General features: G+C 43.0%; 1 protein-coding gene across 1 annotated transcript; it reads right to left on the reverse strand.

Annotated features, from left to right (window-relative positions):
- Nucleotides 1-20,572: 20,572 nt before the first annotated feature.
- Nucleotides 20,573-60,673, reverse strand: LOC140453983 (uncharacterized). The gene is made up of 7 exons (XM_072548891.1): nucleotides 60,557-60,673; nucleotides 43,015-45,311; nucleotides 39,499-39,572; nucleotides 38,463-38,599; nucleotides 37,746-37,879; nucleotides 36,923-37,078; nucleotides 20,573-20,987 (listed from the first exon to the last, which is right to left on the reverse strand). Exons 1-7 carry the CDS (start codon nucleotides 60,612-60,614, stop codon nucleotides 20,922-20,924), a joined length of 2,922 nt encoding a protein of 973 aa, XP_072404992.1. The 5' UTR covers nucleotides 60,615-60,673; the 3' UTR covers nucleotides 20,573-20,921.
- Between the last annotated feature and the right edge of the window lie 3,532 nt (nucleotides 60,674-64,205).

Below are 64,205 nucleotides of genomic sequence, written 5' to 3' on the forward strand. Positions count from 1 at the left end.
CTGTTGGACTATAACCTGGTGTTGTGTGATTTTTAACTTTGAGCTGAAAAATGTGTTGCTGGAAAAGCGCAGCAGGTCAGGCAGCATCAAAGGAGCAGGAGAATTGACGTTTCGGGCATAAGCCCTTCTTCAGGAATGCCCTTCTTCATTCCTGAAGAAGCGCTTATGTCCGAAACGTCGATTCTCCTGCTCCTTGGATGCTGCCTGACCTGCTGCGCTTTTCCAGCAACACATTTTGCAGCTCTGATCTCCAGCATCTGCAGTCCTCACTTTCTCCTAGTTGATTTTTAACTTTGTACACCGCAGTCCAACACCAGCATCTCCAAATCAGTCACAAGTAAATTCATGCCACAAAAATGCCAGGCAGTGACCATCACCACTGCTCCTTGACATTTAATGGTGTTATATTCACTGAATTCCCCACTATCAATATCTTTGGAGTTACCATTGACCAGAAATTCAACTGGACTCACCACATACACACAAGGGCTACAAGAGCAGGTCAGAGGCTAGGAGTACTGCTGTGAATAACTCACCTCCTGACTCCCCAAAGCCTATCCACCATCTACAAGGCACAAGTCAGAGGTGTGAGGAGATACTCCCCACTTGCCCTGGATGGGTACAGCTCGAGCAATAGTCAAGAAGCTTGAGACCATCCGAGACACAGCAGACCACTTGATTGGCCCTACATCCACAAGCATCTACTCCCTCCACCACCGATGCTCAGTAGCAACAGTGTGCACTATCTACAAGATGCACTAATGAAACTCACCAGAGATACTTAGACAGCACTTTCAAAACCATGACATTTCCATCTAGAAAGACAAGGGCAACAGGTACATTGGAACACGACTACTTACAAGTTCCTCTCCAAGCCACCCACCATCCTGTCTCGGAAGTGTATCATTGTTCCTCCATTGTTGCTGGGTCAAAACCCTCCCTCACAGGTGAATCAACCTACAGCTGGTGGACTGCAACGATTCAAAAGGGCAGCTCATCTCTGCCTTCTCAAGGACAACTGGAAATGAGCAATAAAACGCTGGCCAGCCAATGATGCCCATGTCCACGATTAATTTTTAAAAATCTTAACAGAATGACACTTTTTCTATCTGAAGTACATAAAGACACCACAAACCAAAAACATAAATGTTCTCAGTGAGGTTAATCACTCAAAAGTCAGGATTACTTGGAGTTCAGATTCAGCTGCCAATCATGTTAAAATTAAAGAAAAGAATAATCAGAACAGTTGGAGTGAGTATAAGTGAGTCCATAGTACCTTTCAAAGAGCCAATAACAAGAAGGAAATCTTTCCAAGCGAACATGTGCTAAACATTGATCCAAACCAAAGGAGGAGATATTTCTATTGGCTGCCTATTAATTCAGGGATGACATCTTAATCGATAGATTTACGTGGGACAGGATGTGATCACGGGGAGTGTAGGATTTGCTTCCTTTTCTGCCACCACACTATCTTATCATGAACCCATTGCAACTATCTCCCAGACCCTATTTTCACTCAAGAAGATTAGGATGGTAATTAAAGTTGGAATGAATGAAGATCTTAAACAAGATTTAAATGAGGATCTTAAAGAGATACGAATGGGTTTAGGGTGGGAATTCTCAGCTTATTAAAGAAGAAGGTTTGTGGGAGGTATCATTGATAGTATTGAGAGCTATTACAGGCTGCAGCGCAACATTGACAGGATACAGAGCTGGGCTGAGAAATGCCAGAGGAGTTCAACCTGGATAAATGCAAAGTGATGTATTTTGGAAGGCCGAACTTGAATGCTGAATATAGGATTAAAGACAAGATTCTTGACAGTGTGGAGGAACAGAGGGATCTTGGTGTTCAAGTGCATAGATCCCTCAAAGTTGCCACCCAAGCATATGGTGTTTTAGCTACCATTTACAGGGGGATTGAGTTTAAGAGCCTCAAGGCTTTGCTGCAGCTCTACAAGTCCCTGGTGAGACCACACTTAGAATATTGTGTACAGTTCTGGTTGCCTTATTATAGGAAAGATATGGAGGCTTTGGAGAGGGTGCAAAGAAGGTTTACCAGCTTACTTTTTCAATCAGGACTCCTGCCCACCTTCCGAGGACCCCGTTGCCCACCTCCAACACACTCCATCCACCTGGCCATCCCGTGCTGGCCTATTACCTGCCCTCAATCTCTTCATTTCCAACTGCCACCGAGACATTAGCCACCTCAACCTGTCTACCACCCTCCCCACTCCAACCTCTCACTCTCACAATGCGCAGCCCTCACTCCCTCTGCTCCAATCCCAACCTCACCATCAAGCCAGCGGATAAAGGGGGTGCAGTGGTAGTTTGGCGCACTAACCTCTACACCGCTGAAGCCAGACACCAACTCAAAGACACCTCCTCTTACTGCCCCCTCGACCATGACCTCACCCCCCCATCACCAAACCATCATCTCCCAGACCATACACAACCTCATCACCTCAGGAGATCTCCCACCCACAGCTTCTAACCCCATAATCTGGGAACCCCGCACTGCCCGATTCTTCCTCCTTCCCAAGATCCACAAGCCTGACCACCCTGGCCAACCCATTGTCTCAGCATGCTCCTGCCCCACTGAACTCATCTCCACCTACCTCGACACTGTCCTATCCCCCCTAGTTCAGGAACTCCCCACATACATTCACGACACCATCCACATCCACCACCTCCTCCAAGACTTCAGTTTCCCCGGCCCCCACTGCCTCATCTTCACCATGGACATCCAATCCCTCTACTCCTCCATCCGCCATGACCAGGGCCTTCAAGCCCTTCGTTTTTTCCTCTCCCAACGTCCCCAACAGTACCCTTCCATTGACACTCTCATTCGTTTGGCTGAACTGGTCCTCACCTTCGAATCCTCCCACTTCCTCCAGACCAAAGGGGTAGCCATGGGCACCCATATGGGCCCCAGCTATGCCTGTCTCTTTGTCGGCTACATAGAATAGTCCATCTTCTGTAGTTACACCAGCACCATCCCACACCTCTTCCTCCGCTCCATTGATGACTGCATCAGCACCAACTCATGCTCCCGCGAGGAGGTTGAGCAGTTCATCAACTTCACCAATACATTCCACCCGACCTTAAATTTACCTGGACCATCTCTGACACCTCCGTCCCCTTCCTGGACCTCTCCATCTCCATTAATGACAACCAACTTGACACTGACATATTTTACAAACTCACTGACCCCCACAGCTACCTGGAATACACCTCTTCCCACCCTATCACCTGCAAAAATGCCATCCCGTATTCCGAATTCCTCTGCCTCCACTGTATCTGCTTCCAGGAGGACCAGTTCCACCACAAAACACACCAGATGGCCTCCTTCTTTAAAGACCGCAATTTCCCTTCCCACGTGGTTGAAGATGCCCTCCAATGCATCTTATCCACATTCCGCATGTCCACCCTCAAACCCCACCCTTCCAACCGTAACAAGGACAGATCCCCCTGGTCCTCACCTTCCACCCCACCAACCTTTGCATAAACCACATCATCCGCCGATATTTCCACCACCTCCAAACAGACCCCACCACCAGGGATATATTTCCCTCTCCACCGCTTTCCACAAAGACCATTCCCTCTGTGACTACCTGGTCACGTCCACACCCCCCAACAAACCACCCTCCCCTCCTGGCACCTACCCCTGCCACCGCAGGAATTGCAAAACCTGCACCCACACCTTCCCCCTCACCTCCATCCAAGGCCCTAAAGGAGCCTTCCGCATCCATCAAAATTTCACTTGCACAACCACCAATGTCATTTATTGTATCCGTTGCTCCCGATGTGGTCGCCTCTACCTTGGGGAGACTGAACACCTTCTCACAGAGCACTTCAGCGAACATCTCCGGGACACCTGCACCAATCAACCCCACTGCCCTGTGGCCCAACATTTCAACTCCCCCCCTCCCCCCCAACACTCTGCCGAGGACATGCAGGTCCTGAGCCTTCTCCAACGCTGCTCCTTCACCACCCGACGCCTGGAGGAAGAAACCCATATCTTCCGCCTCGGAACACTTCAACCCCAGGGCATCAATGTGGATTTCCCCAGTTTCCTCATTTCCCCTCCCCCCCACCTTACCCCAGTTCCAAACTTCCAGCTCAGCACCATCCTCATGACCTGTCCTACTTGCCAATCTCCCTTCCCACCTATCCACTCCACCCTTCCCTCTGACCTATCACCTTCATCCCTACCCCATCCATCCATTGTACTCTTTGCTACCTTCTCCCCAGCCTCACCCTCCTCCCATTTATCTTTCCACCCTGGAGGCTCCCTGCCTCCATTCCTGATGAAGGGCTTTTGCCCAAAACGTCGATGTTCCTGATCCTCGGATTCTGCTTGACCTGCTGTACGTTTCCAGCACCACTCAAATCCTTACCAGCTTGCTGCGTGGACTGGAGGGCTGATCTTACGAAGAGAGGATGACTAAATTCAAACTTTTCTCTCTGGAGAGAAGGAGGAAGAGTGGTGACCTGATCGAGGTATACAAGGTAATGAGAGGCATGGATAGAGTCAATAGCCTTTCCCCAGGGCAGGAGCGACTGGCATGAGTGGTCATGGTTTTAAGATATTAGGAGGAAAGTATAGAGGAGACGTCAGAGGAAGATTCTTTATGCAGTGAGTTGTGAATGCATGGAATGCGTTGCCAGTGGTGGTGGTGGAAGCAGACTCATTACAGACATTTAAGTGACTGCTGGACAGGCACATGGATAGCAGTGAGTTGAGGGGTGCCTAGGTTAGGTTATTATATTTTAGATTAGGAATAATCCTCAACACAACATCGTGGGCCAAACGGCCTGTTCTGTGCTGTACTTTTCTATGTTTTATGTTCTAAGAAAAATTAACAAAGGTTTCTACATCTGATTCCTATCTAGGGACTCTTGCTCGCAAGTATAACTGTATGAATGTCAGAAGCCTAGATCAGATGTCCTTCACTGTCAAATAATCTTCTAACACTCACTACCTAGGCTCACGCAGGAGATCTCTTGAACATGAGATCAGAAGGTTACAAGAACTATTCCTTTCTTCAGAGGGAATATGATAGAATGGAGAGAATGGGGGAAATTGTCAAATAAATGCAACTAGTCGTGCAAATTCAAACTTGTCATTTAACGCAAGAGGAATGGAATATAAAAACAGCACAGCTGGACAGCCCTTACCAAGTTCACAAGTGGAGGTTTAGTTTTCCTGAATTGAAAAAAATCTAAGATGGTTTACAAAGCAGTTCAGGGAAGGTTCACTTGATTCATTCCTTGGATGAAAGGTTTGTCTTGTGAGGAATAGTTGAACAAGGTAGTCCATTGAAGTTTAAAAGAACGATCAGCATTCTAATTGAAACATATAAGATCTTGAGGGCACTGGATAGGGTGGATACTGGGGAGCATTTTCTTCTTGGAGACTAAAACTGGGTCATTAGAGTATGACATTCTCTTCCCTAGAATGAGGTGGGGGCTGGAACTTTAAATATATTAAAGACGGAGTTCAGTAGTTTTTTTTGATAAACAGGAAAATCAAGGCTTAAGAGGTGCAGACAGGAAAGTGGATCTGAGACTGCAACTAGATCAGACATGACATTGTTGAATAATGGAATATGTTTGACAGGCTGGATGGTGTACACCTGCTCCTATGTTCTTATGTTAATGTTGTTCTGGTGACTTTAATTCAGCTCAGATTCTTATGCCCAGGAATTCCACCAGTTTGCAGTTCATACTGATACCTATTAGTGATGCTAATTCATGAAATTGACATGTAAATACAGCAATTTAATGTAATTAAGTCCAATTCAGAACCAGTTCTTTTTGTTGCAAATGATCTCCCTTCCCTCCCTAAAGGTATGGCTTCTTACATGGGTGCAGTTCTGTGGGTGCTTGGGAATATACTGAATCAGAGAGATACAACAGTTCACTTGGTTATCCTAATATTGACTGCAAAGGGTGACCCTGGGCTGGGGTTCAGCAGGATTTCAGTCTTGTCCTTGACTGATAATACAGATTTTCCAATTGAATCAGTGGATAACAATCAGTAGAAGGAATGTTGACTCCCTCAGGGCTGGGTCCACTGCTTTTTGTTATTTATGTAAGTGATTTGGATATGAACATAGGAAACACAGTTAGTAAGTTTGCAGATAACACTAAATTTGGAGGGGTAGGGGACAGCGAAGAAGGTTACCTCACAGTACAATGGAATCTTGGTCAGATGTGCCAAAGGGCCAAGGAGTGGCAGATGGAGCTTAATTTAGATAAATGTGAGGTGCTGCATTTTGGAAAGGCAAATCAGGGCAGGACTTATACACGTAATGGTAAGGTCCTGGCTAGTGTTGCTGAACAAAGAGAGACCTTGGTTTGCAGGCTCATTGTTCTTTGAAAGTGGAGTCGCAGGTAGATACACTCATAGAGTCATGGAGATGTACAGCACAGAAACAGACCCTTTAGTCCAACCCGTCCATGCTGACCAGATATCCCAACCCAATCCAGTCCCACCTGCCAGCACCTGGCCCATATCCCTCCAAACCCTTCCTATTCATATACCCATCCAAATGCCTCTTAAATGTTGCAATTGTACCAGCCTCCACCACATCCCCTGGCAGTCCATTCCATACACATACCACCCTCTGTGTGAAAAAGTTGCCCCTTAGGTCTCTTTTATATCTTTCCCCTCCCACCCTAAACCTATGCCTGCTAGTTCTGGATTCCCCCACGCCAGGGAAGAGACTTTGTCTATTTATTCTATCCATGCCCCTCATAATTTTATAAACCTCTATTAGGTCACCCCTCAGCCTCCATCGCTCTAGGGAGAAGATCCCCAGCCTGTTCAACCTCTCCCTATTGCTCAAAACCTCCAACCCTGGCAACATCCTTGTAGATCATTTCTGAACCCTTTGGTAGTGAGAAAGCATTTAGTATGCTTTCCTTTATTGGTCAGTGCATTGAGCATAGGAGTTAGGAGGGTCTTGTTGCAGCTGAACATTGGTCAGGCCACTTTTGGAATATTGTGTGCAATTCTGGTCTCCCTCCTATCAGAAAGATTTTGTGAAACTTGAAAGAGCTCAGAGGTTTAGGTGAGAGTGGAAATATGTAAAAGGGACCTAAGGGGCAACCTTTTCATGTAGAGGGTGGTGTGTGTATGGAATGAGCTGCCAGAGGAAGTGATGGAGGCTGGTACAATAGCAACATGTAAAAGGCATCTGGATGGGTATATGAATAGGAAGGGTTTAGAGGGATATGGGCCAAGTGCTGGCAAATGGGACTAGTTTAGGTTTGGATATCAGGTCGGCATGGATGAATTGGACCGAAGGGTGCATATCCGTGCTGTACATCTCTATGACACCTGAAGTGTCTCAGTTACCATCCTCGTGATGTTTTCCTGCTGCCACTAATCTGAATGGCTCACGATCATACCCAACAGTGCATTCATAATGGTGCTACTACTCCTGATATTTTAATATATATTCAATCTTTCTCATTCTGTCAAAACTGGTATGTTTCAGGCAAATTTAAGCAGATAAGAAGATGCTAGTGGGAGCTGTTGTGTGGGGTCAAAACTCAGTTCTACAGAAGTAAATGGAAAGAAAGATCCCGTGGGATATATAATTGGCCACAGTTTGTGAGACTCACCACCCCTGCTTCCCTCTCACCCCCCACCACCAGCAAAGTTTGATTTAATCCCCGGGATTCAAGACTGACCCCAGTATAAGGATTTATAAATCCATGCAACACCTTTGGCCAGTAAGGAGTACTCTTCCTCCTGCTCTTATTTGACACCATTCAGAAAGCGGACAGAATGTTATTGTTGTTAAATGGTTAGCTCTCCTTTGGTGGTGCTGAATGCTGCTGAATGCAGTTCTGTAAGCACCATCATCCAGTATCTAACTATGGTGGCTATGGTTGATGCATTAGCTCATAACTGAGGGTGTCATCACATATAAATAATCTGCATTCATACAGAGCCTATAACATAACAAATGTATCCCAAGGTATTGTATGAGAGTTTAATCAACCAATATTTGACACCAAAAGATTGGTCAAACAGTTAGGTTTATGGAGCACCTTAACTAAGAGGTAGAAGTTTAGGTAGGGGATTCTAGAATTTAGGATACATGCAGTTGAAGGTTTTAGTGATCCAACTGAAATCATGATATGCAAAAGTTCAGAAAGGAGGAGATCCTAAAGATTTGTAGGGCTGAGAATGTACCAGAAATAACAACAGGCAAGACTTTGGGGGTATCTGAAAACAAAGATGGGAATTTTGAAATTACTGTGTTGCCAGACCCAATTTAGGTGCCAATTTAGACCAAGTTACTGTATTCAGCAACTAGAAAAAGCTTAGTCTGATGTGGAGCATTAAATGGATAATAGAGGTTCTGGGAATAGAGATGCTGTGTTACACAACTTCAAAATGTTTGGTCTATTTCAAGCGTTCTGCACCTTTCCATTTACTTTAGCAGCCTGTGTGATTAAAGTCATGATTGGGAGATGCCGGTGTTGGACTGGGGTGTACAAAGTTAAAAATCACACAACACCAGGTTAGAGTCCAACAGGTTTAATTGGAAGCACACTAGCTTTCGGAGCGACAATCATCTGATGAAGGAGTGGCGCTCCGAAAGCTAGTGTGCTTCCAATTAAACCTGTTGGACTATGACCTGGTGTTGTGTGATTTTTAACTGTGTAATTAAAGGGTGATTTCCAGACAGCAATTTTTTTTCTCACCTCGCATTTTATTTTTCAAAATACTTTAAAACTTTGCCCTCTGGTTCTTGATCCTGTTGTGAGTGGGAGCAGTTTTTCCCTAACTATTCTGTCCAAAGCCCTCATGTTTTTGAAAACTTAGATGAAATGTTCCCTTCCCCTTTCCTTCTAGTCCTCACATATCACCCCACCAATCTCTGAATCCAACGTATCATGCTCCACCATTTTCGCCTCATCACCAAACAGATACAGAGGAACCTCGATTATCCGAATATCAATTATCCGAATTTTGGATTATCTGAAGAAGATCTCAAGGTCCCGACAGAAACATTACATCTAAGAGGTGTTTCCAACACCGTTCGCACCTTTTGTTTACAGTGACTAAAAATGAACGCGGCTTACTGAAATGCTGCCGAGAACAGTCCTGGACATTGATTGGATCTCAGGTACCGCCTGACTGTCCGCACGCTCTCTCTCTCCCCACACTTTCCCTGGAGTTCTACACAGGGGCGTACCCTAACACCCCCTTCCCCAGATAATCTCTCCAACATTGTCCTGTACAGGGCAAAGGTGGAACCTGTCAAAACGTTGCAGTAAAGCATTTGTGTGTGTGTGTGTGTGTGTGTATGTGGTTGGGGGGGGTTGGGGGGTGTGCAGGGGGCAGCGTTGGGAGGACAGCTGGGTTGGACTGGGGCGGGGCGGGCACAATGGCAGGGCGGCCGGGTTGGACTGTGGGTGGGACGGATGGGGGTGGACGGGCGTGGGCGGAGTTCAGGGGTGGTGTTGAATGGGATTGGGGGTGGAAGCAGATGGGGGGGAGGGGTTGGATGGGGTTGGGGAGGCAGGGAAGCGGGGGGGGGGGGGGGTGCTCTTGCATGGGGTGCTGCTGCCTAGTCTCCTGAATGGGGAGCAGACTTAACAGAAGACTCTGAGCCCCAGAGGAGAGGCATTGAATCAATTAACCGAATGATCAATTATCTGAATGAGATAGTGCCCGCCCATCTTGTTCAGATAATCGAGTTTCCTCTGTATATCCTTCCCCACCCCGTCTGCTTTCCATAGGGACCATTCACTCCATGATTCAACCGCAGGAAATGCAACACTTGCCCCTACACCTCCCCTCTCACCTTCATCCAAGGATCTAAACAATCATTTCAAATCCTGCAGATTTGCACCTCATCCAACCTGCTCTACCTCATCCGTTGCTCCTGATGTGGTCTCTTCTACTTCGGAGAGACAAAGTGCAGACTCAGGAACCGGTTCACGGAGCATTTGTGCTGTGTATGCCCCAATGAATGCCACCTTCCGGTTGGCAGCCATTTCCAGTCCTCCCTCCACGCCCTGGTGACATGTCCATCTTGGGTCTCCTCCACTGTCAAAATAAGATTACACGTAAACTGGAGGAACATCACCTCCCATTCCACCTTTGGAACTTACAGCCCAATGGCCTTGACATCGATTTCACCAGTTTCAAAATCTCCACACTCCCAACCTCGTCCTATATCCAGACTTCCCTCTCCTCAACCAGATCTAACTTATCATTTTCCACCTCACCTTCCCACTGACCAATCACAATAACCCTCTACCCACATCCACCTATCTTTTCCCAGCCACACTCCCTCCGTCTATTTATTTCCTTTCCCCCTCCCCGGTCCTGATGAAGGCTCCCAACCTGGAACATTGACTTTCCTGCTCCTCCGATGCTGCCTGACCTGCTGTCCCTTTCCAGCTCCACATTTTATTGACTCATGACTTCCAACATCTGCAGTCCTTACTATCTCCAGTGTGTGCCACTTTTTTCATAATTGAAGTTCCTCATTCTTCGAACCATTCTTCTGAACCTTTTCCTTGTGATTTCCTTGGCATATAGAAATTTTCTCTGGTCTCTGCTTTTCTAATATTTTGTAAATCAGTCCTTTGTAAGTTGCTCATGATTTAATTAACACAACTTTCATCCAGTCAAGGAGGTCAGACTAGTCTGTGATATTCTCACAGTTGAGCAGCCTAACACGACCCTATCCAGACTCAAAAAAAAAGAATTGATTTGACAAGATTTGGAAAGTAAACAGAGTCATCTGTAAAAGTCAACATTTTCAGGAGAGGAAATGAGGAGAAAATCAGGAAGAATTTATCAATATACTTCTTGAGACCGAAAAGCAATCCTGATGAAAATACCACAAATTATGGGATATTCTGTTTTACAATTACATCACTCGGAATGCTCTGAGTTTGTTGGAAACATTGCAAAAGTAAGAAAAAATACAATTTAAATGATATAGATCTCCACTTCTTCCCACAGATTCTTCTTTTGAGTTTTTGTGTTTAACAATATTTTGTACTACTACATTCCAACCAAAGATAAAGCGTGACCGAGTAAAGTCAGTCAACATTGCACCAAGTGGTACAGAACAGATAGTTCACAATAGTTCACAGGGAGGACAACTGAGATTGATGTACTGTTCAAATTAATCACGGTGCCCTTCCCAGTTTCATAAAGTGGTGATTTCAAACATAATGTGGCAGAGATAGTTCATAGAAATATATAAAAGTACTGTAGAGTATCACTATTACCTTCGCACAGAAGCTGTCATGAAGCCCTCAGAATTATGAAAAACCCACTGCAATTCCTTTGTGAGTGACTTCCTAGTGACTGAAAGATTGAGACTCCAGCCAGCTATTGTAATTGTGATCGAGTACAAGTCATTGATACATGATTCTGCAATCAATATGCCATATGATTTTTTTGATAATTTAACGGGTAAATACAGCAACATTGGAGAAAATTGTCACTTTGAGTAGACGGTAATTGAAAACAGATAGGGTAGAATGTTCCCAGCCTTTGAATAATGGTGAGAAAGTTGGGAGCATCAAGTGAGATCAGAATATTCCCATCATTGAGTACAATAGTCCCATTTTCCAACCTAGTATTGAATGGAGAGACTAGACTGTCATTAGTGATGAGAGATCTGTTTTCATAAATCAGCATGTATTAACATTCTCATTAATATATTATTTCATCTCATCAATATGGAAGGTTCCCGTTCTCTCACCCACCACTTCAAAACTAGACAGCGACAATTCCCACCATGGAAGTATAGAGGTAACTGGTAAGTCCAGCTGCTTGCTCCTCTGGCCCTCCATTTTCTGTGGCTCCAAACAAAGTCCGCCTTGCTGAATTTTGAGGGGCCCTATTCTCTCCCTACTTACCCTTTCGTCCTTGATATATTTGTAAAAACCCTTTGGATTCTCCTTAATTCTATTTGCCAAAGCTATCTCATGTCCTCTTTTTGCCCTCCTGTTTTCCCTCTTAAGTATACTCCTACTTCCTTTATACACTTCTCAGGATTCACTCGATCTATCCTGACTATACCTGACGTATGCTTCCTTTTTTTTTAACCAAACCCTCAATTTCTTCAGTCATCCAGCATTCCCTATACCTACCAGCCTTTTCTTTCATCCTGGTTCTGGACTAGTGGTGCTGGAAGAGCACAGCAGTTCAGGCAGCATCCAAGTAGCTTCCACCCTGACAGGGATATACTTTCTCTGGACTCTTGTTATCTCATTTCTGAAGGCTTCCCATTTTTCAGCCATCCCTTTACCTGCGAACATCTGCCTCTAATCAGCTTTCGAAAGTTCTTGCCTAATACCATCAAAATTAGCCTTTCTCCAATTTAGAACTTCAACTTTTAGATCTGGTCTATCCTTTTCCATCACTATTTTAAATCTAATAGAATTATGGTCACTGGCCCCAAAGTGCTCCCCCACTGACACCTCAGTCACCTGCCCTGCCTTATTTCCCAAGAGTAGGTCAAGTTTTGCACCTTCTCTAGTAGGTACATCCACATACTGAATCAGAAAATTGTCTTGTACACACTTAAGAAATTCCTCTCCATCTAAACTTAGTCGACCTATGGTAAAATTCACTCCTTAATATCAATTTAGGTACCTATAATCCCACCTGACTTGCATTTCCCAATGGAGGAAAAATTAGTCAAAGTACAAATTGAGCGATATCATATTGTCAAATTGATTGTGCAGTGTGATGCTCAGTCATGCAGATCACAAACAGTCCTCAGGAGGTTTACAGTTAACTGATCTCAGCCAAAGACTATTGACCTCGGTCTTATGAACTAGAGTAAGGCAAGAAAATCAGAAACTTATTGACTACAAGTCAACATTCGATGGTGTTCACAGTCAGATTAATCGTCTCGAGGTTAAATTGGTCCTATTTCACAGTTGTGATACATTGAATAGTGGGAGTTGATTTCCAGTAAATTTCTTGTGACATTAAGATGATAAAGAAAAAGGACAATGCACAATCTAGAGGAGGAATAATTAATGAGTTTTGAGAAGATTTGTAACTCAGATTGAGGTTCTGGATGTAGGTTTGCTCACTGAGCTGGAAGGTTCATTTTCAGACATTTCGTCACCATACTAGGGAACAGCTTCAGTGAGCCTCAGGACGAAGCTTCATGCGGAGGCTCACTGAAGATGTTCCCTAGTATGGTGATGAAATGCCTGAAAATGAACCTTCCAGCTCAGTGAGCAAACCTACATTCAAGGAACAATTAACTAGGGAAGAGCTGTCTTCAATGGGATCAAGAATAGGGTTGGGATTGGATAAACTGGAGTCAAAGATTGGCGGGGAAAATATTAACTGAATGATGAGTTACTGTCAAAGAACAGCTAGTTTGGACACAGTTGAATATATTCCTTCAAGGCAAAGGTAGAGCAAATCAATATCTCACAGGATGTACAAGAAGATAGAATAAGATGTATCTCAGGTGGTTGAGGGTGACAAGGGTGAAGATGTTGAGGCTCTGGCATTGACTCCAGTTTTGCTAAGACTCATTGATGCTGTGCTTGATGAAATGCTGCCTTGATATCAAGGGCAGCCCCTTTCAACTCACCTCTGGAGTTTGGCTCTTTTATCCATGTTTGGACCAAAGCTGTAATGAGATCAGTAGGTGATAGGAGAAAGTGAGGACTGCAGATGTTGGAGATCAGAGTCGAAGAATGTGGTGCTGGAAAAGCACAGCCGATCAGGCAGCATCCGAGGAGCGGGAGAATCGACCTTTCAATGAAGAGCTTATGCCTAAAAAGTCGATTCTCCTGCTCCTCGGATGCTGCCTGACCTGCTGTGCTTTTCCAGCACCACACTCTTTGGCCCCACGTGATGCCAAACTGAACATCAGTGAAACAGACTGTTTGCTGTGTGAGTACCACTTGATATCACTGTCTAAAACCCCTTCCATTACTTTGATCGTTAATACCAGACAAGTAAGAATTGTAATTGCTGGTTTGGAGTTATTCTGCATTTTGTCTGCGGAACATACCTGGGCAATTTTCCATTGGCAAGTAGATGCCTGTATTGTAGCTGTACTGGAACAGGTTAGGCGGGGGATCAGCTAGTTTTGGAGCGTATATTTTCAGTACTATTGTTCCTGTTAAAGAATGCTTTTAGGGCCTATAGCCTTCGTAGTATCCAGTGCTTTCAGCTAATGATGGATGCAAATGCTCAACCTTATTGCTGGGCTCCCTCATTGTTCAGGATGACAATGTTTGTGAAGCCTCTTCCTCTTGTTATTCATCTAATTGTCCACCCCCATTCACGACTGGTTGTGGATGAACTGCAGAGCTTCAATGTGATCCATTGGTTGTGGGATCACATAGATTGGTCTATTGCATGTTCCTTCTACTGTTTATCATGTACTGTAGCTTCGCTAGATTTACACCACAATTTTAGACATTCCTGGCACTGATCCTTGCATGCTCTCCTGTACTTTTCATTGATTCCCTGCTTCATGGTAATGTTAGAGTAGGGGAAATGCCAGCCTTGAAATGACAAACTTTTTATTGATTGAATACAATTCTGCTCTGTTCATGGTGGTCCTTAGCACCTCATGAATCACCAGTTTTGATTTTGCTAGATGTGTTCAAAATCTATCCATTCAGTGCAATACAACTTAATAGAGTTTATCCTCAATGTGAAAGCAAGACTTGGTCTTCACGATGATTGTGTGCTGATATTGCCAATACTGTCATGGTCAGATGCAGCTGCAAAAGGTAAGATTAGCAAGGGCAAGATCGAGTATGCGTATCCTTCTTCTAAGTTCATTCCTTATCTGCCACTGAGCCTGTGCTATAGCTATGTCCTTTACAACTCAGCCATCTCAGTCAATTGTGGTGCTGTTGAACCACTCATGGTGATGGACTGAAGTTCTCCCTCCACCCAGAATACATTCTGTTCCCTAGCTACCCTCAGTGCTTCTTTAAATTGATGTTCAACATGGTGAAGTACTGATTCATAAGTCAGATGGTGGTAGTGGTGCCAGTGGTTAGTGTTGCTGGCAATAGGTAGTAAATAGCAGTAGGTTTCCTGCAGTGATTGACCTGATGCCATAGGGTTCAATATAGAACAATCCCAGGCCAAACCCCTCCCAGCTCTATAACTCTATACTGCTATCTCTGATGGGTTCAACCTTCCAATGGGACAGAACATACACTGGAATGGTGGTGGTGTTGTATGGGACATTGTATGTAGCACGATACCCTGTGTACACTACGTCAGGCTGTCTCTTGCCTAATCTGTGAGACATTTCTCTCAAATTTGTGATAGCAATGGCCCCCAGGAATTGGTAAGGAGGACTTTGCAGGGTGTTGGGGCTTGATTTGCTATTGTCATTTCCAGTGTTTAGATTGATGCTGAGGGATCATCCTGTTTCTTAGGTTTCTTTTACTTCATAGGTGCTTAAATTTTTTCCTTGACCATTTCAGAAACATTTAAGAGTAACCAATGTTGCTGTGCTTGGAGTTATCTACAGGCCACATTGGATAAGGACAGCATATTTCTTTCCCTAAAGGGCATTAATAACCAGATGGATTTTTACACCAGTGGTTCCATGCTCACCATTAGGCTGCCATTTAATTTCAGACTTTTGAATTGAATTCAGATTTCATCATCATGCTAAGTTTTGAATCTATGGATTCGACTTGAGTGTCTGGATTGCTAGTTTGGTGATGTTAACACTGTCCCAACATCTCCCATATGTGCAAGTACATTGAAGTGTTTGTGAGATCAATTAGCAACTCCATAAAAAAAGTGTAAGCTAAAAATAATTATTTTCCCTTTATTTTCATATTTGGATCACACTGATATTTTATAGCATTTCTATATTATCAATTTGGCAATATTTCAAAAACCCTAAAAATCAGTGTGTAATAGGACCAATATTACCATGAAAAGGATTTTAATACAAAAAATAACATGCATTTGTTTTATATATATCCTTCAATCCTCAAATAGGAATGGAGTTTCATTTAACAAGATATAAATACGATTAGTGATGCATCAAGTCAATTAAAATACAGAAGGTGACAGTAACAGTGATACACAGAAACAACACACATGCACATATACACAGTGGAAGTACAATAAATAGGTTTAAGTTACAGCACTATGGTTTGACAATTACAATAAAGCGAGGATTTCAAACAAGAAGTTGTAGTTTACATTGTAACCCTGCAGTCACATTGTTAACACTGTTCCTTTGTGAAAAGGCTCAGTCACATCTTAGTCGCCTGATCAAATTTTGTTCTTAACCAATTCCGTCACAATCTAGTTTAGATAAATTTGCCTTGTACTATTACATGGAATACTTTGTACAGCTCCCAAAACTTTGGAGGTAGAAACTTTAAGGGTCTACAAATCAGTCTGTACTCTTGACTGAAGATTTTACTAGCACAATGATCATAAACAGAGGTGATTTAGTGACTTTGAGGGATAATAGTTGAGTAAGGTAATAGAGAAGTTTACTGTATACGTCTGTAACTCTATCAGAGTTATCCAGGGAGAAACACGTGAGCAATTTTTCCTCTGGCATGGCCAGGGAGTCTCCACAATTCAAAACAATTATTTAATCTCAAGGTTTCTCTAGAATTGGTCTCCAGCTAAATCAGGTGTGGGTCCACCTGTTGAGAAAGGGCTTAATATGTAGCTGCATGTACTACATATGTGTTCTTGGTCAACTTTGCTCTTGGGTGCACATTCCCAGCAGGGTTAGCATTCTTGGGTCACTGAGTGAACCCAGGATTCTTTTGATATTGAAGACCACTATTGCCAGTAAACACCCTCACATCTTTAACATAATCTCCTTCATATAGCAACTCAGCAGAAAAAGTGACTGCAGAATTAAAATATATGTATAAAAATTGACAAGCAGGCATTTCACAGGCCCACAATAAACTACAATTTGCCATCAAACAATCAAAATTCCATCATGCGGCTGCTCAATAATTTGTCTTTGATGCAGCAATAAAGATTCAACTAAATAAGAACATTAACACATATATTCAAAATGTGTCACCTGGCATTCATCGTTTGGGCTGGTGCTCATTGTTAACTCACATTGTTCACCCTCACACCTCTTCACCCCATTTTCTGGACAAAAGCTTATACTAATCAATTGACATGAGCAATTACAAAAGCAAAACTGGGAGTACAAACTTTTGTTACTGAAACTTTTATCCTCAGCCATCATAAGGGGAGCGTAAGGAAAAGTGAAAAAAAGATTTTATACTGGAAAAAGGAGAACATAGGTATGGAATTCAGGAAAAGGGGCTGTGAGGAAGGAATTTGCACATTTTGACATAGGAAATGTGGAGGTATTGTAGGCTCAGTAGGGCTTAAATACCCGAATGAATTGCATCCTTGGCTGCTGTTGGAGGCAAGGCAGGAAATTCCAGGGGCTCGGACACAAATTTTAATTCCTCTCTGGCTACAGGAACTTGTCAAAGGACTGCAGGATGACTAATGTGATTCCACTTTTTAAGTAGGGTGGCAGAAATGAACCAGGAAATTATAGACCAGGGAGTCTCATATCAGTGGTTGGGAAGCTATTGGGAGAAAATTCGGAAGGAGTGAATTAATAGCCCTTGGAAAGGCATAGGTTAATTAGGCATAGTCAGCACGGCTTTATCAGAGGGAAGTCATGCATTACAAATTTGTTAGAACTTTTTGAAAATATGATCAAGTGTGTGGATGAGGGAAGTTCAGCTGATGCAATTTATAGGGATTTCAGCAAAGCTTTGACAAAGTCCCACAAGGAGACTGAATTCAGGGAAACTTGGTGAGATGAATCACAAACTGGCTTAATGTAGAAGGCTGTTTGAGTGCCTGGAAACCAATGTCCAGTGGTGTACCTTAAGGGTCTGTACTGGGATACTTATTGTTTGTTATATTCATAAATGGCATAGATGAAAATGTAGGGGGAAAGTTAAGAACATTTGCAGATAAAACCAAGATTGATATAGTGGTTAATAGCAAAAAAGATGGTTGTAGGTTACAGGAAGATATAGATATAGATGAATTGGTCAGATGAACAGGTCATTGGTAGATGATATTTAAGGAATGGCAGGACACTAGGTGGTTTGGACTATTTACTCACAATCCCTGGAGTTGGCAAAGCACATGAATAGGATAGTTAAGAAGGCATAAGGACACTTGTTTTCATCAGTTATGGTATAGAGAAAGGAGGTAATGTTGGAGTTGTACAGAACATTGGTCAGGCCAGAGCTGGAGTATTGTGTGCAGTTCTGGTCGCCTCACCACAGGAAGGATGTGATAGCACAAGAAGGGGTACAGAGGAAGTTCACCAGGATATTGCCTGGGATGGAGAAATTAGGCTAGAAGGAGATACTTGATATGTTTGGATTGTTTCCTCTTGAACAGAGAAGAGTGAGAGGAGACATGTTTGAGGCGAATAAGATTATGAGGGGTTTGGACAGAGAGCAGCTATTTCCCTTGGTTGAGGGTTAATCACGAGAGGGCAAAGGGCAGGAGAATCAGAGGGAATTTGGGAAAAAATTCAGCAGAGGGTAGCGGAAATCTGCAACGTATTGCCTGGGAGGCTGGAAACCGTACAACATTTTAAAAAAATATTTGGATGAGCATTTCAAAAATACTAACAATAAAGGATATGGGACAAGCTCAGGAAATTTGGATAAGCATGTCTTTAGTGGTAGTTATGTTGGTGCAGACTCGATGGTCCAAAGGGCACTTTCTGTACTGTATGAATCTATGAATCTTTAAAGGATGCTGGGGACATGAAGAAAGAACATAAGGGGGCTGAAAGAAAGAGAAAAAAACATTCAATGAGAGAGAAGTTTTTGAAAGCGAATTACTTTAGATTTGTTTGCATGCCTCCAAAAGAGTTAATAGACACTGTTGGCAAAAATAAGGCAAGGAGGCATAATAGCCCATCCACAGGCATTGCCAGGCACAACTTTGTTGCAACATACAAGAAAATACTGCAGATGCTAGAAATCTGAAATCAGAACAAAAGAAGGCTGGTAAAACTTGGCAGGTCAGGCAGCATCTTTGGGGAGGAGTGGAGGCATTGGCTGGGTCTTTCTCTTCCTTCATCTACATTACATACTCACTCACTCACTCACTCACTCACTCACTCACTCACTCACTCACTCACTCACTCACTCACTCACTCACTCACTCACTCAGGCAGGCTGTCTCGTTATCACAGTCAGGAAGGCTGTTATTTATCTAGTCAACCAGGAATGCTGGAAGCCTGCTCAAGCCCTTAAGTGGTCATTAATTGACCACTTAAGGGCCTTAATTAGCAGCAGATCAGATAGTCAATCAGATAAGGGCCTTTTACTCAGAACTTAATTTCTGTGGTGTTGGGAAGCAGATGGATCTTTTCTTGGTGCTAACTCACTCGGTTATTTGCCCCGAGGAGAGAAAAATCTGGACCATTATTTAAAGTTCTTTTTATCAGAAGTAAAACTTAACACTGTTTCTCTCCAGAGGTGATGGCTGACCTGCTGCGTTCTTCCTGTCTTTTTGTTTGTCTTTGTTCAAAAAAGAGGCTGAAAGGATTTCGGCAATAGTGAGGGAGTGCAGGCAATGGGGCAAAGAGATTCTCTTCCATGTAATGGAAATTTACTGCTGTGAGTCAGACCATAAATAATTGTTTGCATATTTAGATATGATTTGGCATTTTATGCATGAATTAATATTGGGAAATAAGCAGAATGTGAATATGTGACAATAGAATGCTTCTTTCCTGTTCACTGAGTAACAGGAAGAATAATCTGCTTGTGGGGTTTACATGTGGAGCTGATGAGATATCAGCTATTAACTCCAAATCAAAATTCAATAGACTTGAAAGGTATGTGGATGCTGTACATCCTTCCATTCCAGCATGGCAACATGGATGGACTTTTAGTTGAAGGTGTAGTAGTAGATGAGGGCCCCTTAAACAGCATATTTAACTTTAATCATTACTACCAAGCAGTGTTTGTATTTAACACAAGATCATCATTTCAGACTCAGTAAAAAGGTTGCTGTCAGTTTAGCAACAATTGCTGTCTCCTCATGCTTCACCAAACTAATCCAAACTTCAGAAACTACTGCATCTTCAAAGCAATGTGCTCCTATTCATTTGTGCATACAGTTTTCTCAGATTAAATTTGTCTTAACCAGTAAAAATGTAAATGTTCAGTAATGCTTATGTGATTGGAAAATAAAGGGCCCATCAGTAAGGGAATTATACAATGCCACAGCCTGCTAGGCACTAGCTATTCCTGTTTTACACCACAGCTCACAGGATCCCTCCTCCCCCACACTGGTTCTTGTATAGAGCTATTCACAACTAACAAGGAAGTTGCAAATTAACAGGGATACACATAGGTATGAATATAAGGCCACAATCAGATCAGCCATGAACTTTATTGAATGATAGGCGAGGCTTGAAGGGTAAAATGGCCTACTCTGGCACCTAATTTGTATGTTGGACTTTGAATATTCATGACAATAGAAATAGATTCTCCACCCCCCCACCCCCCCGCCCCCCAAACCTTTGATTTGGCCATCTTGTGTGCAACACTAATGGTTGTTCCATACTAACTCATCCCAAGCAAAATTGACCTATCTCCTAAAACAACTTTGAACGTTTAGTTGTGTGCAGGCCCAGTGAATTCATCATGCATTATAAGTCCCTTCATTTCTTTTATCGTTCCACATAACCTGCAGTCAGTATTGGCAGTGGAGGAGATCCAACATTTTCCCTGAAAGAACATTTCTTCGATTTTTTTTTCTCTTTAAAAAAATGACAGACGAGTTAAAATTTAGTTTCATAATTGCCCCATTTTGAGTTTGAATCAGAGGCAGCTTTCCACATGAAATCTTCCTTCGGAGGTGTTCACAAGTTATCTGACTCTGCAGCATGGTTGGTATACGAATACATGTTTGTGCCATTCCCAGATACCTAAAAAAAAGGAACAAAACAAGTCAAGAATTATTAATGTACAACAGTAACCTTCATAAAGAAACAGTCTCAGAAGAACTGAAAGTTATGGCAAAACCCTTTTATTACACACCAGTTCATTTTTTCCCATTCCTCTGTTACTTCATCCAAGGCCCATTCTTGGTGATCCTCAGTAAATAATTTTGACAGGATATACACTTCCCAGCGACATCACAGCTAAACATTGTGTCCTCGGGTTCAAAACACGCTTTCAGATCTGAGGGATAGCATTTGGAGAAAACTGGTCTCACCTGCTCAATATGTAATGTATTGTACATGCCCTGTGGCTTCCTTGGCTGCCTGAAACATAACTTGGTTTTTTTAAAGTCTGTTTCTCCCTTTCTCTACTACACATTATCTCCTTAAAGTGAGAACATCTGCACATTTTCCATGGCTATTGAAATTGTGAAACAGGCACAGAAACAGGTTGTGAAGCCATGAACGTCCTTGGCTTGTGGTAAGTTTGATTTAAAAACTGACCAGTTTCACTTTTGCACACAAGTGGCATCACAACGTGGTAGCAACTGCATTTAATAGTACAGGGGAAATGGAAGAGTCAGGTGCAATAAGAAAAATAGAAGATTAGTGAGAGATAGCATTAAGATTGAGCTTCACTCATACAAACCTCTGTTGTATCCTCCTGGTAGGATCAGATTTTTGCCTAGTAACCTAGCAACAAACAGCAAGGCCAATTGAAGAATAATTAGCAGTTTCCATAGAGAAGCACTTTGATACACCAGAGGGATACTTCTCCATGGCATCTGCTCTCAAAAGCTTCTGAAGAATTTTCCACTGGAGAGGTAATTAAATATCTCTGTACTTCGGCCTCTAATTAGTGGAATCTTTCTTGAAGCATTACTGAATCTCACTAGTCTTCTGTGTTGTCTGGCAAACTCCTTGAAAGAATTATTCCAAAAATGATGATGTGATCTTCAGCATAAAAAAAACTGGAAGATTTTCATTTAGGTTTTAAAACATAACAGAATCAGAATCAAAACTTGTTAATTTGTTCATCGGATGTGGCTTTTGTAGATTAGGCAAGCATCTGTGAATCTAGATTAGAGTGGTGCTGGAAAAGCACAGCAGGTCAGGCAGCATCCGAGGGGCAGGAACATCGATGTTTCGGGCAAAAGCCCTTCATCGGGAATACGCATCAGGAATACCACAATGCCATAAACAAGCACATAGATCTAGATGCCATCTATCAACCTCTCAGAAAACGAACAGGAAATGACATCACCACAAATCCCAGGAACCCCATCCAGGAGAAAGATATAAATACAAAGCAGGAGACAACAGCTTCACTTCACTTGGAGGTCGCCACTGATGATGTTACCTAGCCAGGTAATGAAACGTCTGGATATCAAACCTACAGCTCAGCAAGCAAACCTACACCCTAAACCTCAACCTGAGCTACAAACCTTCACAAACCTTGAAAAACCCAACTCTTTCTTAAACGAATCCAGAGACTGGGCCTCCACTGCCTTCTGGGGCAGAGCATTCCACACACCCACCACTCTCTGGGTAAAGAAGTTTCTCCTCATCTCTGTCCTAAATGGCCTACCCCTTATTTTTAAACTGTGTCCTCTGGTTCGGGACTCACCCATCAGCGGAAACATGTTTCCTGCCTCCAGAGTGTCCAATCCTTTAATAATCTTATACGTCTCAATCAGATCCCCTCTCAGTCTTCTAAACTCAAGGGTATACAAGCCCAGTCGCTCCAATCTTTCAACATAAGATAGTCCTGCCATTCCAGGAATTGACCTCGTGAACCTACGCTGCACTCCCTCAATAGCCAGAATGTCTTTCCTCAAATTTGGAGACCAGAACTGCACACAATATTCCAGGTACAGTCTCACTAGGGCCCTGTACAGCTGCAGAAGCACCTCTTTGCTTCTATACTCAATCCCTCTTGTTATGAAGGCAACATGCTAACCACTGAGCCACTTTGCCACCCAGATGTGGGGGTGAGTGCAGAGATGTTATGAGTAGAAGGTTTGTTTCATTTCTCTGAAACTTCATTTGTTGTTTAATAAGCTTCTAGACCTTCTAGATCTGACTCCTCACCCATTCTCACCACACTATGGCCTCTCATATTCTCCATGTCAATATAATACCAATTCATTCCCCTTACTCATATCTTCTTGCTCCCTCAAACTGTCCACAATCTCTCAGTCAGCATTCAACATGAGCAGAACTTGTGAAAATGAGAAAGGACAATAATGATCTAATACAGCTGTTTCTCATACACAGTTGAGAGTGAGAAATACCACATTCACAAAACCATTTCATACCATTGGGGTTGACAATGGCCTAGTGGTATTATCATTAAACTATTAATCCAGAGACCCCAGGTAATCTTGTGGGGACTTGGGGTTTAAATCCCACCATGGTGAATTTGAATTCAATAGTAATGATGAGTTTAATGATGACTATGAAATCATTGCCAAGTGTCAGGAAAACCCATATGGTTTACTAATGTCCCTTTAGAGGAGGAAATCTGCCAGGAAATCCTGACCTGGTCTGGCCTACATGTGACTCCACACCCACAGCAACTGTCCTCTGGGCAATTAGGGATGGACAATAAATGCTGGTCCAGCCCATGATACACACATTCCATGAATGAATGTTTTAGAAGTTTTGAAATCTCTTTTGAATGATTCATTTCTTATAGAAGCAAATTTCTACTCAAATCCCACATCAAACACAGGACAGGACTTTTGCTCCCAAACCAGCCTTTCATTTTTGAAGGTCTATGTAACCTTCCTGAATCACAAAACAAAACACGTTTGAAGAAACAATAAGGTTAATTTTGAATTAAGCAGAAAGGTTACAACCTTGTAACAGGGGCCTTAAAAATACAGTAGAGAGTTTTATTGTCACATTTTTTAATATTAACAAGGCCCTAGCCAAGCTATTTCAATTCAGCTAGGAGAAAGTGAGGACTGCAGATGCTGGAGATCAGAGCTGAAAAATGTGTTGCTGGAAAAGTGCAGCAGGTCAGGCAGCATCCAAGGAGCAGGAGAATCCTGAAGAAGGGCTTATGCCTGAAATGTCGATTCTCCTGCTCCTTGGATGTTGCCTGACTTGCTGCGCTTTTCCAGCAACACATGTCTCAGCTGTTTCAATTCAGCTACAACACTAGCATCTACCCAGCAATGTGGAAAATTGCCCAGTTATGCCCTGTCCGCAAAAGTAGAACAAATCCAACCCAACCAACTCCTGCCCTGTCAATCTATTCTCAAGCATTGGTAAAGCAATGGAAGGAGTGATCAACAGTGCTATTAAGCAATACTTGAGTAGCAAGAAATTACTCAACCCCTGACCTCTTTACAACTTTGATTCAAACAAGACCAAAGAGCTCAATTCCAGCGATGAGGTGAGAGTGGCTGCCGTTGACATCAAGGCTACATTTGACCAAGTGTGGTATGAAGGAGCCCTACCAAAATCTTCCGTATCCCCCAAACCTGTTCACTATCCACAAGGCCCAAGTCAGAAGTGTGATGGAATACTCTCCACTTGCCTGGATGGATACAGCCCCAACAACACTCAAGCTGAATACCATCTAAGAGAAAGCAATCCAAGATGTTCAGCCCCACCCCCCCCCACCCCCACCTCCGTTACATTCATTCCATTTACTACAGATGTACAACTACAGCAACATAAGCCTTCTACAAAATGCACACCTTCCAAACCCACAATCTCTACCATCGAGAAGGTCAAGGGCAGCAGATGCATGAGACTACTATAACCTACAAGTTTTTCTCTAAGCCATACACCATCCTGACTTTGAAAGATACCATCGTTTCTCCAGTATCTCTTGGTTGAATTCCTGGACCTTCCTCCCTCACAGCATTATGGGTGTGCTAACACCAAACAGCTCACTACCAACTTCTGTAAGGCAAGTCGGGTTAAGCGATAAATCTTGGCTCGGCCAGTGAATCCCATATCCTCTGAATCAATGAGAAAAATTTGAAGGCTTCTCAAGTTAACACTATTGCTCAACTTCTGGCGTGTTGCATTTCCAGTAATTTTATTTCCTGTTATTTCTTCCCATTACCCCTCCTCCCCAACTTTTTTCAGAGTTTATTGGGGTCACTCAACACATAGACAAGTAGGCCTTTTCAGATTGAATCTAGACAATGAGCAATAATAGACCATTGTAGAAACCTGGAGAACTTCTTCAAGGTGGGCATCCAATCTTCCAGCTCAACACCATCCTCATGACCTGTCCCACCTGTCAATCTTCCTTCCCATCTATCCACTCCTCTCCGACTTGTCACCTTTACCCCTTCCTCCACCCAACTATTGCACTCTCAACTACCTTCTCCCCAGCCCCACCCCCCTCTCATTTATCTCTCCACCCCCGAGGCTCCCAGCCTCATTCCTGATGAAGGCCTCCTGCCCGAAACATCGATTTTTCCTGCTCTTCAGATGCTGCCTGACCTGCTGTGCATTACCACTCTAATGCAGACTTTAATCTCTGGCATCGCAGTCCTCATTTTCACCATTGTAGAAACCTGTCTTCAGCCAGTTGCAACACATTCCACCATACAATAAGGAGCTACTATATAACTGAGAAAACAGGTATATAATCATTTTGCTGATCAGTCCACTGTATGCTGCAGAACCTATTTGTGAATAGCTGTTTAAGGAGAGAAGAGTCTGTGTCAGGTGAATACTAAAGTTATCAACTTCACCTAATTCTGTGACAAACACCATCCCTTTGCTACTCATTTCAACCTCTTTCTTAACAGTTTGCAAATGAGGCCGCCTACTCAATTCTGCAGCAAGCCACCAGCCGGGGTTGTATAGAGTCATGAGATGGAGGTGCTGGTGTTGGATGGGGTTGGACAAAGTCAGAGGTCAGACAACACCAGGTTATAGTCCAACAAGTTTATTTCAAATCGCAAGTTCTCGGGGCACTGCTTCTTCACATGACTTCACCTGACAAAGGAGCACTACTCTGAAAGCTTGTCATTTCAAGTAAACCTGTTGAATTATAATCTGGTGTCATATGACTTCATATAATCCCTACTGTATGGAAACAGGCATTCAGCCCATTAAGTCCATACCAACCCTCTGAAGAGCATCCCACCCAGACTCACCCCCCCTACCCTATTCCTGTACCCTGCATTTCCCCTGGCTAATCCATCTAGCCTGCACGTTCCTGGACACTATGGGCAATTTAGCATGGCCAAGCCACCTAACTTGCACATCTTTGGACTGTGGGAAGAGACCAGAACACCTGGAGGAAACCAACACAGACACGGGGAGAATGTGTAAACTCCACATGGACAGCCAGCCAAGGGTGGATTGAACCCAGATTCCTGGCACTGTGGGGCAGCATTGCTAACCAGTAAACCACCATGTCACCCCTATATACCATCAAATCACCAACCTCCAACCTTGCCTCAGTTCATCTTTTGGCCAAACTCTCATTGATTCCTTTTTAACCTCCAGAATCAATTAATCCAGTGCTTTCCTGTTTGGCCTCCCATCTTTCACCGTGCGGTTCTCTCCTAGAGCATCAAGCCCTTTTCATGCAATGAGCACCACTGACAGTAATCGTACAAAATGCGTAATTAATATGTTTTGTAGAAATCATTAGTCACAGCTATATACTAGAATAAAGTGGCTTCTGTGTTAATCAGATAATCCTGAGAGAAAAGGCTGGAATTCAGAAAGCACATTCCAGGCAGATCATTATCAGAGAGGGTGTAGTAGCAGGGTAGAGTTTCAGCCACAGAGCTGCTAACAGGTTACTCTCCAACTCCGATAAAATGGGTCAGTTTGAATCTCTAATCTCATAAATATAGCTTTAGCTTAAAGACTGAACACTGGAAATTCTCAAGGGTAATAATTGCTACAAATAATAAAGTCCAATTCAAAGAGAATAAATCACAGAATCACAAAAACATTATGGCACAGAAATAGGTCATTTGGGTCATTGTCTCTGTACCAGCTCTCCAAATGAACACCATGACTCAGTGTCTTTTTCCCATACCCTTGCATATTGTTTTTATTTAAATCATCATCCAAACCCCTTTGAATCTCTCAACTGAACCTGCCTCCCTCACACTTCCAGGTAATGGAATCCAGACTTGGACCATGTGTTATATGAAAAGGTTTTCTCACCTTGCGTTTGCTTCATTTGAAAATCATTTTAAATCTGCGCCCTTTCAATCTTGATCCTTTAACAATTCATTTATTATCTTGTAGAACTAAGATAATTCTATGGCGGGTTGGTGCATATCACTTTCACAGTCTCAGATGCCATCATTTGCAGCTAGATAGGTCCCTAGTTTTATGGCAATGGCAAGATCTGATTAAACAAATTCATAGAACTGTGGGGAAGGTGGACGCAGATTGGGAGGTGACAAGATTTGGGCAGCACAGTGGTTAGCACTGCTGCCTCACAGCACCAGAGACCCGGGTTCAATTCCCGACTCAGGCGACTGACTGTGTGGAGTTTGCACATTCTCCCCGTGTCTGCGTGGGTTTCCTCCAGGTGCTCCGGTTTCCTCCCACAGTCCAAAGATGTGCAGGTCAGGTGAATTGGCTATGCTAAATTGCCCGTAGTGTTAGGTAAAAGGGGTAAATGTAGGGGAATGGGTGGGTTGTGCTTCGGCAGGTCAGTGTGGACTTGTTGGGCCAAAGGGCCTGTTTCCACACTGTAAGTAATCTAATCAAATCTAAAAGACATTTGCAACGAAAAGGAAGTTGGTGATTATTCTGATATTCTTCAGCTGGCCTCTCCTCTTTTTGGGGAACGTGAGGACTGCAGATGCTGGGGTCAGACTTGAAAAGTGTGGCACTGGATGAGCAGGCAGCATCCGAGGAGCAGGAGAGTTGATGTTTTGGGCATAAACCCTTCATCAGGAATGTGGAGGGGGAAGGTGGCTGAGAGGGGGTGGACCTGGGAGGCTGTGGGAAAGGTAGCTGGGAGGGCAGTAGGTGGATGCAGGTGGGGGGAGGGGGGGGGTCATTTTGATAGGTTGGTGGGGAGGGTGGAGCGGATAGGGTGGGAAGGAAGACTGTCTCTTCTACATCAGGGAGAGAGGATGCCAACCCACGGAGTGTTTCAGGGAACATCTCTGGGACGCATGCACCAAGCAACCCCACCACCCTGTGGTTGAACACTTCAACTTCCCCTCCCACTCCACCAAGGACATGCAAGTCCTGGGCCTCCTCCACTGCCAAATCTAAGCCACCTGACAACTGGAGGAAGAGCGCCTCATCTTCCGACTTGGAATCCTTCAACCACACAGCACTAATATTGACTTCACTGGTTTCCAAGTCTCCCTTCCCCCACTTCATCCCACACACAACCCTCCAACTTGGCACCACTCTCATGACCTGTCCATCTTCCTTCCTACCTATTGGCTCCAAACTCCCCACCAACCTTTCACAATTACCCTCACACCTGCATCCACCTATCCCCTTCCCAGCTACCTTCCCCCCAACCCCCACCCCTCCCCCCTATGTGTGTCTCTTCCCCCTCCAAATTCCTGATGAAGGGTTTATGCCCAAAACATTGACTCTCCTGCCTGACCTGCTATATTTTTCCAGCGCCACACTTTTCGACTCTTACCTTTCATTCTTATCAAAACTAATGACTGTTATCGCACATAAATTTACACATTAATTTCCTTACCTACATCACTGACTGTTTCCTTCTTAGTAAAACAGCAGGAATAATAGATCCATTTTGAGTCTATACTTTTGCCACTTTTCCTTCCTGGCTGTTATAGGATAATGTTTGAACCTTTACTCTTATGTATTATAACGTGGGGCATTCTGTCAGAATCAGCCTTAGCCAAGAAAGGGGCAATTGTAATGATCAATCTTTGACATCATTAAAGTATAGGGTCAAACTGCAACTTCCCTCTTTGTGTTATTTAGTACTGTACTGTACCAGATTGATTATTTGATAATGTGCTTTATCAAGGGTTATTGCACAGTGTTGGGGGTAACATGTTGGCATGAATAGAAGATTGACTGGCTCACAGGAAGCAGAGAGTAGAAATGAATGGGTCTTTTTCAGACTGGCAGGATCAAGATTTTACAATTTATACACATGATCTGGACAAAGGTACCAAGAGTATCTGAGCTACGTTTGCTGATCACAGAAAGATAGGTAGGAAAGTGAGTTGTGAATAGGTCATAAGGAGCAAGAAAGGTAGATAGGTGAAGTGAGTGGGCAAAGATCTGGCAAATAAAGTGGGATGAATTTGGGGCAGTGTGAATTTGTCCATTCTGACAGAAAGAATAAAAAAGAAATATATTATCTGAGTGGTGAGAGGCTGCAGAGCTGGGAAATTCAGAGAGATCCAGGGGTCCTAGTGCATGAATCACTGAAGGTTAGTGTGCTGATACAGCAAGTAATCAGAAAAGCTAATAGAATGTTATGTTTTATTGTGAAGGGATATTGCGCAGGAGCAGGCAGGCTATGCTTCAGTTATACAGTGCATTGGTGATTTGGTATCTGGAGTACTGATACAGGACTAGTCACCAAAATTCTCTCCAAGCTGTGCATGAGCGCAGTATTGTTCTCTGGTTCCAAACCTCAGTGGTCCACAGAAGAAAAACGTTAGAGGGAACACTGCAGGTCACAGATATTACATAAGGGTGTTCATGCTTTGAAAATAATTCAGAGAAGATTTACTAGACTAATACCTGGAATGAGCAGATTGGTTAATGAGGGTAGAAGATTCGGAGTGATTGAATTTAAATAAATAAGATCCGGAGGGGACTTATATGGATATAAGCATATACATGGATAGGACATTTCCTCTTGTGGGAGAATCTAGAACTAGGGGTCATAGATTAAAAATAAGAAATCACACATTTAAGACAGAAGTGAGGAAAATATTCTCTCACGGCATAAGAGTCTTTGGAATTCCCTTTCTCAAAAGATACAGAATCTTTAAATAATTTTACGACTGATTCTTTATTGCCAAAGAAATGGAAGATATTGGAGAATGCAGGAATGTAGAGTTGGGGTTAAAATCAAACTAGTCATAATCTTATTGGATGATGAAGCAGGCTTGAAGAGCCAAGTGGTTATTCTTGTTCCTTGTTCATACACTTTTGGTACTAAAGAGAAGCAAAATGTCAGACACAAGGTTTGGCCAGATCTCAGTGGCAGAACATAAACAGACAAGTGTAGTTACACAGATCTAAATAAGAACATCCTAGTCAGTGTAAACAAATAATTGGAACAATCTCAAAATTCAGGTGCTAAAGAAATTCAGGTGCTAAAGTGCCCTGGTGAGCTCATCAAAACTTATGACTGTAAACAGAAAAGGAGAGCAGTACAAACAATATAGTCAGGAGCTGACTCCCAGTGGAGGAACCTGTTGAACAAACAGAAGCAGCCAGAGAAATCAAACCAGCGTTAACTCAACAATCTCACTATCTGGATTTAGGGTGGCACAGTGGTTAGCACTGCTGCCTCGCAGCGCCAGAGACCCGGATTCAATTCCTGCCTCAGGCAACTGTCTGTGACGTGTTTGCACATTCTCCCCATGTCTACGTGGGTTTCCTCCGGGTGCTCTGGTTTCCTCCCACAGTCCAAAAACGTGCTGGTTAGGTGAATTGGCCATGTTAAATTGCCCGTAGTGTTAGGTGTAGGGGAAAGGGTCTGGGTGGGTTGCTCTTTGGAGGGTTTGTGTGGACTTGTTGGGCCGAAGGGCCTGTTCCCACACTGTAAGTAATCTAAGGATGCTGGAAAATTATTTTAATCTGCTCACCCTCTACAAAATGGCCCACTGTCCACTGATCTCCAGAGGTTTAGCAACAATCATAGAACAAAGGTCTAAGTTAATTTTGACAATAGGCCTGAAGAAAGATTTCTTTTAAATGAAAAGGTGCAAACAAAAGTTTTCCTCCCTTCAGGCACTGCTATTGATCCATGAACCTTAAATCCAATCTCTGACCTGGGTTAAATTAACTGAACTCAACCAGGACACCAATAAGAACATCACAATTCTTCCTGCCCTTAGTTTACAGGAGATGGGAAACCCAACCAAGATTTCTGATCAATATTTGGTATATATCATCGATTTCAATATCAGATGAGATCTTAGCTGAACTTGGCAATGTGTGGCTCCTACCCACATTTACTCATAGCGAACAAACTGAGCAATAGTTGTTTAGCAGGGTGTTGGATGTAGGTGGCACTCCAGAGACCAACATTGAATCATAGAATTCCTGCAGAGCAGAAAGAGGTCAATCAGCTCATTGAGTCTGCATCGACCCTCTCCTCCAGGATGCCACCTACAACATAAACTATTAATACCCTTTTGTAAGGTGACCAATAGTTTTCTTTTTCCACTACCATCTATTTTATGTCAAGATTTCCAACATTGTGGGTCAGCATCTCCTTCTCAAGTAACTAAGAATTGGCTATAAAAGCTGGCCATTCCAGCGACATCAATGTCATAGTCATAGAGTCAAAGAGATGTACAGCATGGAAACAGACCCTTTGGTCCAACCTATCCATGCCGACCAGATATCCCAACACAATCTAGTCCCACCTGCCAGCATCCGGCCCATATCCCTCCAAACCCTTCCTATTCATATACCCATCCAAATGCCTCTTAAATATTACAATTGTACCAGCCTCCACCACATTCTCTGGCAGCTCATTCCATACACGTACCACCCTCTGCGTGAAAAAGTTGCCCCTTAGGTCTCTTTTGTATATCTTTCCCCTCTCACCCTAAACCTATGCCCTCTAGTTCTGGACTCCCCTCCCCAGGGAAAATACTTTGCCTATTTATCCTATCCATGCCCCTCATAATTTTGTAAACCTCTACAAGGTCACTCCTCAGCCTCCGACGCTCCAGGAAAAACAGCCCCATCCTGTTCAGCCTCTCCCTGTATCTCAGATCCTCCAACCCTGGCAACATCCTTGTGAATCTTTTCTGAACCCTTTCAAGTTTCACAACATCTTTCCCATAGGAAGGAGACCAGAATTGCACGCAATATTCCAACAGTGGCCAAACCAATGCCCTGTACAACCGCAACATGACTTCCCAACTCCTGTACGCAATACTCTGACCAATAAAGGAAAGCATACCAAACGCCTTCTTCACTATCCGATCTACCTGCGACTCTACTTTCAAGGAGCTATGAACCTGCACTCCAAGGTCTCTTTGTTCAGCAACACTCTCTAGGACCTTACCATTAATTGTATAAGTCCTGCTAAGATTTGCTTTCTCAAAATGCAGCACCTCGCGTTTACCTAAATTAAACTCCATCTGCCACTTCTCAGCCCTTTGGCCCATCTGGTCCAAATCATGTTGTAATCTGAGGTAATCCTCTTCGCTGTCCACTACACCTCCAATTTTGGTGTCATCTGCAAACTTACTAACTGTATCTCTTATGTTCGCATCCAAATCATTTATGTAAATGACAAAAGGTAGAGGGCCCAGCACCGATCCTTGTGGCACTCCACTGGTCACAGGCCTCCAGTCTGAAAAACAATCCTCCACTACCACCCTCTGTCTTCTACCTTTGAGCCAGTTCTGTATGGCTAATTCTCCCTGTATTCCATGAGATTTAACCTTGCTAATCAGTCTCCCATAGGGGACCTTGTTGAACGCCTTACTGAAGTCCATATAGGTCACGTCTACTGCTCTGCCCTCATCAATCGTCTTTGTTACTTCTTCAAAAAACTCAATCAAGTTTGTGAGACATGATTTCCCACGCACAAAGCCATGTTGACTATCCCCAATCAGTCTTTGCCTTTCCAATTACATGTACATCCTGTCCCTCAGGATTCCCTCCAACAACTTGCCCACCACTGAGGTCAGGCTCACCAGTCTATAGTTCCCTGGCTTGTCCTTACCACTCTTCTTAAACAGTGGCAACACGTTTGCCAACCTCCAGTCTTCTGGCACCTCACCTGTGACTATCGATGATACAAATATCTCAGCAAGAGGCCCAGCAATCACTTCTCTAGCTTCCCACAGAGTTCTCAGGTACACCTGATCAGGCCCTGGGGATTTATCCACTTTTACCCGTTTCAAGCCATCCAGCACTTCCTCCTCTGTAATCTGGACATTTTGCAAGATGTCACCATCTATTTCCCTGCAGTCTCTATCTTCCATATCCTTTTCCACAATAAATACTTATGCAGAATACTCATTTAGTATCTCCCCCATTTTCTGTGGCTTCACACAAAGGCCACCTTGCTGATCTTTGAGGGGCCCTATTCTCTCCCTAGTTACCCTTTTGTCCTTAATATATTTGTAAAAGCCCTTCGGATTCTCCTTAATTCTATTTGCCAAAGCAATGTCCCCTTTTTGCCCTCCTGATTTCCCTCTTAAGTATACTCCTACTGCCTTTATACTCTTGTAAGGATTCACTCGATCTATCCTGTCTATACCTGATATATGCTTCCTTCTTTTTCTTAACCAAACCTTCAATTTCTTTAGTCATCCAGCATTCCCTACACCTACCAGCCTTTCCTTTCACCCTGACAGGAATATACTTTCTCTGGATTCTTGTTATCTCATTCCTGAAAGTTTCCCATTTTCCAGCCGTCCCTTTACCTGTGAACATCTGCCTCCAATCAGCTTTCGAAAGTTCTTGCCGAATACCATCAAAATTGGCCTTTCTCCAATTTAGAACTGGTCTATCCTTTTCCATCACTATTTTAAAACGAATAGAATTATGGTTGCTGGCCCCAAAGCGCTCCCCCACTGGCACCTCAGTCACCTGCCCTGCCTTATTTCCCAAGAGTAGGTCAAGTTTTGCACCTTCTCTAGTAGGTACATCCACATACTGAATCAGAAAATTGTCTTGTACACACTTAACAAAATCTTCACCATCTAAACCTTTAATACTATGGCAGTCCCAGTCGATGTTTGGAATGTTAAAATCCCCTACCATAACTACCCTATTATTCTTACAGATAACTGAGATCTCCTTACAAGTTTGTTTCTCAATTTCCCTCTGACTATTGGGGGGTCTATAATACAATCCCAATAAGGTGATCATCCCTTTCTTATTTCTCAGTTCCACCCAAATAACTTCCCTGGATTTATTTCCGCGAATATCCTCCCTCAGCACAACTGCAATGCTATCCCTTATCAAAAATGCCACTCTCCCTCCTCTCTTGCCTCCCTTTCTATCCTTCCTGTAGCATTTGTATCCTGGAACATTAAGCTGCCAGTCCTGCCCATCCCTGAGCCATGTTTCTGTAATTGCTATGATATCCCAGTCCCATGTTCCTAACCATGCCCTGAGTTCATCTGCCTTCCCTGTTAGGCCCCTTGCATTGAAATAAATGCAGTTTAATTTATTAGTCCTACCTTGTCCCTGCCTGCCCTGACTGTTTGATTCCTGCCCACACTAGCTCGTAGCACTGGGAGTAATCCAGATATTACTATCCTTGAGGACCTCCTTTTTAAATTTCTGCCTAACTCTCTGTAGTCTCCCTTCAGAGTCTCAACCTTTTCCCTTCCAATGTCATTGGTTCCAATGTGGACAATGACCTTCTGCTGGCCCCTCTCCCCCGTGAGAACATTCTGCATCCTCTCTGAGACATCCTTGATCCTGGTACTAGGGAAACAACACACCATTCTGCTTTTTCTCTGCTGGCCACAGAAACATCTGTCTGTCCCTCTGACTACAGAATCCCCTAATACAATTGATCTCTTGGAAGCCGACGTACCCCTCATTGCATTAGAGCCAGTCTCAATACCAGAAACTTGGCTGTTCGTGCTACGTTCCCCTGAGAATCCATTACCCCCTACATTTTCCAAAACAGCATACCTGTTTGAAATGGGTATATCCACGAAAGACTCCTGCACTAGCTGCCTACCTCTCTTACCCTTCCTGGAGTTAACCCATCTATGTGACTGCATCTGAGACTTTTCCCCCTTCCTATAACTGCCATCCAACACATACTGTTGCTGTTGCAAATTCCTCATCGCTTCTATCTGTCTCTCCAACCGATCTACTCGATCTGATAAGATTTGCAGCCAACAGCATTTATGGCAGATATAATCCACAGTAACCCTTAAACTCTCTTTAAACTCCCACATCTGACAAGAAGTACATATCACTGCAAAGGCCATTTTTGCTCCTTCACAATCTACAGACCCAGAAAATAGCACAGTCTTATCCCTCTACAAACACTGCCCCAGGTTAAATTAATAGCTATGGCTTATATTTTAAGTTTAATGAAGAGACTTATCTCCAAAAACACATAATTAAGAAAGAATCCACTGTACTCACTACTGCAGCCTTTCTCTTGGACAGACTTAAAACAATGATTAACTTATCTGATTCTGTGCTGTGAATTTCGCCCAACAGTTCCTCCAAGATTAGTTGTGAATTTCACTGTTTGTTAATCTTCTTAGATGCACTCCGATGTCCAGTGATAGATGAATTCAAACAGCAAAGGCAGTAACTGTGCAGTCTCTCTCTCTCTCTCTCTCTCTCTCTCTGCACTGTCCTCATGATGTGCTCCCTTTGTTTGCTCTTCTCCCTTGTAAACTGCTGTTGTTTTTACTTTTTATTTTCCAAAGTTCCAAAACAATGCAACAGCATATAAAACAGTAAGTGCTGCTCTTGGAATTCGAGCAAATCAGCTCCAACACCTAAAATACCTCAAAAAAAAAGGAGCAGCTCTTACAGCCAGAAATATTTCCTGTCCTCCATCTTGGATTACCCATGTCTCCAAAATATTTTTAGATTTGATTTTGTTTCTATCTTACTCATCTGATTATTGCTTTTCTCTTGATTTACTCTTTCCATTGCCTCTGGATAATGTTGTTGTTGTGTTGCCATAGTCTTACCAGACCATAGGAGCTGCTCTCTCATCAGAGAGAAGCAACTGGTATAACCTGAGGGCCATCAGACCTCAGTCAAGGGAAGAGGTTGAGAAGGAGAATCTGGTGATGGGAATTGAACCCACACTATTGGCATCATACTGCTCTGTAAACCAACGATCCAGTCAACTGAGCTGAACCAAATCCCCTGGCTAGTCTTAGACCTGATCCGTAAGAGAAATGTTCATTACACATAGACATTTCCCTGAAGCAAAGTTCTTGCAATCAGTTCATGGAGCCACCCTTGTCAGGGAATGGATATTTCAGCATATTATCTCCCGAGGACACTATTATCAGGGCATACTTACCTCCACAAGCGTTTCTCATGAATCAGTTTTTCCCTTGAGATCCCAGTTAGTGTACTGATTTCAAATCATTGATGCTTCAAGAATTGTGTGGCCATTTTTCTTTTATCCTTTAATTCTCAGGCTGATATCAGCTGCCACCCTTCACTCAGTTTATCAGATTAACCTTAGAATACCTACATTTGCAAATCTCTGTGAACATAATCCTATAGCAGGCAGAGCACAGGTACCAGTGAATGCCCCTCAATCTCACAGTTACACCCTACTGCTCCCTCCTCCAGGGTGTGTCCCGTTAAACATTCCACAAGTTGCTCCCTCAATCGTTGTGATTCTAAAGACAAAATAGCTGAGTCATATAGACCAGGAATATTCCACTCCCTCTCTGTGTTGAGTTAGTTGATGTCAGAGATGAAGCCATACCAGTGGAGTTTTGATTGGCTTAGCAAATATGGGTTTGGGATAAGGAGAAAGCTAAGCCAGCTTCCCTAACACTCCTACTTTGACAGAGTAAGATCTCAACCATATCTTTTTTCAAGCGCTTTCGGATTAACTTTGAAATAAGACACTAGTTTAGTAATATGTTTACAACTCAATTCAGATATTTGAAAAAAAAGCAGATATTGAACACATCTGCTCAACACCCACCACAGAATTTTAATCAAAACTATCCTGCCATTGATATCCTACTCAAAGTCTCCCCTAGTTTGAGGATTCAACCTTCCCTTCACATTGATCAGATTACCTGATTGTAGGAGTTCTGCTTGCCATTAGGTGCTATGAACCTGCTATGAGTCATGTATTGTGGGTAATCACTCCGATCAGCCATTGGGTAGTATGATCCTCGAGAACCAAACATTTCAAACTTCCCATGATTTCTGCGGCGACACAGGTAGATTATCTAGAAAAAGTACACAGACAGGTTTGTGAAATGAAGAATCGGTTAGCACCACCAAGCAAAACAAGGACGTGGGCTCATCTGAAAGAAATTGGCCAGATTCTTTAATTTACAAAATCCATAATCAATTTTGAAACGTTGACACAACCAAAATAAAAATAAAATCTGTATTTAGATTTCACAAGATTTCTTTCCAGAGATACAGATCACTAGAGTCAACCCGCTACAGCAAAAGACACATTCTTTTTTAAAAGATCTGCAGACAAATCATTGATTGAACTGGGAAGTAATTTATGTTCCTATGGCCACACATCAATTTTGAGGAGGCATCAAATACAGGGACCCTAGCATCATAGAAAAAGCATGCCAACTATTATATTTTGGATTTCAACTTCATCTGAATTGCCACATTCATGTTTCATCCTTTTAATGTGTTAAACTGGATTTGTTCCTATTTCAATTTCCCTTTTACTCCAGTGAGTGAGCAGAAAAAAGAGACAAAAGCTCAGCTTCTGGAGGTAATGAGAACCTAGTCACCCTGGTCAATTTTTATATGCTCTCTAGAATGTTGATGAGTGTCATTAGACTGGTAGCAAATCTTGTTGCTACAATAATGGGAGAGGGAAGTAATCAGTGGCCACAAACCATACAAAAAACACTAGAGACTTACAATGAGAAGGATGATGATGATGATCAACAGGAGAATGATGCAGACAAGGACCAGAAGAGCAATACCCCAGCCAGGGACAATTGGAGCCTGGGAAGTTGTGGTCGTTGTGGTTGTGCTGGGTTTTATCTCATGCACTAAAGAAAATTAAAATAAATACATAGCAAGTGTCTTTTCTCCCACACTTCAATTTTACTCTACAGAAAATTAGAAATACAAGAATTAGAAATTACCACTCTGCAATACACACTCTATAGCTGCAAACCAGATGAGGTTTCATCTTTTTTCTGTCACCTAACCTATTCCCTGATAATCAGGATTCAATATAGTCCCTCGTATATATTTCATCATAGACCCTTTTCTACAAGCCATTACATTTCTGTTTGAAGAAATTAGAATCATGGTGTCTTAATTTAATTTTAATTGTGTGTTTCATTTATTCCTATCATGATTTTTTTCATCCAATACAGTCACAGTGCTGTTCACAAAATTAAGCCTACTCAAGTGTCTTATTCAACTGACTAACCTGGGAGCCTGGTTTATGACCTTTGCTGAGGGATCTACAATAAATAAATAAATTCACCTTTCTGCACTTTCATTCTTCAGCTTATCCACAAAACAACACTAGTCCATTCACAGCTTCAAATAAACAAGCCTTACAACATTAGTGTTATTCCCATCTCTCACACCAGCATTCCTCATCCTGATAAATAACCTTACCTTCTATATCTTTGACCTGTAGTTTGTTGATTGTACCATTCTTTATGGCAGCTGTAAACTGTTGTTCAACTGTGCCCTGGTCTACAGAAGAATCCGAGTTGAAGGTAGATTTAGTTTCAGTGATGACTGACCCTTGCCTTAAAGAAAAAAACATTACAATCACCACATATCATTAACTATCAAACCCACCTTCTGAGACACTGGACACAATCTTAACAGAAAACTCACAGCTTTGGTTCCTGTTATATGCTGAGGCAGTTGACTACCAACATATTGTATGACAAGATAGCTCTTCCTGTGAGCATGAATGTCAAAAATGCACTCCAACAATTTGTGAAATCTATTGGTCAGTTGTGCACCCATATAAGCTGCAAATGACAAAACCCTTATATATAAGAGACAACAATAATCATTCTCTCTGTGGGGAGGGGCGTGTAAAAGTTTTTGAGTAGTGATAATTCCAAGATGATCATACATGACATCCACATACAATACAATTCTAACATCTGGAGAGTGTTCCTGAAATGCCTGTGGCAATCATACTCACAGTAGTCTATTCATTTTTCCAGTCATCAGACAGATGATCAAGTCTCTTGACTTCGCATTAGACTTTATTTCCCTTTTTCTTTCATATACTGGATTATTTTCTGCAGCATTATTAAAGGCTGACAAATTTGCAAGTTTTATTTTGAAAAATTATAAAAGCTGAAACAATGTCTTCTCTCCATTTGCAGTTATTAAACTTCAAGTGGCCACACCTTGCTAAATTCAAACTAGGAGCCAAATCCTCTTCTCCTCATCCAGGTGAACTACCATTGCAATTAACTTTCATTGTTCAATTTACCTGACCTCAACATTTTCAGTGCAATCAGTTCTGAGCATGTTTGGATAATCTAACATTACAATTCCACATTTTTGGTGCTGATTTTGCTGGGACCGATAAAATGGAAACACTAATATAATTTTCATAGTTTGATGCTAAAAAGGACAAGATCTTTGGTGGTTCTTCATCCAACACAGAAAGTGAATGACTTACCTGAAAAGTAGAACTTCAGAACCCTCATATGATGAACGGAGGGAGCATGTAGAACAACTGTAAGCATCAGCCAGCTGCAACAGAAATTTTAGAAAACATTTACGTATGATTTAATGAAAAGAAAGTAAATATCTCCAACAGTTGTTTGTAGCCTATACTTTTCCACTGCACCAACAATACCAAATACCTGGCTCTCATAAATACCCTGTTGTTACCAATAACTGTACCCTCTTCCCTACACATTATTAATACTTCCAAATCCAACTATCACAATATTTCAATCTAGCTACCAAATGTTAATATGCCCTGCTTTGCAGTACTGAACTTGAGTACTGTTGTAAGGAAAAATATGGTGTTGAAGCTTTTTGGTATGCTTTCATTGGACAGGAAGCAAGAGTTTCACATTTCAAAGGGGACAACGTATTATATTGCGTGATGATGCACAGGACCCAGTCCTCTGCAAACAGTATGACGAGGAATTGAGACATTTTGATTAGATTCAATCAGTGTGGAAACAGGCCCTTTGGCCCAACAAGTCCACACTGACCCTCCGAAGAGTAAGCCACCCAGACCCATTTCCCTCTCACTAATGCACCTAACACTATGGGCAATTTAGCATGGACAATTCACCTGAAATGCATATCTTTGGACTGTGGGAGGAAAGCAGAGCAAACCCACGCAGACACGGGGAGAATGTGCAAACACCACACAGACAGTCACCTGAGGGTGGAATCAAACCCAGCACCGTGGTGATGTGAGGCAGCAGTGCTAACCACTGAGCTACCATGCCACTCACAATTCAATTGAATTAAAAACAGAGAGGATAACTAATCATTAGTGTGTTCTTTGTGGCCATTCTCAATGAACCAGAGTGACTTGCCAGTCAATCACTGCCCTTTTGTCATATACTTTAAATTATTGTTCCCTTTGAAATTTGGTATTCTTGCATCTGTCTTGATGAGTGCACAATGAAAAGCTTTGACAGCATGTCTCTTTCTTCAAGAAATGCACTGCTTTATTCAATTGCCAAAACACCATGTTTTTGCCATTAACTGCTCCAATCCCATGCTTCGTTATCAGATATGTAACAAACTGGAACCTTCATTTAACCAGGACATGAACTGGCCACTGTGTGGCTTTGACTAGGACATTTCTAAAGTTGTGATCCTACTTTCTGCTGATAGTTAATTAGAGTACAGGAGGTTTTTATTTGTCATTTCTACCATATACAACTGATAACAGTCAATATGAGACTGTATTCCTCCAGGACCAAGGTGCTAGATGGACAGCACAAATGACACGATTGTATAAAGGATGGCATAAAGTGCATAAGAAGTGCAGAACATGAAAATTACAGTGTAATAAAAGAATGATAAATAATAGATATTTTTCTAGCAGCAATTCAAAGTTGTGCAAAGACTTTCAGATGGAAAAGAGTCTGAATATAGTGTTACGGAGCCCGATGGTTTGGGAGAAGAAACTGTTGGACAGTCTGGCTGAGAGATCGAATGCTCTGGTATCTTCTGCCAAATCACAGGAGGGAGAAGAGTTTGAGTGAGGGGTGTGTGGGGTCTTCCATAGTACACTTAGCCTTTCAGATGCAGCGTGTGGTGTAAATATCCGTAATGGAGGGGAGAGAGACTCCAATGAGCTGCCCTCACGATCCGTTGTAGGGTCTTACGATCTGACACAGTGCAATCCCCAAACCAAGCAGGAATGCAGTAGCTCAGGGTACTCTCAATAAAGCCTCTGCAGGATATGGTGAGGATGGTGGACAGGATGTGGGCTTTCCTCAGTCTACGCAGAAAGTAGAGATACTTAACATCAACAACAGACATGCAGTGGAAAGGACTGAGAGATGTAGAACAGATGTGATTGCAGGATTTAGATTCTCCATCTCTCACTAATTCAGCCAATACATTTTCTCTGTCACACTACAGCAAGTCTTCTACTGAATATACAGTTCCTGCAGCAATGAATAATTCACTCGATATGTTATCCCTGTAACAGTAGATGATGTGGAGGTGCCAGTGTCGGATTGGGGTGGACAAAGTTACGGTCGGGATACAGACAGACTCGAACCTCACACCTTTAATGCATTGTCTGAGGTGAGATGTCACCTTTTTTTATATACCGATCAAACCTTAAGTTATCTTTGGACTGTGACTTGAGAGAAGTTCTGGGATTTATATATTAATCAATCGAAATCTGCAACCCCACTCTAAGTGATTAAAGACTGAACAGCAATCTAGGTTTGGTCAATACATCATATCAGTTGTATGATACCTTGATCTTTTACTATAAGTTCTGTGTTCTATGATCCTGCCCCACTAGCTAGCTGACAAAGGAGCAGTGCTCTGAAAGCTTGTACTTTCAAATCAACCTGTTGGACTATAACCTGTTGTTGTGTGATTTTTAACTTTGTCACAGTACAGACAACCATCTACTGAATTTACAGTTCCAGCACCAATGGATCTTCTCTTTATATTTGTGCACCATAAATATTTTGGGAAGTTCAGGTGTTCCTCTTTGCACATAATCAAGAATATAGCCTAAACCTGGTAGTCATGGATATGAACAGAGTGACAGAGAGTTCAGATTGAATATAGGTTGTGAATTGAAAACCAGATCTAGGATACCTGCTTTGTGATCAACTCAATTCAACACTTTTTAGACCAGAATTTAAATTTTATCAGGATGAAAGCCTTTTATATCTTCTGGTTAAAAGGTGCTAACAGGAAATTAGTTTGGGATACCTAGTTCCTGTGGGGCTTCTGCTTATTGCACATGGTTGGAAACAATTTGACTTCTTTCTGAGACACTGCAAGAGTAGCTACTGTGAGAAAAGAAGCTCAAAAAAGTTGTTTGGTTGCCAAATCAATTATTACTCAGTTGGAAAGCAACACTGACTATTGCCTCATTTCCTAGAGAACGCTGGAAGCTCAGTCACTGAGTATGTTCAAGATTGCAATCAAAGCATTTCCACATACTACTGACAAGAAGTATGGGAATGGCATTGAGGTAGGTAATTGGCTGTGATCTCAACTAGCAGAGCAGGGTGAGAGGCTGAATAGCCTACTCCTGCTCCTATTTCCTATGTCCCTTTCCCCTTTCTATGTTGTCTTGAAGGTACTAACTCATGTTGAAGCTGTCTCCTTTTATCATGTTGAATACTTGGGACATTGCGTGTTGACAGGATATTTAACGGTTGCAAGCACAAGAACTAAGCCTAATCCAGACAATGTGCCAACTGTTTTTTAGCAGAGATTATTAGACTTTTAAAGAAGCTTCCCAAATTTTCCTCTTCCCATTCCATGGACAGTAATGCTTGTTTTACTAACTCTGCTGCTACCAAACTTAAAAGAACTCAGTACTGCCCCCTGGAATAGATATTTACTCATTGAGATGGGGTTTGTGTGGAAATGGGGTTGGGGAGGATGGGGGTGTTGCATGAAAGTTGGGATGTGTTGTTAGTTAGTATATAAGCATTTTAAGTATTGTCATTAATACACTCACCGCTTTAATAACTTGATCACTCAAGCTCTTGAATTCCGGAGTAGTTTTATCTTTCAAAGCATTTTCAAAATTCTTGTTGATAATTCTGAAAGTTATAATGAAATTTGATGTTGGGTTTGCTGTGGTACTAGACATCTTAGTGGTGGTCTTCATGGTTGTCAGCACTGGGGATGCTGTGGTACTGCTTGACTGTGTAATGCTCGTGGTTACATATCTGGTTGTGGTGCCAGATACTGTATTGTCATTTGGAACAGTGGTACTGACCTGCTGAATAGTTGAGGAGGTCAGAACAGTGTTTGTCAGTGTTATGGTGCTCTGGCTATTGGTGGCATTGGCAGGCTCTTGTGTGGTTACCTGTGATGTCAACGTCACTTTTGAAGCAGTGGAGTTTGACAATGGAGTTGGTGTTGGAATGACAGTAGTCCTGGGGGGTACTACACTCATGTTGGTAGAGGTTGTACTGTTCAAATTGGAAACAACTGTAGACAGAAAAGAGGTTGTAGACTGATGAGTCAAACTCGAACTGGTTGTCACGTTAACTGTTGACTCATTGCGTGTGAACGTGGTGCTTGTAATGTTTACACCAACTGTCGTGGCAGAGAGAGTTTGACCCTCTGTATTATTTGAGCTTGTGACAGACACCACTGTCCTTCCACTAGATGCTGCAGTATTGTCTGGCTGCAAGGTGGATGAGACATTAACAGTCGTAGTGAGGTTCAGGTTTTGTGGAGTAGTAAGGGAGGTGCTGATAGTCATGCCTATAGTAGCTGTAGAATGAAAGTTTCCAGTCGAGTTTGTTTCAGCTGTACTATTGGATGTTGCTGCTGTAGAGAACAGTGAGGAGGCATTATTTGTGACAGCAGAACTTGTGAATAATGGGGCAGTTGTGCTGGTGTTCACTGGCAGGGTAGTTGAGTTGTCATTTGCTGGCAAAGTGAAGGTGCTTATGTTTACTGGCAGGGTGGAGGCAGTTGCATTTGCTGGTAGTACAGATGTGCTGCTATTTTCTGGAGATCTGGACGTGCCGTTCACCGGTGGGCTGGATGTGCTGTTAACCAGTGGGCTGGATGTGCCATTCACCGGTGGGCTGGATGTGCCATTCACCGGTGGGCTGGATGTGCTGTTCACCGGTGGGCTGGATGTGCCATTCACCGGTGGGCTGGACGTGCTGTTCACCGGTGGGCTGGACGTGCCGTTCATTGGTGGGCTGGACGTGCCGTTCATTGGTGGGCTGGACGTGCCATTCATTGGTGGGCTGGACGTGCCGTTCATTGGTGGGCTGGACGTGCCGTTCACCAGTGGGCTCGATGTGCCATTCACTGGTGGGCTGGACGTGCCGTTCACCGGTGGGCTGGACGTGTCGTTCATTGGCGGGCTGGACGTGCCGTTCACTGGTTGACTGGACGTGCTGTTCACCGGTGGGCTGGACGTGCCGTTCACTGGTTGACTGGACGTGCTGTTCACCGGTGGGCTGGATGTGCCGTTCACAGGTGGGCTGGACGTGTCGTTCATTGGTGGGCTGGACGTGCTGTTCACCGGTGGGCTGGACGTGTCGTTCATTGGTGGGCTGGACGTGCCGTTCACAGGTGGGCTGGACGTGTCGTTTATTGGTGGGCTGGACGTGCTGTTCACCGGTGGGCTGGATGTACTGTTTACTGGTGGGCTGGATGTGCCGTTCACCAGTGGGCTTAATGTGCTGTTCACCGGTGGGCTGGACGTGTTGTTCATTGGTGGGCTGGATGTGGTGTTCATTGGTGGGCTGGACGTGGTGTTCATTGGTGGGCTGGATGTGCCGTTCACTGGTGGGCTGGATGTGCTGTTCATTAATGGGCTAGACGTGGTGTTCATCGGTGGGCTCGATGTACTGTTCACTGGTTGGCTGGATGTGCCGTTCACCGGTTGGCTGGATGTGCCGTTCATCGGTGGGCTGGATGTACCGTTCACTGGTGGGCTGGATGTGCTGTTCCTTAATGGGCTAGACGTGGTGTTCATCGGTGGGCTCGATGTACTGTTCACTGGTTGGCTGGATGTGCCGTTCACCGGTGGGCTGGATGTGCCGTTCACCGGTGGGTTGGATGTGCCGTTCATCGGTGGGCTAGACGTGCTGGTCATTGGTGGGCTGGACGTGCTGTTTGTGCTTGTTTGCTGAGAAGACGTGCTTGTGCTCCCCTGCGGGGAGAGTGTGGTCAGCGACAGTTTTGTACTGAATACATGAGAGGAGATACTGGAATTTGGAGTGCTTGAAACAAATGATGAAACAGTTCCAGTGTTCCCTTGTGCTGTGTGTACTACTGCCACTGAAAAGACAAAAAAAAAGCAAAGATAATTGTGAGTGAAAAACAAAAACAGAGGTTGCTGGAAAAGCTGAGCAAACCTGGCCGTCGCTGTGAAAAGATATCAGAGTTAACAGTTCAGGTGTGGTGACCCTTCCTCAGAACTGGTGGATTCATAATTGAGAGTGAACTGGGTGCAAGGGAAAGTTAAAAAAAAAAGTGGGTTCTGTTTTGTGTCGATCACCTAGTCCTCAAGTGAAAGCTGCTCTGGCACTTTGCTGCACTGACCCCCACCCTAACACACCACAACTTGTTTTGTTGATTAATAGCTTTTATAGCAGTCAGGTCTGATAACCCGATACTGTTAAGTAGCACGCTGGTACCAACATATCAAAGTATCATATCAAAGATGCTCTTCCTCAGATGAGATATTAAGTTGAGGCTCATCTGCAAATTCCATTCATCCTAAAGATTTAATGCACAAGTAAAGGTAATTGTCTGTCAAAATGCTTCCCTTGAATACTAGGACCAATTTAGCTGGTCATTTATTTCAGTGTTGACATGTGCATTCGTCATGTTTGAGAGTAACACTGTTTCTAAGCTCTCTGTCTCTTCACAGGGTCCACCTCCCCTCCACCACACATTGGGAAACAAAGGGACAATACTGCAATGCCAGGATTCTCAGTGTTACATTTTGTGAGCATAGTTATAGAGGTTCACTCATTTCATCATTGAAGCTCTTTCGTTAGATTGTGCATTCAAGTGTTTTCTGAGGTTTTATTATTGACCCGAGAAAGGACATATTTGTTAAAAATGTACTTTAGTTGTTATTGACCAGGCCTGCTTTTTCATGAACAGATTCAAGAAAACATTTCTTTGAAATTGAACAGGATACTGTTTCCTGAAGAAGGGCTCATGCCCGAAACACCGATTCTCCTGCTCCTTGGATGCTGCCTGACCTGCTGCGCTTTTCCAGCAACACACTTTCAGCTTTGAAATTGAACAGACAACCTTGTTATAATGGGGAGACCTGATCACTTTATATGGGGTAATAATTAGGGATAGTCTTGTTGATTAAAAGACCATATTCCACACATGAAAACATTCATCATTAATATCTCAATATAATTTAAAAGATGAGATTCATTAGGGGAGAGAAATTAGAATTGGTCATCTCCACTTCAGACTTATGCTGAACCTGTTGACTTTCACTTCAGGAGTTGAAGGTAATATTACATTTGGTGGAAATCCTTGCATTCTTTTAAAATCTTATTTTGTATTAACTAAAAGTTGATATTCAGATACTCTCATAGAAATAAGGACCAGTTATTTTTTTCTTTTCAGGATAATACCTAGCTTTGCATTTATACTCTTTGTATGAGAGGAGAGTGTCAAGCTCCTGGGAGAGGTCATCCACAACAAGCTTTCTTGGACTCTTCATGTGGACGCACTGGTTACAAAGGCCCGACAATGTCTCTTCTTCCTCAGGCAGCTGAGGAAATTTGGCATGATGGCAAATACCCTCGCCAACTTTTATAGGTGCGCCATCGAGAGCATTCTGTCTGGATGTATCACTACCTGGTATGGCAACTGTACCATTCAAGATGGGGGACGGTTACAGGGAATGGTGAACTCGGTCTGGACAGTCACAAAGGCCAACCTCCCATCTGTAGAATCCATCGACCAGGCCCCACTGTCAAGGAATGGCTGCCAGCATTCTCAAAGGTCCATCCCACCCTGGCAGTGCTTTTTCTACAACCTCTACCACAGGGGAGGAGGTACAAAAGCCTGACACACGCACCAGCCAGTTTTGCAACACTTTCTACCCTACTGTTGTTAGAATACTGAATGGACTCACAAACTCTCAAAATTCACCTGTCCCTGGGTTTATTTTTTTGCTGCTGTTTACCTATTATTTACTCTCTGTGCTAATTAACCATTTGATCTGCCTGTATTGTTCGCACTGTGCCTCGGTACACGTGACAATAAATTCAATTCAATAATATTAAATTTGTGTTGAAAGTTAAATGATCTCATCCAGTCTTCTGTATCAAAAGCGAAATGAACCCAACCCCTTCTCTTTTTGGTAGGGAAATACTTGCTTGAGGAGTTTTGCTCAACACTTGCAGTCCAGAAAAATTGCAATCTAGCTAAAACACAATGCATTTTAGACTATTAGGAAGAAGATACCCACTTGAATAGCTTTTTTTTTTGGGTAGGGGACTAATTCTGAGGGCCCACATTATATATACTCGAGCCTAATTTCCTCTGTCTGAACTTAAAGGAAATTAATTGAAAAATAATTATTTTTAATCAGCCTGCTCAAACATATTATGATCGGTAGAATTTGAACCCAGATCTTCTGGTCCATGTTTGATGGTGATAGCTCCAAGTGAGGAGATACAGTTGTAAAAATACCACAAACTGAGGCTTATTAGCAGTGGACACATCATCCAGAGGACTTGGACCAGCCCTTATCAGAGTGCAGACAGACAAGAGCACAGAATCCCACAACAACCTGGTGAAGGAGCTGCACTCTGAAAGCTACTGTTTCCAATTAAACCTGTTGGACTATAACCTGGTGTTGTGTGATTTTTAACTTTGTACACCCCAGTCCAACACCAGCATCTCCAAACCATAATCTATTTTAGTTCGAGAATTTTGATGGTGACTGAAAGGAGGAATGCAACTGTAGAGAAGGAAATGCTTGCAATTATGTGGGGATGTGAAAGGTTAGCAGACTATCTCATGGGCCTGGAATTCCTGGTCAAGATGGAAAACCCTCCCTTGGCAACATTATCAGGATCAAAATAAATCTCAAAAATGCCTCTATGCACACAAAGATTCAGGCTGAGACTGACAAATAAAGTAATGAAACAGTCTGTCTTTCAGATCAGTGTGGTGCTGGGAAAGCACAGCAGGTCAGGCAGCATCCGAGGAGCAGGAAAATCGATGTTTTGGGCAAATGCCCTTCATCACGAAACTCTGGTTTCCAGCATCTGCAGTCCTCACTCTTGACCAGTCTGTCTTTCAGTCAAGCCGCCAAGTAATGGCAGGTATGCTTTTAGGGAAGCAGTGAATTGAGCAGAAAAAGAAACAGTAGTAGTAGAAGAAGAAGAATGTTATTCTCTAGCAATAGCTTTACCAGCAACTGAGCAAATTTGTGTAGCTCAAAAAGTATGTACAAAGGTCAGAAAATTCTATCTGCAAAGGTGGTTGGAACATAGTCCAGCAGACCAAGTGCTGAAAAGATACAATGAACAAAAGCAAAAGTTGACAATAGTAGAAGATTCATTGGTATATGACCACAAAATGGTTATACTAAAGTCAATGTGAAGAGAAATCCTGCAGAACCTCTGCAGGAGACCTTTTAAAATGAAGAGCAGTAGTGTAGCAATCGGTATGACGGTCAGACATTTCCAGAGACATACAGGATTATATTTTGAGATGCAAAACATGAGCCATACTCAACTGAGTGTCTACATAGTCAATGATTACATCAGTTTTTTTATGGAAAGACAATGAGATAAAAATGGATTTGTTCAATTTTAAGGGGAGATAAAGTGACAAGAGTTCATCCACCATAGTAGAGATCACAGCACTGAAAAGGATCTTTGCAATAAACAGTTTCCTGAGATAATTAATATGGGACAATAGATGAGTGAAGATTTCGGGAAATTTACTTTGGAAGTAGGTGTCAACCAGGTGACAAGTTCTTAACTCCATCTACTGTCAAATGGAAAGATAGAAACCAGTCAAAACTGCGAAGTAAATGATGCATAAGAATCCTGTTTGGGAATTACCTCTATACAGTATCAGCACAATAATGTTGAATGATGGGTACTCACCAGCAGAACTGTTCATGGGGCAAAGGTCAAAAATATTTTTGAACACAAGATCACAAGAAGGTAAAACAACTAAAAAAAACCCACAAATAACCGAGGTGGTACACCTCTGGGCACTGGGTATAAACTCTTTGTCAACCTGAAAATCAGTGAAGGAAAAGAAAGTCAAAAACAATAGTCACTAGATAAACAGAGTAACCAATATGTTATTGGTGGTTCATTAGGGAGGCCTGGGTTCAAGTCCTGGCCAATGCATAGCACACCTCTCCTTCTACTCTGCTATAGGAAAGATGTTGTTAAATTTGAAATAGTGCAGAAAAGATTTGCAAGGGTTTGAGCTGGATGGAGAGGCTGAATAGGCTGGGGCTACTTTCCCCGTAGAATCGGAGGCTATGGGGTGTCTTTAACAGAAGTGTATAAGTCATGAGGGGTATGTATAGAGTTAATAGCCAAGATATTTTTTCCCCCCAGAGTAGCAGCGTCCTAAATTAGAGGGCATAGGTTTAAGGTGAGAGGGGAAAGATTTAATAGGGACCTAAGGGGCAGCTTTTTCATGCAGAGGGTGGTGCATCTACACAACGAGCTGCTGGCGACTGGTACAATGTTTAAAGGACATCTGGATGTGTACATAAATAGGAAGGGTTTCGAGGGACATGGGCTAAATGCTGGCAAATGGAACTAGAGTAATTTAGGATATCTGGTCAGCATGGACGAATTGAACCGAAGGGTCTGTTTCCATGGTGTATGATTCTAATACATCTGAAGGGACATTCAGGAGGAATAGGATGCCATTGATCTTACATGAGGCAAGAAGTGAGTCTGCAGATGATTAACACGGGATGTGGGACACTATACTATATCTGATCATTTACCAGAGGTCAGTTAGCTCAAATGGCTGGACAGCTGATTTCCAATGTAGAGTGACAGTATGGGTTAATTTCCTACATTGACTGGGACATTGAAATCATTGTGCCTTTGAGATTGGCCTTTGAGGGTTGGGGAAAAATATTGACAACAGCGATAACTGTAACAAATGTTAGACTATAACCTGGTGTTGTGTGATTTTTAAAGTTAACCATGATGCCACTGTTTGCAAAGATTATGCAAGGAAGTGGAAGTTGTAAGAACCATGTTTTTATATTTTATATTTTATGTCATTAAGAACTGTAGATTATAAGTAGAAAAAACTTTTTTTTTAAATTAGGGATTTACCAAGATGCCTGCTGCATTTACAGCAAGAAATTTGATACTCATTGTGAACTCTTGTTTTTTTTAAAAAGTTATGGGTTCCTAACTTCAAGACCTTCAAGGGTCATGGAGCTTTTAGAAACAAAGCTGATTAGTTCTCAGCTAACTGAGCAGGTTGGAACTGAAAACAAGCTAGAGACACAGATATGCGGAGAAAGACAAATAAGTGTGTGCTGTTGTTCTCTCCGAAAGAAGCTGCCTGTTTTCAGCAGTGAAAGAAAAACTGTTGAAACTTAAGGAAAATCAGTTACCTTTCCGACAGCAGTTGCTTTGAACTGTGACTTTTGAATTGACATAATAGAAACACTTTCTAAGTGAATCACTTGTTCTGTACGTCTTATAAGCCAATGGAGGCTTCCAGAAGGCAGACAACTGAACACCAGGAGTCTGGAGAAGCAAAGTAGGATCCTCTCCACATCAGAATTGGGGAGCAAAAACCCCTGAACTGTCTTTACAGTTTTTTCTACCTCTGCTGATGACACAAAGGTGGATAGTGTGGAGGGCTGTTGTTTAAGTTTTAGTGGGACACTGACAGGATGCAGCACTGGGCTGATAAGTGGCAGATGGAGTTCAGCCTGGAAAAGTGTGAAACGATTCATTTTGGAAGGTTAAAGGCAGGATTCTTGGCAATGGGATCTTGGGGTCCATGTCCATAGATCCCTCAAAGTTGCCACCCAGGTTGATAGGATTGTTAAGAAGGCATACGGTGTGTTGGCTTTTATCAGCAGGGGATTGAGTTTAAGAGCCACGAGGTTATGCTGCAGCTCTATAGAGCCCTGGTTAGACCACACTTGGAATATTGTGTTCAGTTCTGGTTGCCTCATTATAGGAAGGATGTGGAAGCTTTGGAGAGGGTGCACAGGAGATTTACCAGGATGCTGCCTGGACTGGAGGGCTTGTCTTATGAAGAAAGGTTGAGGGAGCTAGGGCTTTTCTCATTGGAGTAAAGAAGGGTGAGAGGTGACTTGCTAGAGGTGTACAAGATGATGCGAGGCATAGTTAGATGAATAGTCAGAGACATTTCCCCAGGGCAGAAATGACTATCACAAGGGGTCAAAATGTTAAGGTGATTAGAGGAAAGTTTAGGGGAGATGTCAGAGATAGGTTCTTTGCACAGAGCGGTGGGTACATGGAATGCACTGCCAGCGGTGGGAATAGAGTCAGATACATTAGGGACATTTAAGTGACTCTTAGATAGGCACTTGAATGATAGTAAAATAGAGTCATAGAGATGTACAGCATGGAAACAGACTTTTCAGTTCAACCCGTCCATGCTGACCCAGATATCCCAACCCAATCTAGTCCCACCTGCCAGCACCCGGCCCAGATCCCTCCAAACCCTTCCTATTCCACACCCATCCAAATGCCTTTTAAATATTGTAATTGTACCAGCCTGCACCATTTCCTCTGGCAGCTCATTCCATACACGTACCACCCTCAGTGTGAAAAAGTTGCCCCTTAGGTCTCTTTTATATCTTTCCCCTCTCACCCTAAACCTATGCCCTCTAGTTCTGGACTCCCTGACCCCAGGGAATATAGATTGGTTTGATCTTTGAGTTTGATAAAAAGACAGCACAACATCGAGGGCCGAAGGGAACTATGTTGTACTGTTTTATGTTCTGTCAGTAATGTACTTTCCTTATTTATTTGTCTGCAATGTAAGGGGAGTTTATGTTAGCAGATTAATGTTTTAGTTAATAGTGTTTTATGTCAATAGTTTATCTGCCTCCCTGTAGTTATAGTCCAATTCCTTATAATAAATAACAATTATTTAGTACAGAAACCTGGTCTTTCTGTTAACCTCGGTCTGAGAGCAAGGTAACTTGAAGTACTGTGAATACCTTAAAAACACTTTGACATTTAGTATGACTCCGGGAATAGCAGGGTTTGATTTACAGCATACTGCCCAAGTGGGTCATATACAAAATAAACTACTAATATAATGTAAACCCAAGTGGAAAGAAACTTATAAGGAGGGGCGTAGAGATGTGATATAATGAGATTCATGTAAATCTTACTGATATAACTAATACCATGACTCTGACATCAGTACGAGAGAAGACACCAATCTAGAATCAGCATTTGACAACAAACATCATTAGAGAACTGTATTTAATAACCAACTGTGTAAAGTAAAAGATAAAGTCACCAAAATCCCACCAGGCCATAATTAATTAGAGACTTATGGTAATTTAACCTGGGGGTCACCATGCCTCAGGCAAGAGAGGTTGAAGAGAGTCATTTGTGGTAGTTGGAACAGGAATTGAACCTGCATTGTTGGTGTTCCTTTGCATTGCAAACCAGCCATCCAAGCTAACTGATCCCCAATTTATTTTGTACAGGTGAAAATTAAGAAATTTACAGTATCTAAAGAGTTAAAAGACCATACTCAGTGATAAGGAACTACCTTACGGACAGTATATGAGAAGACCCAAGATACCTGACAACAATGTTTCAATGATTTAAAATACTGCCAATCTGTGTCCTGACAGAAACTGGATTAAGTATATAAATTACATGTTATGACCATCCTTCCCAGGGGTAAATGGAGATTGAATGTAGGGATGGGCTGTGACGTTACATGCATGTGTGTTGGGGTTGGGTGCTGATAAGAACCACTGAATAATCAAGACTTGAGTCATATTAAAAAAAGACAGTTACAAAAGCTATGTATAGGATATTGCATATCACAGCCTCTAATCCTATTGCTCCTGATCACATTGTCTGATTTACTTTTTTTTCACCCTTTCAACTCATATAATCTGCTTTACATAACTAACCCAAGGGTCTGCTGCTTGGATGCAAAATAAATGCCAACAACATCATGTCATTCTATATTTTGAAAATAAACAAAAGGTGGGGTTAAAATAAATAAGGAAGAATTACAAACTAAGTTTATTGAAACCAGGGTTTTCTCCCTCAGTTCTTGGCTCCCAACACTGTCTCCCTCCCTCATATACTGTACATTCAAACTTTGTTGAGCACCAGCCTAGGTAATCCATTACCAATACTTGAGAAGGCCGGAGGCAAAAGAAAAACTTCCATTCAGTGGAAGAAACGATGAGAAGGAAACACACAACCCGGAGCTCTAACCCGTCCAGACTGGAGAAAACCTCTCCCCAACCAGCTATGTTCAGAATCACAACTGTGTCCAACTTCCGCAGTATTAGGCAGAGCCAACAAAGAGCCATAAATATATGTCCACAATACTGCAAGCATTGGCGGTTGGTTTGTTCCCATAGTGCAAGGTCTAGCGGAAAACAACCTCTCAAAGTCAGCTGCGAATGACTTCTAGGGGAGAACAAAAAACACACCCATTGCGACGTCAGAGTAAAATACATATTTCAAGGTTACTTTCCGAGATGTGGATATTGTCATTTGTGCACAGTTGCAGGTGAGCGATAGGCTGGTGCTGAGCGAGTGATGGCTGAGAACAGACTTGACCTGAGCTACAAGAGTCACAGGACATAAAACTCAGTACAGAAACTCAGCCGTTATCATTAACCACAGCGGGAAACGGGAACTTTTAACCAGAAGAAACTCAGCACATTTCGGGGGGAGGGGCGGGTCGGTAGTGTTGTGCCACCCTGGTTAATGATTCACTAAAGCTGGGAGCTGGTTGGGCAACGTGAAAACTATTAAATTAATTTGGTTGGTGTTGTCACAGTGATCTGCTGAGTCAAGGTCATTGCTGAGAACTCACGTCACTTAATCACACTGGATGGACATTATCATCCCAGTCAATCGTGAAAGCCTAGTCTCTTCAGTCCTTCCATCCTGGTTTAAATGTTTTTTAAAAAATGACAGCGGCAACTTTTTTGAGCAGATGAATCACCTTCAATAGCTAACAAAGTGACACTGACCCCTACAAGTCGCTGAGCCTTAGTGAGACACAGTGAATTTACACACCAGTGCATCTGAACGTGGGATAGTTTGAGTTAACCATCATCAGACTCCTCAGCTGCAAAATTTGCTGTTTATGTCTTCCCAGTGGGCACAGATTTGCCACATTTGTATAACCTCACAGCAAGGGTACTTCATGATCATCATTGGTCACAAGCCCTTTGGGACGACCTGGGTGCGGTGAAAGTGTTAGCTTTAACCTTTGTAAATGAGTCAAGAGAGCCACTGTTCCCTATTCCTTCTGTTGCCCAGCCCTAAGCTCTGGAATTCAGTCCAGAAATCTCTCTGCCTCACTCCACTAAGACATCTCTGAAAACCGAGCTGTGTCAGGCATGAATCTGTTTGAAGACAAAAAAAACTGCAGATGCTGGAATCCGAAATACACAGGCCTGAAGAAGGCTTACACCTGAAACTTAACTTCCCCACCTCCCGATGCTTCCTGGCCTGCTGTCTTCTTCCAGCCTCCTGCCTGTGTATTAAGGATCTGGTTGAATGCACTAATGTTTCCTAATATAGCTCTGTGTCAGACTGTGTTTGGTAGTTGCTTCTGGGATGTTAGTTACTACACATATACAAGTTGCCGTTAAAAATGATACCAGAATTCTACAAATTGTACCAGTTTTCGTCCATAATCATTTTGAATTGTAGATGGAATCCAGACTAAGTGTAATCACAGAATAATAGGATTGTCCCGGTACAGGAGTTTCTTCATGTCTCCTGTCCTTTCCTCATAATCTTGCATGTTGTTTCTAACATTCAGGCAAAGTGGAGTTAGAAAGCAAGTAATAATTGGACACAGGTATGGAAACATAGTTCAACACTTTGCTTTAGTCTTTCCATTTGTTTATACCCCACTATTAATAACAGATAGTCAAAGACAACGCTAATCTTAAATTGGGAATTAAGAAAAGTAAAATTTGTTGAAGCAGAGAAGCTTGGCTATTCAGGTCGAGGGCTGAGAGATGCAAGACTGAGATGGCACCAATATCTGGAGGGTAAGTTAACATAGGCACTTTCCATTATAAATGGAAAGAGGTAAGAATTTACAATGGAAAATGTGACCACCAGAAGCACATTTATAGACAAGAAGTGTGCAGAAGTGCAATAAATTTAATAATTTTGATTCATCCCTTTTGGATTTTGATAAAGATCTGAATACAAAGCAGCTAGTGTGTCAGGAGGACACAGACATTGCCTTTCATTCAGGTTAAAATGTAAGTTTCTTGTACCCGTTTCCTTGGACTACATTTTATGCATAAAGAAGAATAAAGATGCAGCAAATAAAGATTACAAATCTTGTATCTACAATATAATCATAGTGTTCGAGGATGGGATAAAGGCACAATGAAATGGTGATAGAGTTAAAAGTCACAAAACACCAGGTTATAGTCCAACAGGTTTATTTGGAGGCACTAGCTTTCAAAGCACTGCTCCTTCAACAGCTGGTTGTGAAGCAGAACCATAAGACACAGAATTTATAGTTTAACTTTGTCTACTCCAGTCAAACACTGGCTCCTCCAAACCATGGTGATAGAGAATTTAATGCAATGTTTTTATAATCACAAGGAGGGTGGTTATCAGCAAAGCCAGTTTTCTGGACATTTCTTCTAAGCCCCTAGAGAGTCTTAGTCACCATTGTCCCTGTCTCCATCCAGCCTGAAGTTTGGGATACCGTGTGCAGTATTGTTATACAAGTTACAGGAGGTGTTACATCAGTTTCTCTTCCTATAAGTGTTGGGGAAACCTGTGTATAAATTAACCAGTCACAATAAGGAGGGCAATGTTCACAAGCAATAGAATGAAAATACAAATATGTCTTCTTTCCTCTCCTTCCTTCTTTTTGATACATACTTAGTTAGAGATAATACTTCATCTTCCACCTGGGTAACCTACAGCCCAGAGGACTCAACACTGAGTTGTCCAATTTCAAATAATCTCCCTTCCTACACCTCCTCCCCCTCCCTTCCCAGTCCCTCCCCCTCCCTTCCCAGCCCCTCCCCCTCCCTTCCATTCCTCCGATTGACCCTTCCTTTCAGCTAGGAGAAAATGAGGACTGCAAATGCTGGAGATCAGAGTCAAAATTTGTGGCACTGGACCAGCTGTGCTTTTCCAGCCCCACACTTTTTACCTCTTCCTTCCAGCTATCAACCGGATTCACTCCTCCCATTGACCAACCAGGCCAACCTCTACCTGTATTCACCTATCCCTGCCCTCATCAACCTGACCCCTCCCCCACCCAAAATACCCTACCCTCCTTATCTACACCTCCCCTTACACCCACCCCCTGTCCTCAAGAAGGGTTACAGCCCAAACGTTGACATCTCCACCTCTTGGAGCTGCCTGGCTTGCGGTGTTCTTCCAGCCTCATGGTTGCTTCCCTCCGATACATGGCTAAAAACAAAAAGTGCTGGAGATCACAGTGGGTCAGACAGCATGTATTATGAGAGAGCAGGCTAACATTTTGACTCTAGGTGACTCATCATCAGAGTTGATGTCACGGCGGGTGGGGCGGGGCACGGGGAAGGTGGAGTGCTGGGCGGAAAAAGGAGATTGACAGTTCAGATTATGTGAGAATGGCAGAACTGCCAGTGAGGAAAGAAGACAGTTCCACTGGGGTGGTGAGGGAGGATGGGGAAGCGGGTTGGGGGGGGGGAGGGGGTGCAGGGTGGGAGATCCTGGATCATAGCACAAACTACTCATTGCTTGAACTGAGCAGCATCCTGAAATATTGACTGTTCCACCTCCTGATGCTGCCTGCCTTGCTGTGTTCTTCCAGCTTCCTGCTTGTCTACTTTGGATTCCAGCATCTGCAGATTTTTTTGTCTCTATCCAAACAGAGAGACCTGTCTCCTGAAACATCACAGCTCCAGCAATAAAGTCTGGTAGTGAGCTGAAAAATGGCCCCCAATTTGCTCACAGGTCTTGTGTTGGGCCGTGTGCAAGACTAGGAGAAAGCGAGCACTGCAGGTGCTGGAGAGTCAGAGTGGAAAGGTGTGGCACTGGAAAAGCACAGCAGGTCAGGCAGCATCCAAGGTAGACAAGCAAGAGGCTGGAAGAACACACCAACCCAGGCAGCATCAGAAGTTGGAGACGTTGACATTTTGGCTGTAACCCTTCTTCAGGACTGGGGGGGGTGGGTGTAAGGGGAGCTGCAGATAAGGAGGGTGGCAGGGGCGGGGTTGTGAAGTGGGGAATGGTGAAGACAGGTAGGAAATCAATGGGAGCAATGAATCTGATCGTGTCTGGGAAGAGTGGAAGGGAGAGGGAGGGGCTGGAAGGGAGTTGGGGGAAGGGAAGGGAGGTTATTTGAAATTGGAGAATTTATGCATCAGCGGAGCAGGAAAGCTGATGTTTTGGACATTAGCCCTTCATCAGTGTGCAAAGACTGGGAGGGGTTACCCGATTGGTATTATCGCTGGACAATGATTCTGGCAAGCCCAGGCAACGGACTTGAATTTCACCATAGTAAATGATAAAACTTTAATTTGAAAGGAAATCTGATATGAAGGAGGGGAGACCATCTGGTTCATTAACTAAAGGAAGGACAAGTCTAGGTATGACTCCAGACCCACAGCAATGCAGTTTAATCTTAACAACCCTTTGGGCAATTAATGAAAGATTCAAAAAGACAGCTCACCACCCACCACCTTCTCAATAGTAATTAGGGATAGGCAATGAAATAAAAAAAACACCAAAGATGGAGAAAGGTCACCAGACCCGAAACATTAACTTTGATTTCTCTTCACAGATGATGCTAGACCCTGCTGAGTTTTTCCAACAAAGTCTGTGTTTTCTCCCCCCACCCGACTTACAGCATCAGCAGATCTCTTGTTTTTTTATTACAGGTAATGAAATGCTGGCCAGGCAGCTATGTCCATGACCAATGAATTAAAAACAGCATTAAGAGGTGTTCAGAACTGGGGACAATTTTGACAGGATAAAGAAGGGTGTATGTAGTAACTAGGAGTTGCAATTTCAAGATTGTACGCAAGACAGCCAGGAGTGAGATGAAGAGAAACCTCTTTACTCAGGGGGTTAATAGGATTTGCAATGAACTGCATAGGAGGTTGCAAAGGACAGGTATTATATGTTTGAAAGTGATGAATTTAGGGGGCGACTTGAATAGCCTGGAGAGTGGAACCAGCTGTTTTGGGAGCAAGTACAGACTCGATGGGTCGAACGGCCTCCTTCTGCACTGTAAAATTCTCTGATTCTAATTCTAATGATTGTTTTAAAAATGCAGCCTTTGGTCCTAAGGGCAAAAGCAATGAGTTGGCTTTCACCACTGATCACTATTACTGGCCACTGCAGAATGTTTTGGACAGGATCAGGCTTGGCCCAGAGCGAAGCAACCCATTAATAAAGGTTTGTTTATGTGCCCAACTGGGGATTTAGATCAGATATGGGAGGCGGCCAGTGCCATGTAACAGTGTTATTGCGTTCAGCTTTCAGGTAACCAGGCAAAGGAGTGTCAAGAGACTGATGAAATTTGACACAAATGCAGAGTGCTGGGGAAAAAAAAATCAAGGACTTGAAGACTATTTAAAAGCAAAGTCACCAACTGTAGCTGTGATTTGGAGGAGCTGGTATTGGACTGGGGTGTACCAAGTTAAAAATCACACAACATCAGCTGAGAGTCCAACAGGTTTATTTGGAAGCAGTAGCTTTCAAAGCGCCGCTCCTTCATCCGAAAGCTGGTGCTTTTGTATCAACCTGTTGGGGGTATTACCTGGTGTTGGGTGATTTTTAACTTTAGCTGGTATTGATTGCATTGTGCAGAGCAGTAAATGTTGATTCGTTACAGAGCAGCCCTCCTCTGGACTTGCCCCTTTAGGAAAACATCCCGCTGTGTGGAAATGCAAAGCAGCACTGACTCCAAAGTCATGAAATATTCATGGGCGGAACAAGCGCCGACACGAACCAATACCACCCCCCCCCACTCTCTGTTGTGCTGCTTCCCCACCCCGGGCGACGCCCGATTGTGTCAATCCTCTCACTGTGCTTTGGAACAATTCTGACGCGAGTTACCTCGTGGTCGCCGATACAAATCAGAAAAATATATTCACACCAGCCACCCCTAAGGAATGCCTTCCCGCGCTAATAGACCAGTTTGCCCACACTGACTTAGCTGAGTGGCTCCCTCAATGTGCGGCAACACTGAGACGTGGTTAGAGTCAAGTTAAAATAAAAGCAGGGGGACCTGGAGAAACCCCAGCAGCTTCTATTGAGAGAGTAAAGTCGCTTCAACTTCGTTTCTCTCACCGCAGAAGCTGCCAGACCTGCTGAGTTTCTATTTATTGTGATGATTGTGGAAAAAAAGCTTGTAATCAAGTCACTGGAAGGTGGTCTTAACAGCCGGGGATTTTATACTTTGTGGAGAAAGCGAGCGTGAGCCCTCAAAATACAGGAACAGCTACCGCACGAACACAGAGACCACCATCAATCACCAATCATTTACAGAGGTGTCTCTGGTCAGGGGGAGACTGGGTGGGGGGACTTCACCATCGCTGAAGGGACTAACAGAGAAACAAAGTTCAAAACCACACAACACCAGGTTTAATTGGAAGCACACCAGCTTTCGGAGCGACGCTCCTTCATCACCTGATGTACACCCGAGTCCAACACCAACATCTCCAAATCATGACTCCTGAGAAACATCTGATCTCCAGCATCTGCAAGTCCTCACTTTCTCCGACTGAAAAACAGCCTCTTTAACACCACGTCAGTCCTCAAACCAAACAAAAGGGGGAGAATTACCCCCTAGAGGCCAGGGCTGAATCGAATTCCTTCGGAAAACCCTTCTCTCTCCCCAAAGCAACTCTCCATTCACGGACTGTTCATACAATAAATCCCCTTTTTAACCACCAAGCCGCCAGTTTGCATTGTACCCGGTTATTTACCGGTTAAACATTTCCGGCAGTGTTTTCTTTTTCGCTCACACTCTCCCACCTTCCTTCCAAAGTAAACAGAGGTCGGAGAGACATAACTTTATGTGGCTTTGTCCACAGCTAACTCTGAAGAAGCAATCCCAGCAGATTTCAGGATTTTTGTAATCCGCCCTTTATCTAATATTCCCATTTCTTTGGAGCAGCCACGTTTTCCCATGTTGTTCTGGTCCCGCTGTTCCCATATTTTTGCTGCACTAATTCTAGGCTCACCTTTCTCCCGACAGGTGACTTGGAAAAGCACAAACCTCCCCGAAGGTGTGAAGCTTTCCCGGGCACACACTACCCCACGTTATCGTCTCCCCCAGCCCCAACCGCCAGGTCTCACCTGCTCCGAGGTAGAGCCCCAACAGCAGAAGAGCGGAGCTTTGGCGTCGCGGCTTCATCGTGGAACAATCTGTTGTCAAAATGTCGTTTCAAAACCATCAGCGCTCACAGAGCAGCTCCAGGACAGAATGGGAGAGTCCGCCCACAAACAGGTACCAATACACCTGGAGGTCCCGCCCTTATCTACAATAAACTCCACTCCGTTCCCCACCCACCCCACCGCTGGAAACAAATATAGTTCTAAAACCCCACCCGATTTGAAAAAAAAAACACATTAACTCCCCTCACGCCTCCAGACAAATCGCTGGAACTGATACTGCACCATTGGGGTGTACCTCATGAATAAACCCACTGCACCTGACCAAGTCCTTACCTGAGAGCCAGCTGCACAAGAGTCAGGAACACATCTAGAACATATCACACACTGAAAAGGCCCATACCTGGAACCTGACAGATCCAGAGCCGGAGTATCATACAGCACTGAAATAGTCCCGTCCAGGCTGACCAGACACCCCAAACTGACCTTAGTCTCATTTGCCAACATTTAGCCCATATCCCTTTAAACCCTTTTTATTCAGAAAGCCATTCAGTTGCCTATTAAATGTTGTAATTGTACCTGCGCCCATCACTTCCTATGACAGCTCATTTCATGCACACCAGCCTCAGAGTGAAGTAATTTCCCCTCAGATCCTTTTTAAAATCTTACCTTCTCACCTGAAAACAATGCCCTGTAGTTTTGGACTCCCATACCCTAGGAAAAACACCTTGTTTATTCATCCTATCCATGCCCCTCATGGGTTTATAAACCTCTATAAGGTCACCCCTCAGCCTCCAGGGAAGAAAAGACCCAGGATATTTATTCCTGGACAAATCCAGAACTGAAAACTTACTCTTGGTCATATTCAGAATTAAAAGACACCCACTCCCGGACAGATCCAGACTGGGACATGGCCAACTCCTGACAACAGCCAACACCTTATCCTGGACTTCTCACATAGGTGTAATGGTCAAGAAGGCACAACAATGTGTTTTCTTCCTCAGATGGCTCAGGAAATTTGGCACGTCCATAAGCTTTCTCACAAATTTTTACAGGTGCGCTATCGAAAGTGTACTGTCCAGGTGCATAACGTTTGTATGGGAACTGTCCAGAACCATAAGAAACTACAGAAAGTTGTGTGTACATCCCAGACCATCACGGAAGCCAATCTTCCATCTATGGACTCCATTTATCCAGCTTGTTGCCGGAGAAAGGCAGCCAACATCATTAATGACCTATTGCACCCTGGTAATGATCTTCTGCAACCTCTTCCGTCAGGCCGAAGATACTGACGCTTGAACACATCAGCAGACTCAGGAACAGCTTCTCTCAGCTCTTATTAGACTGATGAATGGAGTCTCTAACTTCAAATAATATTGATCTTGCCTAACGCATGTCCTGTGCAACGTAACCTGTGTGCCTCTGTCTAAGTTTTTACATGTATGATCTGTATCCTTGATCTGTCTGTAGTACTCATAAACAAAGCTTTTCACTGTGCTTTGGTATGTGTGATGATGAATGAATCAATGAATCGATCCAGGACTAAAACACACCCACACCTGGATAAATCTAGGACTAAAACATAGTCACTCCTGGACAGATCTAGAATTGAACCACACCTATTCCTTGACAGATGCAGAACTTGGGCATACCCACATCATAATAGATCCAGACCTAAAACAGAGGAGACCCACAAAAGGTGGAACAGACCGACAAGTGAATCTGCACACACTCGAATATGAAACAGGAACACACCTGTAAGGTCCCACAACTGGAGAAGTCCCAAACCTGAAACAGATCCACTCGTGAAAGAGAAGCCCAGCAGACCTGCATGTGGAACAGGTTCATACCTGGAACTAACTCTCAGAGGAAATGGAACTGCTGTGTTTCAGAACCACACACATCCACACCTGGAAGAATCTATACCTAAAACTAAAAGGTACTAGAAGCAGGTCAACACATGGAACAGTTCCCCAACCAATTACACCATACTGCAACAGACAGAGACTCACAAAGCCACATCAAGATCATAGACTTCCAGGCCTCAAAGACAACAAACCTTCAGCAAACCCTCATCTGGAATACACTAACATCTAGAATAAAACACTTCCAGAGTTGAACGAACACACACACACACACACGGAAGCTGGAACAAATTTCCAGCTGCAGCAACAACAAACACTGGGAAAACATTCCACTTGCAGCACACTCCTAGCTAGATAACACTCACACTGAGAATAGACCCACACCAAGTACAGACATGGACCAGGTTCAGCAACACATCAGGATCTGACTCACACCAGGAATGGACTTCATTTTAAACAATCCTGCACCTGAAATAATTATTCCTGCTTATAAATCTTCCTCAATGTTTTTAACATTATATCTAGTGTCTAAATAGAAACTGTTCTGCCATTATGGATGCTGTCATGCAAACTAAACTACACTTAATGAAGTCTTCAAGTTCACGAAAGAAAAGGAACCTGATTGACTATTGGCAAAGACACAAAATGGGCAGAAACGCATACCTTGCTGTTTTGAAGATCCACCCTCTAAATATTGGATTGTTTAAACTGGAGAGCAGATGTGTGATGTCATATGTGGACAGCATTAATGATTCCTTTTATTTTCTGTCCTTACTATATTTAATTTTTATAGTGCACCTCTTGCCTCCTCAGGACTTCTGAACATTCCTGATGACAAAGGAGTTTGTTTTGAATTAGCTCGATGGCTAATATAGCACCTTAGGCCTCCAACTAGCAGTTATACTGTTTGTTGAGGTGAATGTTGGTCACAACAACAGGAGGACTGTGATCTTTTACATGATTTAACAGCGAGTTGGAATATCTCTTTAGAGTACTTCCAAAAGACAGTATTTCTGAAAATGCAGCACTCCCTCAGTTAGTGGAGTATTTAATACAGTATCGAGTAACATCTGTGTGACAATTTTAGATATAAATAGTTCATTACCCAAATATTCAAATGTAGCTGCATTGTACTTATTTAGGTGCCAACGCCCTCTTGTGACACAGTGGTAGTGTCCATACCCTGGACCAGGAGTCTCAGTTTCAAGTCCCACCAGAGATACGTAATAACATCTCTAAACAGGTTGATTAGAAAATAGGTTAGATAATAATTTTTTAAAATGCTTCGCCTAGGGCTCTTGTGGTGCAGTGGGAGTGTTCTATCTTTCAGCCAGAAGGCCTGAATTCAACTCCTCCCTGCTCCAGAAGTGTATCATAACATTTCTCAACAGGAATTAAAAATACCTGAACGCTTTGCCAAGCTCTCTTGTATTGCAGTAGTAATGCCCTATCTCCAAGCCAGGAGACCTTGGTTGAAGTCCCACCTGCACCAGAACTACGTAATAAAATCTCTGAACAAGTTGTTTAGAAAATACTTAGAGATAAAAGCTTTACCTCACAGGACAGAACTAGGCTCCCCGTTAGCTGGGTGCAGATGCAATGCACACATTCAATTCCTGGACTGTTCTGACTTAATCTTAGCTATAGTGAGTATGACGCTTTGCCGGGAACAGGGATGAGAACTTTGCAGTTAGACAAATTGCTTTTACAAGTTTGGAGATCATGATGTGGAGGTGCGTTCATCACGG

This window comes from Chiloscyllium punctatum, chromosome 28 (assembly GCF_047496795.1).
Source record: "Chiloscyllium punctatum isolate Juve2018m chromosome 28, sChiPun1.3, whole genome shotgun sequence".
Lineage (NCBI taxonomy): Eukaryota > Metazoa > Chordata > Chondrichthyes > Orectolobiformes > Hemiscylliidae > Chiloscyllium > Chiloscyllium punctatum.

What these genes read in the sequence shown, in the direction of transcription:
- LOC140453983 (XM_072548891.1), bottom strand. Translation starts at nt 60,614, where the DNA reads ATGAAGCCGCGACGCCAAAGCTCCGCTCTTCTGCTGTTGGGGCTCTAC. An exon ending in TCTGAAGTTCTACTTTTCAG is followed by an intron (nt 38,600 to 39,498) that starts GTAAGTCATTCA and finishes TTTTTCTTTAAG; the next exon opens with GCAAGGGTCAGTCATCACTG. An exon ending in ACAGGTCAAAGATATAGAAG is followed by an intron (nt 37,880 to 38,462) that starts GTAAGGTTATTT and finishes AATTTTCTTTAG; the next exon opens with TGCATGAGATAAAACCCAGC.